Below are 71,687 nucleotides of genomic sequence, written 5' to 3'. Positions count from 1 at the left end.
AAAAGCCTACAAAAATCAGATCACTGGGAATGATCTAATAGAATTTGATAACACAATGACCAAAAAATCCTGTTCTGTGTTTTAGTCTTTGGCATTCATAAACTACATGGATAATCTCTTATTCCTCACATTAAATACAGCAAAATCTTTCTGTTTTTGGTGTCGAATCAGACCTTTTGACATAGAAATCCATAAGAAACATCTGTATTTTGCCGCAGTGGTCTTTGGAAGAACTGCAACATATGGTTTTTCCATGATCGAATAAAAAACTTAAAAACAAAGGGTAGGCCTTAGCTTTAGTATATTATCTAATCGTGATCAGATGTACATTCGTAATGACATGTCTTACAAGCGTCCTGTTACTTTCTAAACTTCCAAGGGTCTCATTTTGTCAAACAGTTGTAATATTAGCAATGCTAATTTGGGGACTAATTTGTCAGTGCTCTGGTCCTCTGTTTATACTTTGCAGAAAATAGTGGTTGCCTTGAATGCAAAACACTGGGTCTAACGTCTTGCACAACTCCAACTTCCTTCATTTTATTGTAAAAATGTGTAAAAAACCTACTATTAATTGGGTAAACAAAGATATATGCTGGTAAAAAAATCCGCTTTAGGGAGAAATCTGCACGTTAATTTATTATCTGACAATTGTGCAACTGCCAGTATATGATAAAGGACAGTAAGTAAGTTTAGCTCGTTCTCATGGTCACCTTTGAAATATCTGATAAGTCAAGAAATCAGATTATCATCAGATATTTGGTTTGCATGAAAACAAGATCTGTGATTCTTCATATTTAACTATTTTAGGTATTACTAGAAACTGAAAGTGTGGAAAAGACCCAACTCTACTCTTTTTGGGAAGAGGAAGTCTATACAGGCAGGAAGAGATGTGAAAAACAAGAAATAAGATTCTCTGATACATTTTTTTTACCCCTTGTGCTCTTAGATGACCCCACCCTTCCATTGACGTGTTCTCCCTACCATGACAAAGGTGGATAAAGGTGGAAAGATTTCATGTAATCCATGGACACCAGTGAAGATCACAAATCATTGAAGAAAAAAGGTTCAGAGCACTGTCTAGTGGGTCTAGATGACCCAACTCCCAATGTTAAAGTGCACAGGATAGCACGAGGGTAACAGGAATTCCAAACTGTCCGTGGCATTGATGTAAAGTTAGGAACTGTCCTATCTGAGCTGTAGTGCCATGCAAACCTTTTATAATCAAGTTTACAGTCAGCGATCCAGTGGAAAGGTGTAAAGACAATGGCTTCGAAAGATATTTTGGACAAAGTTCAAACTGTGACAAATCATCTGTCTCAGATGAGGAGGTTTGATTTTGGAAGACTTTTGGGTAGTTAGGACATTTGGACACTTTTTGATTCCATGCAGTGCCATCTTTTCTTACTGAGTCAACCTCAATCCATAAAGGCGTGGCTGAATTTAAGACAGTCAAACACAAATGGGATGAACAGAAATGTGGATTGTGAGTAAGACCTTTGGTTTCCACACTCAACGTCTAAATAAGACTTTACTGAGTAACTTTACACATTCTGATCATACTGGTTTCAGAAGGTCCAGATATATTTTTTTAAAAGTAACTGTCATTCCTGCACATTTCACATGTACCTTTGCCTCAGGACGAGCATCCACACTAGTGTCAACGCACATCTTCCAGTTGGTGTTTGCTCCAACTTGGGACACAATTAGCTGGGTACTGTGTGCATTTGCCTCGGGTGTATAGTACACTGCAGCATCATAACCCTCATGCTTCTGGTTCCCAGCCATTGCCAAGGCTTTGAAATTAAACAGAGCTTCAGGTGTTGAGCTCCGTCCCTGAGGAATGAGACAGAAAACAACCCATTGCATCAAGTTATGAGAAGAATGCTGATGTTTTCATCATTTTTGAGGCTACCATGTCACATGATTAGATGTGCAGCAGTACAACTGTAGACAGTTTTGGTTGATTAAAGGAAAAGCTTGGATTTTTAATGTGCTCCCTCATCTGCTTAAGACTATAATTCAAGCTGATGGGAGTAAGATTCTCTTTCAACTGATGAAGAATCTGAATCACTTGCTGTGGTGCTTATTAATAGCAGAAATTAGGTAGAGGTAACTTGATTGCACATTGGACAATATTAACAATAAATGAGTCTGAAATACCTTAGAAAGCTGTGCCAAACTCTGGAGCAGTTGTGCATTTATTGGGTGTTTGAAGGTGCCAGCATTTACCTCAAAGTAGATTTTTTCAACAGTTTTGGTCGTGTTAACTGACAAAAGTGAAAGAGCAGTGGTAAGTAAAAGTTAACAATACCAAATTCAAATTGATTTGTAGATTTTCTCAACTCAGATATATTTCTCCCTGTATGACATTTTAAGCATTTATCAAAGGTTCTCCAAAGAAAAATCTATTAATTAATTTCTCTTCTGTGACCGACTTGGAGAAAATAGAACAAACTGTTGTAAGATGGAATTCAGCTCAATATCCTTGGAATGACATAGGATTTATATTAAAGCACTTCCTTTGTGTTTTCTTAAAATGAATTCTCTGTCATGTATGTGTTTGTTACTGCAAACCTGGCACAATTTTGAGTTCCATGTGGCTGTATCCTAAGAAATAGTACAATGGGAACTCCTCATGATAATACTGCCTCCTCAGATCGTATTCCATGCACATGCCAACACCATAGATGTCGCTCTCAGCACACATGTTGTAGGATGGATGCCAATAGTTAGGGTTCCAAAATGGCTGAGAACAGAAACGTAAAATGTTAATTTAAAAATGAAAAATAAACTTTTTTTTGTTGTTGTTGCGAGTAATGGAAAAATCCCTGTGTGATTGGTTCTTCCTGTACCTTTTGAGACTCAGCATTTGATTCAGTAGGATTTGGCATGATCGGTGTCCTCTTATGCATATCTGGTTCTGCAATGTTTCTTGAGATGGCATACACATCAGCTCTGTTCATCCAAAAGGACAAAGCCAGTTAATATGACTTTGTATGTAAACATGGCAGTTAAGGAGAAAGTTGTCAGCAGTGAGAGTAAAGGAGCAATTTGTTGCTCAACAATCTGCAAAGGCTTGGAGATCACTACTAAGCAATCTGGAGTCAATCGTGCAGAAATGAGTCACACAGTGGTTAAACAGTGGGATACATTAAGGATTGGCTATGCCATTCAGAAAGTGCATTTTCACTTCAGTCCAAAAATGCATTCAATGCTATCGTTTAAATATTTTTGAATGTCTCAAATACCTCATTGAAATAAGTGGAATCTCTTTTGTACAAGGAGGGAACTCCAATTCAAATTTCTTTTCTGGAATGTTGACTTTGGTTGTGAACTTCCATGGTAGACCGATGGGAACTTTGTTGTGGAATTCAGATCCACTTTGGAACAGCTCTGTGTTGACTCCGTAGAAAACCCAAAAGTCCTTTGTGACACTAAAAAATTGAAACACAACACAATAAGGAATCATTTTTGTTGGAGTTTCCAGCATATTTTTTTAAGCACTGAGTCTCTTAAATAGATTCTTTAATAATTACTGTTTTTTTTAATGTATTTATTTATTTTTGTTGATGTTTAAGTGCAGTTTGAGCAAAGTATATTACCCTGCTGACTCTTTGACTGTGCATTTGAACTCCTCACAACTATTTAATTATCAAAAAATTTACAATTTAGAAGTATTAAAACTCCAGAAAACATTTTTGTTGAAAAGTAAATAAGATCATTTTAAAGCAATGGCAGGAGTATCAATGGAACCAAGGCCTGCTTCCACTTTTTAGCAGATAAGATCAGAAATAAGTGGTCAAATAAAGTTAAAGAGAATATAAAGACAAATTAAAACTACAGGATCATATTTGGTAGCTTCAAAATACAGCTACTGTGAATCGTCATGGTAAACAATGAATTACCCAGCAAAACCGTCTGTCTCCAGTTCAATTTCAGAATTCAAAAGCTGGTGCAGATGTTGCGTTGGTGGTGGCTTCGCAACAGCTTTAGCTACAACAACAAAGGACCCAAAGAAACAATCAGTACCATTAGTCAACATATATCTTTGTTGGGAAGGGGACAATATTTAAACTCCTCACCGTTGACAGTCATCACAGTGATAGAATTATAGTATTTGCTAATCTCCACGGGAAGACCAAGAGTGGATGGCAGAAAGTAACTAGCTTCTATGATCAAGAAAGCTCGCGAGTAGTGCCACGATGCTCCACTTTTTAAAGACTCGATGGCAGCCCACAGGGGACTTCCTTTCCATGCAGACGGATTCAGAGCCTGCAAGTAAAAAACAGCATGATAGGTAATTTTTTTTTGCCAATGCCGCTTCATTTGAGATATGGTAAAGTTTTGTTTTTTTCCCTCACCGTGATAATACTCCTTAATAAATCTTTACTGACGTCAGCATAGAACCACTCTTGTCCAGAAGCACGAGAATAGGCTGTAAAGAGGGGCTCGTTGTTTGGCAAGTCCTCCCAGCTGTCAAGCTGAAAAATCACACAAAAGCTTTTGAGGGCTGCTGCGATTTCCCTTTACAGATCTATGTAATCTGATTACTCAAAAAACAGTCAATGGTAACATTTTTGCTTTCCAAAAGTTTGACTCACCACTCTGAGGATAGCCTCAAAGTCGCTGAAACTATAATCCCCTTTAAATCCTGGGATGCCAGCACCAAACAGCTCTTTAAGTCCCTCTAGACGCATACCCAGCTTTAGGATGGCAAAGAAAAAAGATTTACTTCTCTGTCGTTCTCAGAACAGTCCAGTTCAAATCTTGTTCGTAAAAGATCATACATACATCCAGGAGCTTCACAATTCTACCAATTACATGTAGCTTCCCACTCATCATGACCTCAGAGGGGAACATGTATGCTGCATTTCTTATCATGTACATTTCAGTGGCTGTACCAATAAGGAAGTCATCTGTTTTGCGGAAAAAGTACAGATTTTTACAAGTCTTTGTATGTTTTTTTACATTTTTTTTAAAGGAATACTTTCTCAAAGCTGGATTGAAACTTACCATCAAACCAGTCCATGTGCTTTGCTTTGCTGTAATAGTAGCTGAGACGGCCAAACTTAGGAGCCAGAATTTTCACGGCTACATTCGCGGCAGTGGAGCTGTGAGAAAAAACATCAATTAGGTACTTTCCTATATCACATCTATCTGGAATAACATGGATAACACAAGTGTCACTGGACGATATACTGGTACATGCTCTCAGTCCGTCACAAACAACAAGTGATTATGGATTCTTGCCACATAACATAGAAAAACAAGTTTTGATGCAATGTTCACACCCATGTCTCTTTACATTTTCTGAAACTCACAGGAAGTGGTTGTCTGGAGTAGTGGATCTGGCAAAACCTTCCAGGTATGAGTATGCAAAGCTGGCAACATGAAGGTCTTCCTCATCCAGGAGATGTTCGGTTACTGTTGACACTGCCGCCATCGATGGCTTGGCATCAAAGAGGATAACCAAAGCCAGCATGCGAATCTCACTAGGAAGGTCCTTTTGCAGGATAAGACTCATGGTGATGTCTTGTACCTGAAGACAGAAGCAATAACGAGGACAGAGAAGCAGAAATCTGAGATTACGCATTTGTATCTCAAACATTTAGATCATTCTAAACACAAGAAAGTGAGAAGAGAGAAACATATTTACATCATTTCGCAAAACATGACAAACTTGAAACATTTTATGCTTAAAAAAAGAAGCTAGGAAGCCATTTCACAGGATTGTATTGGTTTCTGCAGTAAATGCCCTTTTTATTCTAATCCTTTCAAAAACATGAAGCTTTGTGTTTAACTATGAGTCTAATTTCATCAAAAACAAACGCCTGCATGTTATTTCACACTCTTACACTGTGAGGGTCCCTGGCAGCTATGAGTCTCATAGCCTGCACGGCTGCACTTTGAACTGCAGGGGGCAGATCCTTCGGGGTGGCGGCCACTCCAGGGAGGAAACGCATGATGGTTTTAATGCTGCCAGGATGACCTGCGTTCCCCAGAGCCTTCAGAACCAGGATCATGTCTTCCTTGTCGTTGTCCCTCAGAGCCTCTGTGGCCATGTCCAGCAGAGGCTGATGTGAATGGAAAAGAGTTATTACATTGGATTCCAGTAAAAAAAATTACTCTTAAGTATAAGCACTGAAGAATGTTTCTGTTTAGGTGTTATTTGTGAAACAACTGTCTTGCTATACCTGAACTGTAGAAACTGGACAAGGTGTGTGATATGCACAGTGCTTGTACACCACAGAGCCATAGGAAAGCACCACAGTGTGCCACAAGTTTATGTCAGATTTGCTGTATGGTATTCTCAGAAACTCCTGCAGAAATAAGAGTTGAAAAGGTCAGAGATGTCAAAATCCTCAAAAGGAGTTGCTTTCTAAAAGTATCTCCATATGTATGGATTTAGTAACAAGTATCTCCATATCTTCCCGACTAACTCACTTTTGAGATTTCAACCAGCTCCAGAGTTGCCTCAAGATGTTCAACAGCCATCAGATATGTTTGCCAAGCCTCAGTTGGAGTCAAATCTCTTGCCTGGAACCTACTTTTCAGGAAGTTGAAAGTTCTGGCATCACCAATTTCTACAGTCACATCCAAAAACCAGCGCCTGACAAAGAAAAAGTGAGAGTTTGGAATTCATCCATTCATTTTCCAAACCTGCTGCAGAATGCTGAAGGCTATCTCTGCTACTGTAAGCAAAGCAAAGCAAAAACAGATGACAAGAAATAAGATAACAATTACATGGGATAAACAGAACTTTTTAAAAATAAAAAATAAAAAATTCTTACCCCATAGGCAGATTTTCTCTCTGCCAATGGGGTAAGAGAAATGGTCTAACCAAGAAATCCTATTTTAAGAAAAAGATTTAATTAGTAAGAAATGTTTTCTCAAGCTAAAATGATTTTGCTATTAAAAATAGAATCTCGATAAGACTGTTTTTCTTGCAAGACAGAAAACAAGACATTTAAAAAGAAATGTTTTTTACTGTTTAAGACTTTCTGCAGTGTGGATGGTTTGCCAGTTGGAACAATGTTAAACATTAACAATAACCTTTAAAAGCCATAAAGTATAAAGAAATAAGATAACAATCACATGGGATAATGAAAATGAAATACTTTGTTTTCTTATTCAAATGACAAATGCCTTTTTTTGTTGATTGATCGTGAATGACGCAGCATAGCATAAAATCAAATAGTGTATTTCCAAGATGTATTCTATTTTCCTTTGGGAACTGTTCAAACTGAATGCATAACTAGAATTTTCTATAAAAAGTAGATCGAAAAAGAATGAATGTTAAATTCTTGAGTAAAAACAGCCTTTTGAAGTGAAATTAACAAAAAAAGGTTTCAGAGAGAAATTAGAGCTCCAGGTTTTTGAGGTAAGATTGGCTTTCTGGCAGTTTGATTGTGTCTGAACTTTGGGGAACTATTTCACCCAAAAAGCTAGAATGAAAGAACTAGCCACAGACTAAAACAAAACAACACATGTGAATATCTTGCATGTATTCTGGCACTTTATTCAGCCCTTTCAATACTTCATAAAGTATTGTGAGGGCTTTCACAAAATGTTAAGGCGCAGATATCTTCAATATCTAGGTCATGGGAGATTAAATATTCTGGAACAGATCAAAGCTGCTGCTGGTGCAGAATGGTCAGCAAAATATCTAACACCTTCAGAGTTAGGGGAGCAGGGAAGTGGAACCTAGGATCCATTTATTATTAGAAATGCACAGATTTTAGAGCATTAATTAAAAATGATATCTAATTATTCTTTGAAATTGTTGGAAAAAAGATCTAAATGGAAAGAAGTGAATACATGTGCAAAATCTGCTTAAACGTGTCCTTAATTTCTGTAACTAGCTAAAATATTTCTTTTATCTTGCTGTGTTTCTTTTTAAATGTTTTTTTTCTCTCCCTTAGACTCACCTCTGCTCTGGATTTCCCTCAAATTCTTTCCACAGAACAGTCAATCCCTCAAATGGCACAACTTTCATAAGCTGATACAACTTCATGCAATCTTCGGTTGATGCACTGTCGACCTGGTAACTGTTTGCTGCAGCCAGTCTCTTGATGAGTTTAGTAATCTGGAATGAGAGGTTGCACAAGACAAATCGAACACAAAAACACAATAAAAAGGTTCATCAAATCCTTCAGTCTCTATTGCTACCTTTGGAATGGGGTCCTCGAGGTTCTGCATGAGAATTGGGAAATTGTAGTTTATGTTTGCAAACTTGAAAATGATATCGCCTTTGCTTTCCATTGGTCCAAACGTGGGGGTTGATGCAGTGTCGGACACACCAAGCAGAACCAACTCTTTCCTGCAGGAGAAAACATGTTTGATGCTTCTGGTCACTGCTGCAGACCGGGGAAGGCACGTTTGCTGCTGTGCTCTTACGTCGCTTGCATCTTAAAAGCCCCCCCCTTGACATTAAATGGTGTGAAGTGCTGTCGTTCCCGACCCTCTGCTTTGGTGAGGAGACCTCCCTCAGTCGTCGGTTTGATGGTATAAACATTTCTCACAGTTGAATAAACCGACTCCCCTCTCTTGGTAGCAAAAAGAAAAAAACAGGAGGAGGGTCAAAACAACTCTGCATAACGTTGATTTTCTAAATTTGTTGCATGTGACAAAAGCACAACCTGTTTGGAAAGTTTGTCCACCACAGCAGTCGCCATCCCTTTGTACTTTTCTGCCTTCTCCCTGCACTTTGTAACATCCACAACCTGACTGATGGTGACGTTCTTTGCTTCCATGTTCTCTTCAATGGTGTAATAGCTCTGACACTTGCCATGGATTCCAACCTACAAACAAAGCAAAAGGTCATTATTATATTTGATACGCCAATATGAAACTATTCCAGATAGGACTAACCTCCTCAAGGTCATAAACCCTTTGTGTGGTCTTTACAGTTACTTGGAAGAAATCAAGGATCCCTCTCACAATATTAACAATAGTGGTGGAGACCTCAGGAGAGGCCCTGATGTCGCCAACATGGCCGTTTGCATATTCAAACATGAAGGGCTTCACGAGCTGAGCAGCAATGCGGCTGGTGAGTTCCGGTGAGGCGTCGTAACCATTTTTACCCGGGAAGCCATTGTATTCAGCAAAAGCCAAATCAGACACCTTTAGATCAGAGACAGAGAAACGAAGGAGGCGTTTGCAGGGATTGTACCAGACACGTATTTACACTTAAATGTCAAATATATGGAATGTCAATGTATATGCAGGGACAGCATTGGACCATTGCCTGCGCTGTTTTTATCATTTCTTTCTTGCACATTTAAGCTAATAACTTCGCCCTCAAACAAAGACACCCCCCCCCCACCCACACAAACATTTTTCTATCTTTTACAAAGTACATTATAAAAACAGGTTTTAAAAACAATGGAGATTGATATACATTTGTTTAGTCAAAAGAATGTAAGTAATTCTAAAAATGTGCAAATTTTATAGTGATGCAAAAACCTTTCTATGTTATCAGTAATGTTGTTTAGCAGAAACTGCACAGAAGTGTCTATAAAATATTAATTTTAGGTTTCTTTTGTCTATTTGCAACATTTTTGTACAAAACTGAATCTGAATACCTAATAGTTTTTAAAAATTTAATAATTTCCTAGTAAACATGGCTAAGGGCGTTTTAGGAATAAATAAAAAAAATAACAGAAGCGTTGATGCATGTTTTTTGTAACTCACCTGAAGGACATAGGTTTGCTCTGATGCACCAGTAATCTTGACCTTGCAGGTTATTTTTACACCAGATTCTGCAAGGTTTTGCTTTCCGAGTCCAAAATTCACCATTCCTTCATACCTGTATTCGTAGGATTTCTTTGGATTCAGGCTGACATCTGAAAAAAAATGTTTAAACAGCTTCTTCTTCTCCTCTGTAAAGCCTTGTTTCAGCTTAATTTTTTTTACCTTTGCAAATTAAAAATTACTCACCATATCGAAGACTTTGGCATGCTGAAATTGAAAGTCAAACGTAACACATTAAGTCAGAACCTTTTGAAAAATCAATGATTAAATCATTTTCTGCTGTGACTGAAGCAACAGTTTCCACAAACTCTCATGTAATTGTCCACTTTCTAACTATGTCTTCTCCCTGAAAAAGCTATATTAGGTTTGTTTTTTTACAACCAAGTTTTCAATCAACATTTCTAAACAAATGAACCATCTATGCTGCTTAGAAATTTCGGAGTTCGGTTGAACAGGGGGAGATGAAAAACAAGAAGCAACTGATTCAAACTTACTGGCCAGAGCCACAAAGCAGCACAGCAGGAGACCCCTCATGTTTAAACAGGAGTTCAGACTCTTTCTAAATTTGCCCGTTTATAGGTTTTCACTTGTCATGTAGCCTTGAAAGCTGGTTGGACTTCAAATACGAAAAGATGTCAAAGTCAATATGTGCTGTCTGAAGTAAAGGTATGCTGACATGTGACATTGTCAGGCTGACCCAATCAACAAGGGAAAAGGTCACAACTGTCGCAGAATACTTCTCATTTTTTATTTTAATTTGTTTCTTGCATAAACAAGTGTTGAACTTAAAGGTACAAATATTAATTTGTTGTTTAGGCTTCAAAAGTTTGTTCTAATTTACCGGTAGTAATTTAAACAAGATAAATAAAAAGCCCAAATTCTACCATTGAACTTTTTAAATTAAGCAAGAAAAGCTTCGATTACTTTGGTGTTTCATGTATTCTAACAAAACAAAGAAGAAAGAGATTTTTGACTTATGAATTACATTAATTTTTCTAAACCTATGGGTACTACCTTTAATTAGTAAAACACAGAGAAGCCAAGAAGTGTGTTTATAAGTGAATGAGATATGATACTAACTACATTACATGCTAATTTGAAAAAGATGCTTACAAATACACATGGTTTATTCTCATTTTCACTTGAAAATTGTATTTTTCGATGTTTGTTTTGCTTTTTATCTGACTACTTTTTTTTTTTATATATTTCATTGTCAATTTTTGTTTTTTCTTTTTCTTAGTACTTCTGAGACACACAAATGAAAAGTCAAATTACAATACAAGTATAGTTTAATACATACATACATATATATATATATATATATATATATATATATATATATATATATATATATATATATATATATATATATATATATATAATTAAATATAGTTAAAAATAACATAATTTAACCAATTGTACAATCTCTGACGCTATCAATTTTAAAGAAGACCTAATGAATAGTGAAAATTTGTGCAAATACTTGATATTTTACTTTTTAGTCAGGGGATTACCAAGTTGCTGTCTTTCAACTAGAAATTCCTGTAAAAGTTTTTCTTTTGAAATTGAAACTAATCCTAAAATGGGGTCTGTGTAACCAAATCTACCTAATGTAAATCCAAACATTATGTTAGATTTGATTTAATAGGTATTTTAGACTGAAATATTTTACGTTTGAGATGAACTAAACCTTCAAACCTGTGTTTCACTGGGCACCATAGCAATGCTGAACCATCAGGATGACCCCACCTCAGACCAAATAAACAATTTATATCTCGCAGTGATGATATCTAATTCTGTGGTGAACTGTTGTTGATCGTGTGAATCAAAACTATGGAGGAAAACATGATTGTATGAGAGGAAAGACGAGCTTTGGGAATGAACACAAACAGACCCTGCAGTTTCATTTCTCTGGTACGTACATACAGAAACAAATCTACCAGCAGATTACAGGGTGCACAGCCTATTGGGGCCATTCATTCTTCGGTTGTGTCACTTTGGAAATTGCCTCCTGTCAAAAATGATTCACTTTGACAACAGTGATACACGACCAAACCATCCCCAACGAGAAATACTTTTTAGTTTGGATGATCGTATCATTCTGAGAGCTTAGAAAAAGCCTATGACAATCAGAAATGTAGTCAAATTGCATGCAACAAATTTGGTGCAGAGAACTTTTTCTGTAGTCAGGCAAAACACATAAAAAAATAATAATCCAGTGCTATTTTTTATATATTTGCTTAACGTCTTACAACACTGATCGATCTTCAAATATGGTGAAGTTGTTATGTTGGGATGATTTAATTCATTTATGTTCTAAACCCATTTTGTCTCTTTCGGGGCCACGGGGTCCCCAGAGCCTATCCTGGCCACTCGTAGGTGAAGGCAGGGGACATCCTGGACAAGTCGCCAGTATGTCGCAGGGTCACACATCCATGCACACTCACATTCACACCTAGGGACAATTTAGAGTAACCAATCAACCTATGAAGCATGTTTTTGGATGGTCGGAGGACGCTGGAGTTCCCGGAGTAAACCCAGGCATTCCCAGGGAAAACATGCAAACTCTGGGACGACAAAAACCTTTAGCATCTTTTGAATATACCTCATGTGACTGAGCACAAATTTATAACATATTGATTAAAAATTGTCTGCAATGGATGGAGCACTAAGATCCTCACTTAGATAGTAACAAAGGAAATCCAAAAATGTGTAAAACCAAGATTCTGCATCTAAAGGTAAAAATGTACAGTATAATCTTCAAAAGTGCTTGTCAAAGTGAAGTACTGATCAAACATAAGTTACTGATAGTATTATTACAGTTTATGTATCCTTTAATGGCTTATATTCTGATTAAGAGCACAAAACAACAAGTGTTATTTAATTTAAAAAAATTCTTTACACATTTTATTATTTTGAACATTTGTACTAAACTGTATTTGTCATAACCATGACAACGTTTGGACATCTGTTTCTGTTTCAGTGCAAGTAAAATTTGTTTTTTTGTTTTTCTTCTTCCTCTTGAATGTTTTTCTGTTAACTTCCAGGTCAATGCCTTTGTTATTTTCAATCAAGGCAAAGCTTGGTGGTAGGGTGACACTAACTGAAAGTCAAACTTTTTAGAGAGCATTTATTATTTCAGGCAGCCCTGTATGTTTTGGAAAGTGAGATGTCATTCCTTTTGTGTGTGTTTTGCCCTTTGAGGCCACAGTACTGAGCCTTTGGTCTGAAGGGGATTTTTCTATTTCATTTATTTCTTTATTTTGAAGGAAGCTGTCCTCTGGCATCCCAGAAGTTCCCATCTGGATTCAGCCCTGAAAGAGTGAAATCCTCATTCTTCTAAAGTCTGCTTGAACCTTCGAGAAATCCAGAAACATAAGTAATATTAGGATTATGACATCAAGCAGCAATCATTGAACATTTCTATTCTGGCCAATTTTCACGCATTATGTTCATACTTTCTAACAGCTGAGTTGTTTTTACAATCAGAGTTTGGGAATGTTCTCTCTGTGTTTATTCTTTTCTTTCTTCAGGTTTAGTCAGAGGTGAGCTTTCATCTCTCTTCATCCATTTCTCATTGAAAAAGTCAGTAAGAAAAGACACTTCTTGAAAGCAAATGCATGTATTTCTCCCCCCTCAGATTTGGTTTCAGCAATAACCAGCAGAGGGCAGAAGCAGCATGTGTTTCGGTCAGGCACAGATCAGCTATTGTTCTCAAGAAAATATAGGCCGACTCCCAAAAAGCAAAAACATATATATTTTTTGTGAGGCAATAGAAACAGAGATAGAATTGTAGACATTGTTTAATTTGACACAAGGGAAGTGTAAATACAGGGGACTGTCCAGCTACATGGTGACTGCATGTTGTGGTGACAGTTCCGGTAAGATTCTTGGCTAATGTTCCCATCCAGAGTATAACGTAATGCAAAACGTCACACTAAAAATCAACTCTCTTGATGGCATTGTGGTTGAGTGTTTGTCCTGACGACATGGTTTGATTCCCTGCCCAGTCATACAAAGACTTCCTGCTCAGCATTAGATTATCCTGTTTTTTTGTTTTTGGTGACGGTGGTAAATCATCAAACTGTTTCTGAGCAAACCTATCACTGCTGTTTGATTACCATGACGATGTTCATGATAAACGGTAAATGGGATGTACTTACATGATGCTTTCCCACATTCGTTAGGGCTCAAAGCGTTTTACAGTCTCAGTCTGATTCCCTCATGCGCACACACACATTTACACACTGTTATTTATGTTATACAAGTCCTTTTGCTTCTTGGTGTTTTCTAAATTTTGTCGGATGCCTAGTGTATATATAAAAAACAGGAAAAATATTACAAATTAATGTAATTATTATTTTTATATTTGTATTGATTCAGTACTATATTAGGCTGCACAGTGGGGCAATGGTTGGTGCTCTTGGCTCACAGTGAGAAGGCGCTGGTTCAAAGCCCAGTTGGGTCCTTTCTGTGTTGGAGTTTGCATGTCCTCCTCGTGCAAGCACAGGTTTTTTTGGAGATACCCAGCTCACAAATTTCAAAAACATGCAACACTGTTTTCGTTGTTCACCTTTCGGCATATTCCTTCAGGGGTCGCCACAGCAAATCAGTTTGAACTCATTCGGACATGATTTTTATGACACAACCCTGTATTTTCTCCAGGCCAGAGACCGGCACAGACTCAGGGCCCCCGTGTGGATACAGAGTTAGGCAGTAGTGCAAAGAGTCTCATTGCACCCCCTAGGAATTATGTGCGCCAGTCCTGCACTGAACCAACGGAGCCATCCATCTGCCTTTGCTTCATAGCTTAATTGTGTGTGTGTGTGACCCTGCAGTAGTCTGGTGAGCTGTCTAGGATGTACCACGCCTTCACCCAATAGAAGCTGGGTTGACTCCAGAGGATCCCAAAGCAGGTTCTGAAAATGGTTGGGTGAGTGGTACTGTTATATTTTGGTTCAAGGGCCAAATAAAAGTTTAGGATTCTAATTCAATTATTTGAATTGAAAAGTTTGATTTGAACTATAAAAAGAGAAAGGAGAGTCAGGAAAGGATTTCTGAAACATGGTCATGTCATTAGCCATTGGAAAATGAGAGGAGACTAGAAATGTAAGAGGAGTAAGACGTGTCATTTATTAACCAACGTAGATACAGGGACCTGAAGCTCAGGACACACTGCTAACATCGTACAGAAAATATATACACTTTTATTTTAACTTTACTTTAGTTTGCAAAGAAGAGACAAAAGATTTTACCAGACTGTCAGAAATGCAGATTGTTTTTTTACAGTGATCATCCCTCATCCTGTCCAGTAGATGGAGCTATTTGTCTGTCCAAACACCACATTGAATTTGTATTGATTGCACACTTTACTGCATGTTGCGTAAAAAGAGACGTTGAAGTCTGTGTTACACACAGACATTGATTTTTACAAATGAAAGAAGTCAGTGGAGAGATTTGTCGAAGTCTCCCACATTCATTTGAATAATTTGCAGATCAATTTAAAATGAAAAGAAACAACAAAGACTGAGGCTTTAAAGAAGATTTCAGGCATTTGGCTGATAACTGCTAAGGTATTAAATTAAACTGGAAGAGAAAAAAAACAACTTTCATTGTTCTCTAAAAAGAATCGTCTCGCAAAAAAGTCAATACACTGGTGAGGCTTTATTGTAAGAAAGTAATTATAAAGAAATGAAACTAAAAAGCGAAACATATTAATCCAATGTTTTGAATAGAAAATTATTTTTTAAGACGGTATAATGGTCATATTTATTAGATATCTCTACCTAACAATTCTTCCACCAGACTTTTTTAGAAATTTAAACTGTGAATAATGACATTTTGCAAAGCAACATTGCCAACTATTCTTGTGGACGAGCAGACGGTCAATATGTTCATCTTAGACATTCAAAACAACATGGCACATTCTTGAAAAGCCTGTAGTATTCCTCCTGAATCTGAAATACAAAAGAATTGTCTGTCATTCAAATGTTTTCAAATGATTACAGAAGACAGACTGGAGGATGAGGAGAGAATTTGAGAGTCTTACCTTTCTGGAGAGCACGCAGAGGAAGATGAAGATGAACATTCCTTGAAAGGCGTTTGTGATCGTGAACAGATAGGCGGTGAGCGTCGTCTCGTGGAGAATATGCAGCACTCCGAAGGTCCAGGTGGCGCCGAGCACAAACAGTAGAGCAAAGGCGCCGCGGGCACATGACCTGTGGAGATGGGGTGGGGGTGGGGGGTCACTGACTTAACTACCCTGCACAGTGCAGCAAACCTCCTTTTAGACCCAATTTGTAATTTAGTTCTGCCAGGAAAACCGCATAATATCTTAACCTAGAAGATAAGAAACTCACAAGTTGGCTTTTAATGTTTTTGAAGCACCCAAGAGGAGCAGAGCTAATCCTACCTGATATTTTCATAGTGGCTGATTTCAGGCTTTTTCACAGCGGTGTGCCGGTACACCTTGTAGATGATTACTCCAAAGGCCAAGAGATTAACCTTTAGCAGAAACCAAGCAGAGCATAGAACATGCACAAAAAAATGGAATGACTATTTATGCTACAGCAGTGCTTGTTTGCCGAATAAATATTTTTCCTCAGCGTCTCACCAGGATGATCAGGCATGCCGGTCCGATGAAGCTCCAGATAAAGTGATTTTCCGTGCTCAGCCAACACCTACAAAACATCATGCTCTTCAATTAACATTTTCTTTCATCTTATTTGGATTTTAGCACAAGACAAACATTGTTTAACAGTTTTAAAAAATGGACATTGCTTTTATAGAGATTTGTATTCAGGGTCTCTATAGCCAAACGTTTCAGCCCTTTTTAAACTCTGTAATTAAATCACTTTCTGCTAGACACTTTGAGCAATTTCAGCTTCCATTGTGTCCCTTCAGGCCAAATTCAATCCCTCTTCCCTTTGTACTTATAATTAATATGTTTATCTTGCTTTCTGAGACGTGAGTTTGACACAAAAAAAAAAAAAATCAAAGCATGGGTCTTTTGGTATAATACAAAAACACCAGAATTATTCTGCGCTCACACTCTATCTGTGCCGTAATACTTGGAACCCAGTGTCGCTGAGATGGCCACCACCACTGCTGGACTTCCATAGCCAAAGATGTAGAAGTTCCGGTGTAGAAAGCCTTTGTTATAGATCACACCCACAACTATCAAGTACAGATGGATTCCTTCAATGCACATCCAGGCAAAGGCTGCCAGGAAGAAATAATGCAGCAACCCTGCGATCACGGAGCAGAAAAGCTACCAAAAGACAAGAGAGAAGATGCCACAAACAAACCTTTTACTTCATTTTCCCAATACATATTTAGAATAATATTGCAGTGTTCTAGTTTTCTTACAAAAAAATGGGCATAAATGTGAATTTGTTGCCACACCTTATGAGTGTTCATGTTGATTCCAACCAGGAAGATAAACTCAGCCATAAAGAGGCTGCAGCACAGGTTCTTGTGGATGGTGGTTCTGGTGCTCTGGATCTCGCTGAAGAACCAGAAGGTGAAGATGCACAGGAACAAACAGATGAGAGAGATGATCATCCCCAGTTGGGTGATCCGGGTCAGGATGGTATGGTGGGCCACCAACTGAGAAGCAAATGGAAAGAGAGGTGTTTCATTCACAGTTTGGAGGTACGCTGGAGGTCAGATTTGTTGTATTTTCTGCTTGAAATCACTTCATACAACATATATGTTGAGGCTTCTGCCTTGCAAACACCCTCTTGTACCACACTGGTACTAAAATGTAATAATGGCATATGTTCTGATAAATTATTTCTTTGTGACCACACACACACACACACACGCACACACACACACACACACACACACACACACACACACACAATGGTCTAACTTTTAATCACCTGTCATCCAACATGTGTTAATGTTTTTTATTTTTTTATTTAAACATTCTATTATTAAAACTGAAATAAGAAATTAACTTTTGGTAAAGTCTTTCTATTCTATGATTTAAAACATGCAAAAGAACTAAAAACATGATAATCACAAATTGTTGTAGGTCAGTGTTTTTTTCCTTAAAACTTTGTTTTTTATTAATTTATTCATGTCCAGGCTTTTATAGTTTCTCAAGGAATTCCAAGACAAATTTTTAGAAAAAGATGGTTGGCTTTGATAGTAAAAAAATATTCAAACATTAGATAAAAACAGAGAAGAGCACTCACGTTCGCCCGGCCGGATGACATGAGGATTGCGAAGTGCGTGAGGTGGTTGCAGGTGCAGGTGGTTGCATTGCTGGACACGCTTACAGTCTTGCAGCCGTGTGTGGCCCAGCGGCCTTGCAGGCTGTCCGCCTCGTACTCCCAGAAGGCACACTTTGTCACATCAGCTGTAGTGTCAATAGGCTTCAAGGGACAGAAAAGAGCCAAAGTGGCTGTTATGAATCGAGGTGGGATGCTTTTTTATTAGTTTTAGCGCTGCAAAGCTTCATAATAATACTTTAATAGGAGGTAATAACTGATAGTGCAGGACTCATCAAAACAGCAGGGAGGATAAGTTATAGTCCATCAAAAGGGTGAGAAGATGAAAGGGCATAATAAAAATGAAATTCCAAATTATTGGAGTGCTGCAACAACCTCCCTTTTTTTTGTCTTAGATTATGCTTTTTTAAACATCAATAGCAGTTATGGTAATCAGTATGACTTTGATAAAAAAGGAATAATGCTTATGACCTTTACCTTAAATAATATGCAACTGCAAATTATGTTTAGCCACAAGTTTTCTGGTTGATTGATTGGAAATACATGTTTTCACCATTTGAATGTGTGATAAATCGTTTAGAAATTCTCAGTATTTGTTGTTAGTTTTTGTTTATTTGAAACAATTTTGCCTTTACTTAGTTTATCAAGAAAAAAAATACAAAAACCATCAATGTAAATGAATTTATTATAATCTGTTTTTTTGAAATACTTTCATGTATCTCCTTGCCAGCTTTCAAACAATGTGTCTTTATGTTTTACATAGAAATAGAAACAGAAAAAAAGTTAAAGCACTTAACCAAAATATTTAAGGAAAAAAAAAACAAATGTTTCTCCCATGTGTGTTGGGATTACTGAAAACTACCATAAGTTTAATTATAATGGATTGAGAACTTGGTCTCTCGGATGCATATGATGATAAAAACTGAATCTTGAACCTTGATTTGGGAATAAAAGTAGCATGTATCCAAAATTGTTCATAAAAAAAATCAAGAATTTAACATTACGTGGAATTACAGAAGAATCAATAAATAAAACAAAGTACAATTTGAAGGTAATTTTAAATCCTTAAAGAAAATGATGTAATTGTATTCTCTAACATATTTGCACATATTCTAAAATCTTTGTGGCATGCATGGGAATCCTGACATTGCTGTTTGAATTTATGTCCCAAAAATCTGGGAAAATTTTTGAGGAATTCCTTTACTTCCATAAAGCGTTTTGTCTTTCAAGCAATTGAACAAATCAAAAATGGAAGTTTAACTGCGTCTTCAAAGAAGCACATGAGTGACGTTCAGGTGTTTCTGCAACTCAAGACAAAAGCATGTAGTGGTATGTTAACCCTTTTTTAAATTCTGTTTAGTCTGCCCGTGTTTTCTTTATTTTGAAAAAAAAATAGGTTAAAATATTTAAAATTATACTTTATGGCATCATTTTTAAACTAATGAAAAAAGAAGCAGGAAACTACTAAATTTGTTTGAGGTAGCAAAAATACAAAAACTTGGTTGCAGAATAAGCACAAAAGTGAAAATGATATAGCCAGCATCAGCACCCTGTGAAGCCTTTACCTCTTTGTGCCTTAGAGTGAAGGTGACATGGTCAAGTTGGTAAACGTCAGCAGGTTTGACAGCCGCTGCTATGACTTGGGAGTTGACATTGATTTCCCCCGTTCCAGCATAGCGCGAATAGTCGGTGACACCTGGGTCGCTGCTCGGCTTCAGGATGTCACTGATGCTGTCATATCGCACAAACACCACCGACACACTTCCTGATGGACAAAACAAGTACAACAAAGAGGAAGTCGAACCCACTGCATTGCTCATCGAACTTCCAGGTTAGCAGCCAACAAACACACACAGTTTGCGTGTTTGGAAGTGACTCAGGTCACACATGGCTTTGTATAAGTTCACTCACTACTTAGTGCACTCTAAACGGCATTCACTATTTTTTTCGGGGTGTCCAAATCTACGATTTAATTTGGCGAAAGCATTAAAGAAATCAGTGCCTTGAAATTCTCCCAGAAGTCTCTGCAAAGAGGTAGTGTTTTTTGTTTGGTGAATTTAGACCACCATGCATTACGTTTGAAAGCATGTAATTTGAAAAAATGTGTGTGTGTATATATATATATATATATATATATATATATATATATATATATATATATATATATATATATATATATATATATATATATATATATATATATGTGTATATATATGTATATATATATATATATATATACATATATATATAAATATATATATATATATATATATATATATATATATATATATGTGCTGTATATATATATATGTACTGTATATATATATATACAAATATGTGTACTGTATATATAGAATAACTAATACAAAATGTCATCATCATTTTCATTATCAGAACACAGAGGATTCATATTTGGTCTTGGATAATGCTCATACTCATGTTTTTACTTTGGTCAATGGGTGAGGTCATACGTGGCGTTTAAAAGAAAAAGTAGTGAGCAAATCATAAATCCAGGGTATTTTATAGTCCTGCACTATGTAGTCTTTTAGTCTGTTAGGGAGTAGTTACGGAATTGCAAAAATCGAGTACCCTAGAAATTCTCAGACGTGTCTGCGAAAAACGAGTGTGTATCATGATTACTCATTTGGAAAATATAGGGCTACAGTGCATTTTGTTTGAAAGGCATGTCATAAAAGAAAAAAAACCTCCAAGTTGTCGTCATTAGAACGCAGTGGATTCATAAATAGTCTCTGTACTCATACGTTTTTTTTTTTTTTTTTTTGACAAATGAGTGACGTCATCTTTGGCATTTAAAAAAAGAAAAGAAAAGAAAAATAGTAAGCATTTGTTTGACTGGTATCCAAATCCAGGTTACTAGATAGTCCCAAACTTTGTAGTCTTTTAGTGGTGGAAACAGTAGTGAGGAATTTGGACACAGCCAATTTCTTTTTGTATGTTGAACTGTCTATAAAAATGGAAATACTTGGACAACTTTAGAAAGTCTTTACCATTTCTGCCATCCTTTGGCGTCAGCTTTGGCGTGAGACTTATCCGATCTCCCCCCATTGAAGCCGAAAGTTTGGCTTTTGTTTGTTGAACATCAAAGGTGAAGAGTTTCAGTTCTGTTTGGGAGGGTGGCATAAAAAGGTCAAAGACTTCAAAGATTACCTCGGACTCCAAAAATGAACCAAAGCTTGACGAAGCTGAAGTTACCCATTTCAGTTGCTCTGACATCAATCTCAGTTGAGGTTCTGCAGTTGCTCCCCAGAGACAGAGCCCCTTCTTCCACAACGTGCAGCAGCTTGGTGATGGTGTGCTCCCGACGCTCCTCTTTCATTCTGCTCCAAGCCACCAGCTCATCCTTCTCCACTAAGTTGTTTACCGCTTGAACTAATTTCTGTTTGACAAGAGTTTTACTTCACTGTGACATGTGGGGAATAACATTGCATGTAATGTGCGGCTGGACTGTAGTATGTTTTTCATCAAGTATATTATGAATTTGAAGGGCATCTGTTTTGGCTTTCCTGTAATTACTGGAAGTAATGAAGCTTCCAGGCAAGTTAGAAGTTAGATTTTCTACGGATGTCATATTTAGTGATTTTATGTACTGGCAGAGAACAACAGCAGCCTGCATGTTTAAGGGGGCTTGACTCTGTGCAGCACCACTTGTTTTCTTTAAGCATAGCTGTAGTTCAGGCAAGCCTCCAACCTCCTGAATAAGAAACAACAAAAACCTACTGAAAGGGTAGAGTTGATGGCAGATGGTTTGACAGTGAAATCCTTCTTTCCAGCAGCCAGTGTTGAAGCGGATCGACTCAAGGCCTCAACATACGCAATTACTTCCACTGAGGTAAGTTCGCCAGACGTCTGCTTGGCAATCTCTTTCAGGAGACTCTGCGGCTCGGTGAAATTGCTCATCTAGAGGGAAAAGAAGTGTTTATGTCAGAGTAACGAATGGCATCTTGTTCATCATGTCTTACTAAACAATGGTCATAAATGTTCATTTTTGTGGTTCCCAGCACACCGTTTATGTCTTTTTCAGTTAACACTGAAAGCGTGAGTCGAAGGTTGATGAGTGCAGTTTAGTTATTCAGGAAGAAAATCTATTTATAGTGGTTTTAATCTACATGTTTTCACCAGTGGAAGTCATTGAACTTTCTTTGTTGTCGGCTGTCAGGACCAGGAAGAATTTCTCTGCTGTCTTCATCTAACTCTGAAAGAAAGTTTAATGTTTTTTTTCTTCAGTCTGTCTATAGGTTAAAAAACAAATAAAGGACTCATTTTTCACTGTCTGTTATTTCATCTCATCTTATGTCCATTATGTTAAGCTGTTAAGTGCTGTGCATTAGGAAATAGTTTTTATTTAATTACATTTTAGCTGGTTTGTGTGGTCGGTTTAGTTAAATCTGCCAGAGGCCTTTAAAATCCAAAAAGCAGGTCTGCTGTAAGCGAGCACCGAGGCTAGATAAAAGGTCAGTAGAAGGTCATCAGTGTTTGGCTTCGTGCAGGTAGTGAGAAGAGAACCCCCAACTAGATTTATTTCTTTGGAGCAAAAGTGAAAATACAACATTTTCCGGACGATGAAGCCTTAATTTTGTTCAAAAAATGACGTTGTTGTTCACCTTTTGGCTTATCTCTTCGTGGATCGCCACAGCGAATCATTTCTCTTTCTCTGATTTGTCCAGGTCTTTTGGCAGAGCTTATTATACCAAATGCCTTTCCTGACACAATCCTGTACTTTCTCCAGGCTGGGGACCGGCACAGGGGGGGCCAGACTTGGTTCCCGCCCATTGCTACATAGTTTATCAGTAGCGCAAAGGGTCTGGATGAAGCTCATCGGACCCCCTGGGAATCAAATCCTGGTTTCTTGTGCACCAGTCCTACGCCAAACATCCAGCCATCAAGCCGCTGAGTTTGTATATGACAATAATAATCCATTTTATTTAAAGCAGTTGTCAAAAAACTCTAGGGCACTGTTCAGAAAAGCAAAATCCAATAAAATCTTGAAAACTACGCATTAAAAGCACAACAAATACCACCTGACTAAAGAGTGAGTGAAAAAGCAGAATTAAACAGATGGTTTTGACTTATGTATCTGTGTTTTGTCATTTTCCATTGTACTATTCCATTATTTTTAATGCTTGAAATAAATCAATAAACCAATAAGATTAAAAAATTAATCATTTTACTTTTCTAGGATTCATTCAAGATGACAAATGTCTTCTAAATATTTAAGACTAAAACATGGTATTTAAAAATAGATAAAATATAAGTTTCTATATCCAATCCTGTACAAATATGACCAAAAATGAAGCTTTTTAACAATATTAGGCTTGACGAGGCATATACAAAGTCTGGCCCGTTCAAATTTGCTTCGGCCTGCAAGCTCCTGTCATCATTCAATAATAAGCGGCGCCCAGTACCTTCTAAAAACAATGTGTGTACCATTTCTTGCTTGTGATTGGCTAAATCAGGTTTTGTGACCCCATGTAGCTTGTTTTTGAAATGTTGATTGTAAATAAAAAAGAAAAAGAAAGTTGACAGTGAAGACTGGCCTTTAAAAATTACATTTTGTTAAAAATGTATTTAGCCATTTTTCAATTCTTTGGGAAGAAATTAAAAGTGCCATAACATTTCATACCATTTTTAACGTTTTAATATTTCCTCAGAATTGAATGTTAAAAGCGTTCAAAGAATGCAGCCTGATTGGTTGACCCTGACACATTTTCCCCTCACCAAATCTGGTCCTCTTTGCAAAAAGTTTTAACAGCCCAGGGCTATGGTTCAAACTTTTGAACTTTAAATTTAACATTAAATTAACCTATGCCTTTTTTAAAGTAATGCAAAAAGAAAATGTTGAAAATGAAAATAGAAAAAGACAGTATTTTGGCAGCTTTCTGTAAAATTGGTGTGAATTCTAAACAATGTTGACAATTCCAATCAATTTGCTGCATCACATTTGGAAAGGGTTTTGCAGCTTTTATTGTGTGAATGTCCTTTAAAGCTCTTTGAAAAATTGCACAGTGATGTTTTCATTTAAAAAACTTTGCTATGTGTTTACACCAAAATAACAATCTAAAACTCATGCTGTAACCCTGAGGTGCATTTGTCATTTACACGAACGGTGCTTGAGCTCATTTCTGCCTCATTTTCACTCAGTTTCCATCTCATGTTTGTATTCTGTCTCTCCAATAGGAGGCAGCCTCATCATATGTATTTTCGTGTTTTGAGCGGGGAGGTACTTACATTTTCTAGTGTTTTATTGACAGCCTGCGTCATGCATCTCATGTTGTTGTGGCAGAATTTCTGTGGATTTTCTTGAAGTAAACAAGCAAACAAAGAAATCAGAATGAGAGTTTCCAAAATGTTCACAATTTTTGAAAATGTCTACACAACTTCATGCATTTCACACATTATACAAGAAATTGCACCATTCATTGACATATTGCACAAGAGATCCTGCTGTGTGTGAGACAGTGCTCTGTGTGTTGTGCGAGGGAGGATAAACAAAAGCATAAAAGAGGATGTTTGTCCTTGAATATGAGTACCTGAGTGCTTGTGTTGTGTTTTGTGTGTCTGTGTGTGTTTAAGAGAGACGTGTGCACTTCAATTCTCATACCGACCTTTACAACTTGCACCTTTGTCTGGATGAAAGTGCTTAGTGCCTGAAGTTGGAGTATAATCACGCTGACAGGAGCAGTAGAAAGATCCATTTTTATTATGGCAGTGTGAGTTTGGTCCACAGATCTGTCCAGACTTGCACTCATCAATATCTAAACAATGTAGATAAAGAGGTCAGCACCAATTAAACAAACACAGTTTGCTCATCTTAAGTTTGGCTAAGAAAGGTCAAGACGTCACATTCTGGCATGCGTATCACACATTCAAGTACTCCTAACTTCCGACAGTCTGGTTACTATATTTGCTGTAATATTTGAGCCCCCAATTTTTGGATAAAGGTGCGGTTATTGTTGTGCAAGAATCAACAAACCATGTCTGGTGATTTCTCCGAGCAGCAGATGGGAAGGAAGTAAAAATTTAGAGACAAAACCACCTCCAACATATTTATCCTCCTCTGTGTGGCGCGAAGGAAAACAGTTTGCACATCCTGAGACCCCGTGCCCTCACAGCTGCGCTGTGGTTGTGTTTACACACACTCATTCCTGATACTTAAAGTCCACTGAGAGCTGAAGTTTTTGTATCCTCTATATGAAAGTCTGTTTATTTTGGTTTCCAGTCAGACGTTACCTGTGCATTCGGTGCCATCGTTTGGCTGGAACTTAGGGAGTCCTGTGGATCTGTATCCAGAGTCACATATGCAGTAGAAGCTGCCCACCATGTTATAACACTGGCTCCTGTCCCCACAGATGTTAGTGGCATTCTGGCACTCGTCGTCATCTGTCAGAGGAATGTGAGCAAAGAGAAGGGTGAGTCGAGAAAACAAGAATGGAGAAAAGCTATTTAAAATGCTCCCACCTGTTAAAGAAGAGTCTCAAAAAATCAATTTTTTTTTAAACACAACCTATACATTTTAAATCCAAATTTAATTTTTAAATTTGGAGCCCCTTGTCGAGTGGAAAATGACCATCATACAATATGATATAAATACTGGCCACAGAAACCGACGTTGGTGTTTAAACCTCAGAGACATTCAGATTTAGTTTCTGAGACAAGATAATCCAGTTAGGAAAGATTGTGAAAAAACATCAAATTTCCTTTGCATCTTTGACAATCTTTTGTGTCACTCCGACAACCTCGTCTTTTCTGTTTTTGAGAAAGTGAGTTTCTTGGATTATCTCCATTTATAAATGTAGACATTCACGATCTGACCCTGATTCTGTGCCATAAAGTACAATTAAATCAGATATGTTGATGCATGAATCTCTGAAAAGCTTTATCTGATCTGGAGGGAAACTTTTTCTGTCTTTGACTCAGTTTCAATTTTCCTTTTTTGTGATATCGTCTTTAAATCTGATCATGTGTTTTTGCTGTTGTTTAAGCTCATAATTATCCATTTGATTAATTAGATCTACTCATGACAAAACATGTCACTTCTGATTCCACAGTTAATATACTACAAAGTAATTTATACTTACAAAGATTTAAAACCTTACTTTTAGACTTTCAAGATATGTTACCTGGTTCTTAGTTGTTTTAATTCCTCTTTGCTCTACACCTTTCTAAACTTTTCTCACAATTAGCACAGTTGAAAAACTTGTATCTCATTAAGAGACAAAAAAGGATTTTGTGGAAATTCTTTCTCTCCACACTCTTGATTTAAGACTCAAAAATATGCAGATAGCATTGGAAATATGATTCAAATTTAAGGCTATTGTTTTAAAGTTCAATAAATGCTGACGTGTTAGACTGCCATTCATTGTCAATATTTTGGATGCAAAATCTTACATTTGTCTTCTAAGAATAAGTGCTATTTTTGGATATTGATAAGTTAATATTTTCCTTTGGAAATTTGTTTTAAAGGAAACAATAGGACAAGATTAAAAAAAAAAGAAACAAACAAGAAATATCAGTAAGTGATCATGCCCAGACGGAATTTATTAACAGACCCAGTGCACCAACTATCTATTATAGCCCTGTTCCCTCTCTGATAAGTACACTATTTGATAAGATGGGCCAACTTGTACTATGATTGTATCTTCATTTTGTCCAAATTTAGTTCTAAAATGAGTCATTTCAGCTTATCATTGCACAAGTTTCTTGTCACTCAAACTCAAACTTTATTTATCTATATAGCGCCTTCATTTCAGTTCAAAACACAAAGCGCTTAACATAAAAGCAGATAAAACAGTCATAAAAACTGAAAATTGTTAAAAACAGCAAACAAAGGACAATCACACAAAGATGGGACCCCTCCCTCAACCCCCCACCCACACCGCACCGACCCAGTTACCCCAGTAGAACCCTGAACAGAAACAAAGAACTGCAGTTTAAAGAAGGTCTGGCTGTAATCAAAATTTCAATTAGGTTCATAAAAACTCACACCATTTGCGTAGAATTAGCAAACAATACTCATTTTTGGGCCGACTAACATTCAAATTGAAGTAATTTTATCCATCGGATTGTTTATTTATCACTTTTTGAATGCTTGTGTGGAACTCTATTGCTCGATGTTGATATCTATGAGATCTTGTTAAGTAAAACTTACTTGCTATTAATTTTATTATTATCTAGTGATTTTTTTTATTAAGATTACTGTTCTTTTCCTGTTTTTAAGCTACCGCATTATTGTGTATTTCTTTTTATATCTTAGTGTGATGGACATTCTTCTTCTATTCTCCTTTATGTTTTTCTTTTTTTTTTTTTTTCTTTTGCACGAAAGCTGTGCAGTAAAGGAAATCCTCTGCTCTGATGTGCTGGGGCATCATTCAAGCAGGAAATGCCTTTATCACATAAACATGAATGCACAACTGTGAAAGTTAGACAGCTTTTTGCTATTTTATAACATTTCCCACCTTAAAGAAACGCACCCAGCCATAAATATTTTGTTGCATTATTATTATACATCTAAAACATGTCTTTATGACTAAAGCTGCTGGAGGTTATTGTTGTGGGATTTTTATTTTTTCCTCAGTCTCTAAAAGAGACGGATCAGAACTCCAGGCAGATGGCTCTGTTAACCTTCTCCCCTCTTCCTCAGGCATTCCTCTGTAATCTGTACAGAACACGGTTTTTGTGGAAGTCCCTGGATAATATGCAGAGTTTAAGGCATCCTATTTGCTCTTTCAGACTTCATTTTTGGTTTAATATTGATACAAAAAAAAACATACATTTTTTTTCTTCACAGTCCACTTTCAAACCAGATTAAAATTCTGTAAACAGTCAGGAAGGATCTGTCTGTTTTCTCTTTTACGTTTAGCTGTCCTGATCCAACTCCTTTATGCAACACTTTTATAAGGACTTCCAAGTTTTTAGCAACTGATCATTTCTGGCCTCATCCATAACTTTTATTTTTTTTATATTGGGAGATGTTCTAAAAATGTGTTCTTACAAACTTCATTCTTGTTTCAAATGTTTTTTTTTTTTTTTCTGAGAGGAACCTATTCCTGAACCGCTTCTTCCTGTTGCAAACGTTTGCACCACAATGGCTGTTTAACTGAGCGTGTTTTTATCCCATTTTGGCTCTTGAAATATGGAAGCTGTGCAGAGGATTGTGCTTTTATTTGTTCAGGAAACAAGAAGGGTTCCAGGAATTTTAAACAGACCAGGGACAGCAGCAGGGCTCACAATGCTAAATGACATGCAACATTGGCCATCGCAACCCTACACACTAAGCAGCAAAAAGGTGACTGCTTTTTGAATCAGCTTGTGATATGCGCTGATACAAAGTGGCCTTAGATTGCTGTTTTAACTAACTTTGATTCTTTTCACTTCAACTAACTCGCGCAGTTCTTAAAAATGCCAAAAGCAATGGCCAAACTCAATTTTAGAAACACCATTTGTTTGGAAAAAACACTTTTTTCATTTCACTCGACACCACCATCCTGGTGTTAAAGTGAAACAAAATGCTTGAATTCGCCACCTGGTCAGAGCTTATTTTTGGAACTCTCCAAATTACAGCACATCTTAAAGATCAGATGACCTGAATACAGTTTACTTTTCACCAAACTTCATTTTTCTTAAGATTTCTGGGTTTTTAGGCAGCCTTTGTTAGAACTTTGTTGCTTAAAATTGAAAATAAAAACTCACATTTTGATATAAACTTGGGAGAAATTGAATGGATTCACTTGAAGAGCCATTGTATAAACCAACCTTTGTTGTAAATTTCTTCATCTGTACTCACCTTCGCAAAAGCCTGTTCCATCCCCCGTAAAACCCAGGTTACAGAAGCAGGCCTTCTGTGATCCGTTCATGGTCTTACACGTGGCATATTTGTGGCAGGAGCCACAAATGTCAGAGAGGCAGTAAATGTCCATCAAACTTGTGATCCATGCTGGACAGATGAAATGAGAAGCAGGTTTCAGTTCGTGTTAGTTAATAAGCAAAGTGTTTGTGAATGTTCATGTTTTATTGTTTTAAAGAGGGACATAAATATGTTTTTCGCGTCTCCTAAACTCCTTAATTAATAGGAAACAAATCAAAACAAGCATTTGTTTATATCTTTAAAAACCCATAGCAAAGCAAAACTGAAGATGAGATCTCGTTTCTGTCACATTTACGTCTCCTAGACATAAATGAGAACTGTTTGAGACTAAATTGCTTTTCTCATTCTTCTCAAACATTTCTCCTGAGAAATAAGTCTCACAGTGAGCACTGTTTGAGATCTCAAAATTCTCTCACAACTGTCTCTTCTCCAGATCTCAATTGAGAGAAAAATGAGCCATATTATGTTGCGCTCAAGTATGTCTCAATTTGATATCCTTACTTCCAATTCCTATCTCATTTACGTCTCAGTGAAAGACATCAATGGTTCTGTCTCTCGTTGCTCAATAATTGAGATCTTGTTTTAGCCTATTTTTTTATTGTCTCAGCAAAAAGAAAAATGAGAGTAGTACAAGCCCTAAAATGAGTCTCATGATGACACCATTACAGTTCATCTCGAGAAAATAATATTTTTTATTTTATTTATGTTCAACTTAAAAAAGTTTTTTATTGCTTACATATTTATATAACTTAATTACAATTTCAAGAAAAAAAAGTTGAATCATTAAGACGGTCATGTCCTCAAAAGACATATTTTTGAAACTTTTTAAAAAACATGAAATTTCAAGACAACGTTGCAGTGTCGATTTAATAAACTTTTTTTGTGACTGCTTAGATAAACATAAATGAACAAGAATGTATGTTGGGTTAATGATGCTAGGTTTAGTTAAACACAAACACACGCATGCACTGGCACACATGCATACACGCACAAGTGCATATACGCACACTTATATGTTGGTAGGTATAAAACATTTAACACATTGATGTCTGAACTAAATAAAGGACATTTAGGATCATATTTGGATCACCTTAAAGTGAACAAAAAATAGATCTTACATTTGAAACAAATAAAATACACAAATAAAAATAATCAAATAAATAAATCAACTTTAGGACGGTACAGATTTATGGGTTCAGTTTGAGTTACTTTATCTTTGTCTTTAAAAATCCCCCTTCATGCAGCCTTACAAGCTGAAAATATTTTCTGTTTTCTTGATTTTAGTCTGCATCATATTGAACAAACAGAAGCCTGGAGTAACCCGATTTGAATTTTAAACTGTATCACAGCCTCACTTGACACAGATTTCTGATTGGTTGATCACAGTGGGAGGGAAAACTCTGTGGTTGACGTCACCAACGGGCCGGAATCTGCAAGCGGGAGAAGTGCAGAGAACGAGAGACTTTTGACGAGCGCTTGTCGTATTTTTTCTGCGTTTTAACAATCCGTGGGATGAATCTCCAACATTTTTTTTGCTTGTCTGGAAAATATTCAAGTATAATGTTTGAAGTTTGCACGGTAAGTTTGCGATTTCTTTCCTCCAACTCTGAACTCAGTTGAATGCTAAAGGTGTTTAAGCTAGCTCTGCCAGTAATGCAGACGTCTGGGCTACTCGCAGTGGCTTTGGCTGTATAAGTAATTATTACATTTTACAAAGGTTAACTTGTTCTTTTTGTAATAAAAAATAGAGACATTGAAGAGTTATTTGCAGTGCAGAGTTTACAGAATGAGCCTCGATATTTTTCCAAACGCGTGAGTGCTAGTAACTGTTGGAAGACATTTTGCTCTTCAGTTAAGGGTCTGCAGGGTTCGTCCCATTCACAGTGTGACGACACCACAGAGACCATTTCCATTATTGCTAACTTCAAAATGTGCAGTTTCACTGTATGTTCAATTTTTACACTGTAAAAAGCTTTTATCTTGTTTAAAAGATCATCTTGCAGACGTTTGGCCTGTCATGTCATCTTTTGAAACTGGTTATGGACATGTGTTTAAAGTAAAGTCATCATTAACTGCTCACATGTCTAGAAAGCATAATCTGAAAATGTAAGTATGCATATTAGGGAAACATGTTCTCAGCCCTCTGTCAGTGGTGGAGATGTTTAGAGACAGATGTAGCTAAGCCAACAATGTCAACGTTGATATGTAGGAGGATTTTAGTGAATCATAAATCATATTTAAAAACCTTTCCAGATCTTACTTTGTGCTGTATAAAATGTGTGTACATCATGTTTTTTTTCCCCCTCTCTGATTCAAGGTGATCTAAATTCTACACGTGAAAATGAGTGAATCAGAACCCATGTTCCTCCACACTGCCATTATGGAGGTCCTACCAGAGCCACAAAAGACATCCTGGAAGAACACTTGCAGTCCATTGGAATAAATGGAGTTGTATGAGGATCTACGATTCATAGAAGAGGCTGACTTGCTGCCAGCTTTGAGACCTGTTCAAGCCCGGAAACGTCTTGCTCTCTGGAAATTGAAATGTGAGTCTCAAACATTACAAATGAGTTTTTGTAATGCACGGAAGTGGATATGAATATGAATGGGTAACACACTGACAGTACAGTGTAAACTTAATACACTTATACTGTTTGTTTGTTTTTTGTTGCAGACCAAACGCCAGAGAACAGCACATCGTCATCTGTTGAGACCTCACCAACACAATCATCATCACTTTTGTTATAGTCACCGAGAAGTTTGTCATCCACATCTTCCAGAAGCCAAGGACTGTACATACATTGACTGGGAGGACAGCTTTGAAATTCCATGGAGTAAGTTTTCTGAGGAATTTGTGCAGTCTTTGGAGAGTCTTTGGAAAGAGACCTGGCCCAAGACAAGGAAGGAAATGGTTTGCACTCCTGTTGCAGAAATGATGAAAGCAAGACGTTTTTCCAAACTCTAAAAGGCTGCAGATGATGCGGGGAGAGCAGAGTGGCTGCTCAGAAGAGATGAGATGTTAAAGAGATGCTCTTTCTTCTGCTCTGCTACTTTAATGAGGAGGATGCCATGTCCTTGTAGAAGATGCAGACGAGGTCCAGCTGCAGCAGGTGCCGTTGACTCCAACTGTTATTGTATGTGGTAAGTAAAGTTTCAAATGTTAAATTATTCTAAAGGTTTTGTCTTTGTACACTGTACATGAGTGACATGTTTACTTTATCCATTGTTCTGTCTTTAGGACAGTCTTGCTTTTCCCCAAGGAGGCTCATGCTGAGTTGGGACCGCTCCATCGTACACAACAACATTGCAGCACTGTGCCTGATGTTCAAAAGCTACTTCTGCTTTAACAGTCATTATCCAACTGAGCTGGCTTCAACCCTGGAGTTTCTGCAAAGGTACATATTTATGAGTGCTGTCATGCGATTCATTTTTGGGTGTGTTAGTTAATCATGACCTGCAGTTAATTATTCTAATTAATCTAACTCTGGGCTGCTCATCCCTGGTCTTTGAGATCTACCAGCCTGCCTGTTTTCCAACTCTCCCTGAATTGCTTGCTGCTGATTACCTGGACCAGGTGTGTTCATTCAGTCAGAATGTGGAGACATCTGGTTGAACTGATCAACAGCTAGCAGGGCTTGGAGATCTGGAAAACAGTCAGGGTGATGGATCCCAAGGACCAGGAATGAGCAGCCCTGGCTAACCTAAAATTTAGCTTTGAAAATCCTTATTTTGGGGTAATTTGATTTAAATAGCAAGATTGTGTCACATTAAAAGAAATAAAATACAATTTAAAGGGTGGCTTTATGAAGTTTTCTAAGTATAACAGACTTTTTTCCAATCTTTACTTTTGTACCACTAAGGGATAATTCTTCAGTCTCAAACAGAACAAAGAGGTAAGCCAAAGTGCTCTAATTTAAAAAACTAATGGAAATATTCTGAACAATCCAAAAAATATTGACCACAAAATTCTTAATCATAGCATAATATATATTCGTTGAAATATCTTATTCCACAGTTTGCTGTCTGACACGATCAGCCCTCAGCGTCCCAATGAAGACATGGGTATTATTTTTCCCTTGTTAAGAGCCAACCATGCAAAATGTGACTTGATCATTTCTTAAATGTTTGATCTGGACTGTATCATGAAAAACTAAATGAAACAGATTTGAACCTTATTTGTTAAATAGTTAATGCCCATAGTATGCTGCATTTCAATTCTTTTAACTGAAACAGATGTCCTCTCTAGCGACGTGTGGCTGCTTTAAGGGATGACAGAAACGTAATCTTATGGTAGCATTATGCAGCTGCTTTTATAAAACTACAGTTTGCTTCTAGCTTGAAGTGTTATCTCTGCTATGTGCTGTCTATTATCAATTTACTCATGCCAGATTTTAATGTTCTTGTCTTACAGCTTATGTCCTAAGATGTGCCACTCTACCTGGTTGGGAACAAATTGAAGAGGCCAAGCTCAAGAAAGCCTTTGTCAGCAAATGTAGGGCAGAACACGTTCTAAGGCCACTGCTATGATCTACAGTATGCGGACTGGTTTCTCTTCCATCTTTTTTCTTATTTTTAATCCTAATTTGGTTCTCAAATTGGTTCATGGATTTGATAGTCTGCAAGTTTCAGAGAATGTTTTTATGTTTATGTTTTTATAATTTTTTTTTTCAGTGTCTTGTTTAAAATCTGGAAGTATTCATGACCAGCATGTCAACCAGATTGAGTACGCCACGGTTCATGTACTTAATGCATTTAATATTTTAAAAACTGTCTAATACTGCTACCACAATTAAAATGCTGTACTGATGATGGTGCTGCCCAAATAAAGTGTAAAGCATTTACATTTCTAGTATTGTTTTTACTGTTACTTTATATCAGTGGTCTCCCATCCTGGTCCTTGAAGGTCACTGTTATGGATGTTTTAGCTGTTTTCCTGCTCCAACAGATCTGCTGCAGTGGTTGAATTGCCTCCTCAAGTTCTGCAGGAGGTGGTTAATCACCTGTTGATTCACATCTGGGGAGCAAAGAAACATCTAAACCCTACAGGATGGTGGCCCTTGAGGACCAGGATTGGCGACCACTGCTATAAAAATAAATGATCTTTTCTTTCTCAAATACATCTCAAATATCATTCTCATTAACGGCTTTGGTAAGACATTCAAGAGAAATGATTAAGACATGAAAGAGACATCAGACAGACAACGATAAGATCTCTTTTAGGACTCATTCTTCTCAGATTTGTCTCATGAGCGTCTTAGGTTCGTCTCTCCCACTTCTTAATTATTGCTCTAACAGTTGTCTCAACTCAACCTCATTTGTCTCAGTGATGTCTTTTCTCATTATAGCTTAACTCTTGCTCCTAAGGGACCCTTAGGAGCAAGAGTTAAGAAGCAAATGATCACAGAATGATACGAATATGAGACGCTCAAACTGATCTCAAGAGACGAGATCAAGCAACATATGAGCAACAGATTTTTCCTATGGGAATGAAAGTGCTTCAAAAATGAACGTCACATATTCAGGAATGCATTCAGGAATACATCCGTTCAAAACTAGCGGAGATTTTTTGAATAGAAATATCAGTAAACTGCCCGTGTCTGACAGTACCCAACGCCATAGTGTAAGTATGTGTAACAGTTAAGCTCACGTACCTGTGAAAAGCAGAAGTTTCATCTGTGACTTGAAAAAATACTCCTTTCTCCGGCAGCTCTGGATAATACTTTAGAAGCAGAGTGTAGTGGGCTGGCTGCTGACGCAGTCCACTTCCTTGCATCAGTTTTCCTGTTTCCCTAAACCTGGCCCTTCCTGTCCTGATCTTTAATCAGTTTTCAGAAATGGGCAGCCGGGCCTTCTTTTTCAACCCCCCCTACCAGCAGCACGCACTCTTCTCACACAGCCACATGTCAAGACACATACAGAACAGGGTTTTGGAGCGGTAAATTACTTTTTAGTGGAGTTGGTGACCTCTGATGGGTTGCCATTTTGGTCCACTCCATGGTATTGTTCTTGCTAGAACACATAAAGGCAGCTATGTAAACAAGAGTCCAAAACAAGATAGACTGAGTTCACTGAAGGACAAACTCCTCCCTTCCGCAAAGAACGCCACACAAATGCACAATACGGCGTGCTAGTTGTCTTGCTCTGACCATCTACAACTTAAACGCCGTCCACCAACTCAAACAAGCCTTTGAATTCCAGATTTCTTTAGAACTACTGTTGCTGGGTTAATGGGAAAAAAAAAACACGTCAGAGACAATATTGATTGCTGCAAGTCTACTCTTACAAGTGGCCGAATTTTAATTTATATTCAAAGATTTGGTCTTTCTTTTCATCGTTTTGGTCTTTCGAAATTTCCTAAAAAGAAAAAAAAACTGATCTATTGAAGATACAATTTTCCCTCTGTAAAGTTGTTAAAAAATACTGCCGTGTTTGCTATTGTTCAGATTTCTTTATATGTTGCCTTAAAACACTTTCTTTCAATGAGCATGGCCAGAGTAATTCTGCTATTGTATAAAATGGGAATATAAACAGAGTTTTGAGGGCTTTTGTGCTGGAGTCACATTTGGAGTGTGCCTTTGAAGATAAGTGATAAAGCAACACTTTCTGCTTCAGATTCTTTGACATCTGTCATGGACTAATGACCCCATTCTCCGGGAGGAAAATGAGCGGCACTGGCTGTTATCTAGTGTTGGTGGGCTTCTGACCCAGACAAAACAAACTTTTTCCTTCTCCCTGAAAGCCTCTGTTTCTCATTTCAAAAGCAGACGTTTACAGTTTTGCTTTTTCGATGCGCCCATCAACATTTCAAATTGCTGTTTTAATGTGACATTTAACTGCTACAACAGACACAAAACAGGTGAATTCACTAAACGTGAAACACTGAAAACAGTCAAATGGGGAAAGTAGCCATTCAGGAGCAACTCAGGTCTTTTCAAACTGCCTTTTTACCCTTTGGCACACAAACACATTCATTGATGAATAGTTTCACATTGACAGATAAGTTCTTTGTTGACTGTATTGCAATCTGTGGAGGCGGGTTGAATTGCTTAGGCAAGGCGTTCAGTTTATTGCTGAGAGAGGCAGCTGGTTTGAATGACAGCATTAGAAATGCTCTGCATTACTGTCCTGGGAAAATGCAGGGTGAAAACCCCATTTGAATGTCTCTCTCTGACACTCTCCTGACGGTAAGGAAGGAAGTGATGCTGCTTGGAACAAACCTGGACTGATTGCACTCTTCCTCTTCTGCTTTTTGGTCTCAGGAAATCTCTCGTTTAGCGCAAGCGTTTTAAAGCTCACGGCAGGCTGGCTTTCCTACAATAACATTGTAAGACACCTAAGATTGCTGCAAACGTTCATCAGAAGTCTTGTATCAATGTTTCCTCTTTGCCTCCATTAGAAATATGGAAATGTTGATTTTACAGGTGCAGACTTTTCCATGTGTTTTTGTATGTTTTAGCAATGTGCTGCTATTCAGGCAGGATTGAGAGTTGCAACACAGAGTGCTGCATTTCACACGTATCTGTTTTGGTTTGGGCTTCATTCTCAGCCATGATAGGAAGACGGAACATCAGGGCACAGATGGCTGCCACTGTTTCAAAAAATACCAAGTCTTAAATATTTCAGGCATGATTTTTTTTCTGATTAGGTTCACAGACACCAGCTGGTGTGTGTGTGTGTTTGTGTGTGTGTGGACGACCCTCTGCGTTTACACTCCAGCTGGGTCGTGCTTAAAATAAAAAAATAAAATAAAAACCTTGCACCTACTTAACAGAGAATACCCATTCTGCAGATAGAACAGCAGACAGGCATTACAAGGGTAACTGGGAGTGACTTGAACTTAGGTTGAAATTGAGATTTTTATTTTTATTTTTTTTTTGAGGGGGGGGGGGGGGGGGTTATTTGTCAGCTCTTGGTCAGGAAGATAAGAGGATCAAGAAGATCCTCTTAAAAGGTCAAAAATCCACCACAACTCCAGACTTCTTCTCCAAACTAAACAGCTGACCTTTAAAATGAAACCTGTTTTGGGGAATTTTGTATTTTATGCTTCGGAAACAGAATCCAGAACATACATGTGTGTAAAGAAAGGGCATAAATGACCACTTTTCAAGTGGTTTTTGTGAGTTCTTAAATAATGAATAATGATGCTTTACGTAAAGTAGCTCTTTGTTATGACATAGCACTATGGTGCCTTTCTGTATACAGGTAAGGCAAGTCTTGAGCAATCGTTGAAAAAAGCTGAAAAACGATGCAAGTAAAACTTTAAAAGACAATAATGAACTGTGTCATCTCTATAGTTGCAGACTACTACTGACAATGTATTTACTTTGATCATAAAGACCCAGTCCCAACCATCTGTTTTACAAGGATTCCCAGTAGTCTGTTAATTATGTTTATGCTGTTTTTAGGCCAAATAAAAAATGTGTCATTTTCTGGGGCATAGTTTCTGCAGAGCAGCAGTAAATGGTAAATGGCGTATACTTATATAGCGCTTTTCTACCTTCTTTCAAAGGCCCAAAGCGCTTTACAGTCACAGTCCCATTCCCCCATGTACACACACATTCACACACTGATGGCGGCTCCGCTGCCGAAAACTGGCGCCAAACCGCCACCAGAGGCAAGGGGGGGTTTAGTGTCTTGCCCAAGGACACCTCGACACATGGGCGTGCAAGGCGGGAACCGAACCTGCAATCTTACGTTCAGTTGGCGCCAGTGTTCGGCAGCGGAGCCGCCACCAGTGTGTGAATGTGTGTGTGAATGGGTGAATGGGACTGTGCCTGTAAAGCGCTTTGGGCCTTGTAGGTAGAAAAGCACTATCTAAGTATACGCCATTTACCATTTACCACTTAATGAGAGCTCAAGGCAGGGAGCATGTGGCAGACCCAGTGTATTTTCTATGTCACAAGTTGTTTTTCAAACTAGTTCATCAGAAATTCACCTCTGAGTTGTGGGTGGGACATCAGTGCTGCAAGCTTTTTCCAACTGCAGGTTTTTCACCTGCCCCAGATTCACAATGATTTGAATGGAAAATTACTCACAAATGCAGTTTTAAGATTTAGTCTAGAAAAGCGCAGTGCTAGGACCAGTTAAGATGCGGGACCCTTAAGCTCCCAGGCCTCTGAAAAAGGACCTTAGCTGTGTGTGTGTGTGTGCCTTCCAATTTCAGAAAAGTGCCTCAAGAACATGTGAAAAACACCAAAAAAGCGTCTATGGGTCTATAACCATACATGGTGATGTAGTGGTTAGCGCTCTTTTCTTTCTGTCTGGAGTTTTCGTGTTCCCCTCATGGGTTTTCTTTGGGTGCTCTGGTTTCTCTCTACATTCTAAAAACATGCTGAGATTGGCAACTAAATTGTCCTTCAGATGTGAGGGTGGCTTTCTGTCTCTGCAATGGATTGGTAAACTGTCCAGGGTGAACCCCACCCTCACTGTAGATGGGCTGGGCTCCAGGAACCCCACAGCCCAAGATGTAAAGCAAGTACAGCTGAATGGATGGATGAATGATTTTAACTATAGAGGAAAAAGCTGCTCTCTGGTTCTACTTTGCTGGTTAGCTGCTGCAGGCTTAACCAAAGGGAAGTTTTAGATATTATTTTGGTGTCCGTTGGATAGCTCAGTTGGCACAAGTGAAATCAGGGTTCAATCCTAGGGGGTGCAATGAGCCTTATCCAATGTGGGTTCTTGGGCAAGACCCCTGTGCACTACTGCCCTCCTGGGTCAAAACCACCTGTACAAATAAGTGAAAAACTAGTTTGCTCTGATGGCATCTGACTGGATGAAAGGTGAATAAACAGTAAAGGAGGATTCACATTCCACTTTTGGATGCTGCAGGAACAACACATTAAGGGGCTTAAAGAGAACACTCAATCAAACAAAAACATTATGAAAAATAGGACTTCACTTCTTCTTTCTCATGTGAGAATTCAAATCAGTGTCTTTTATTACCTGCCTCCCAGTTGAAATACCTACAGAAGTGACAAAGTAAAAAAAAGTATAAAGAAATGGATTCCTGGTTTCCTCCGGCTCCAAACAGCACAGACTGGTTTCCTTTGGGGTTTTTCAACTGCCAATGTCTCATCCTCCCATTTGTTCTTGGTTTTTTCACTCTGGTTCTTAGTTCTTTAACTTATTTTCAGATCCCTCTTCACACAAACTCTACTGCACTCTCTACTCAGCACTTCTTCTTCGTCTGGGGTTTAATTTGCGGTTGACAAGCAAGTTAGTGATGGATTATCGCTCACTGGTCTCCATCTATACCATAATTTCCCTCCCTTCCATTTTCTCCTCGATGTATCTCTGTTACTTCCCTTGTCTTTGCTTTTCCTCTGAATATTCTCACCCAAAATAAATCCTTCCCATAAACTTCGTTTGTGTGAGAAAATGTATCATATAGTGAGATCCATGAAACCCCAGATGACTCAGAAAAAACGTTTGGAAGGTGTTCTTTAATTTACAGCAATAAAAACTGGAAACCCTAAAATCATTACAAGTCACTTATACATTCCATTCTATGTTGCATTCTGTATACACATTAATCTATTTACACAAACAATAACAAAATGTCCCACAAAATGTAAACTTTTTCTAAGATAAACACACTGGGCTGTACCAAGATATCAGAGGTGTAATCAATCTACTGATGACTTTCAGCTCTGGTGTCTAATTACCTTCTATGTATATCAGCTCTGTTGTTAGAGCTGCTCTGATTTGCCCATCCACTTCTGTTAGCGAAAGTAGGGATGCTCTGCAGCCTTGACCCTGCAGGACCTCAAAGTGGAATGTATGAGGGAGAAGTGGGTAGCAGCCAGGTGTGCAAGCTGCTCTACTGAAAGTTAAGAGAATGGGTGAGTATTGGATACTTCATAGTTTTTAGTGGAGGAAAATGGAAATGTAGGACGGTATGTGTGATGTGCAGCTTATGTGTCTCTATCCTGATGTGGTTTGAGTTCCTGTCTGGCATAACAGGCCCTGCTCTGTCACATGAATATATTTTAGACACAGCAGAAATTTGGTGGCAAATGACGTCCACAGTTGAAATCTACTTCCACTTTATTTATGCATTTCTAATCTTAACTTATCTCAGTACCATCGAGAATATTGTTGCTGCTCAAATGATCAAATTCAGATTCTCAAACCTTGTGACAGCATTTTGTTCCAGAAGATACAATTATTTCCCAGATTAAATTGTCATGTTCTGTTGTAAATGTATCCTTTACTTGTAGAAACTGGAATTATATTTAGAATTTGATGCAACATGCCATTAGTGCTCATTTCTTGAAATGTTGTTGCGACACTCTTTATTTAGGAGTTTCAGGACGCAGAGCAGTCTGGGAGTGTTGGAATAAACTATTCAGAAAAGTAATTTATTACAGTAACATTACTCTTAGCTGTAACAATATTTAGCAAAGTATCTTTAAAGAACTTTAAATAATTTGCATAACTCATCATGTGCCCAGCAAGTTTTGCATTACAGACTTAATTGTTCACGGAGACTAGACCTCATAGGGGTTAAAATCTAAGGATTAAAATATGCCAAAATCTTATTTTTGCTTTTAGTCAGCTCCTTTGAGCCTTTTTGTTATACTTATTTGGCCCTAATCATCAACATTTTTTGTAAGCCATTAGAGACCCTAAGACTTTAAACTCACATTTTTATTTTGCCTCTCTTGTAAACCAGATGCAGTCATTTGAAGCCACTTTTAATTTGGAAGCTGCCTTTTTTGGCACCCAAATTTCTTAGGCGCATAAACCTCAAGTTGTCTTTTGTTTTCTTCAAAAAAAAAAAAAGAAAACCTTCATTTTTATTTTTATTGAATATATTGACAACTTAAGTGGTAACAGAGAGTAACTTCAAAGTAATAGAGGACTTGGGTAGCACAATTAGGCAAAGCATATATGCTATGCAAAGATCTACTTGTATAATAAAATAATTTATTTAAAAAGTATATCAATCCAACAAAGTAAAATGGAATATTAAGGCATCTGACTGAACAATTGCCCCAAAAAGCAAACTCAAACTATTTTTTCGTCTGTGTTTATGACCCTGCTATGATATAGAACAGAAACATAAAAGGCACGCTCTTAACTCCCTAAAAACAGGAAATAAACATGGCTCTGGAAAATAGCACTTCACCTGTAAACTAAGACCAAACCCAGTGATAAAACGGCTGAAGATCTGGGCAGATCAGGAGATCGCAGCACCGCTCTCTGTTGCTATCGGGGGAAGCAAACCATGAACTGAGTTCAGCCAAAAAGCCTGGGGGAGACGGGGGAGGCTGAGATTTAAAGTCGCTATCCTGGGCCTTCGTCCAATCCACAGCAAACACGAATCAGCAAACCTGCAGAGATCCACAGAGAACAGTTCCAGAATAAATCAATTCATGGCATTGACTTATAATAAAAATTTGTATAAAGATATAACAATTAAAATAAATTATTTATAAATGGTTTCTGATGGCATGACATTACATTTGCAAAAGAGAATATTGTATTGCAAAGACCTACTTAGGTAAAAACTTGATCAAGAACAATATTTATGCAGTTTAGAAGTTTTTGTTTTTTGTGGTTTTGCTGCATGGTGGCGCAGTGGTTGGTGCTTTTTGCCTCGCAAGAAGGCCCCGGTTCAAGTCCTGGCTAGATGACCTGAAACAGAGTCACCAATAGGGGACCTTTCTGTGTGGAGTTTGCATGTTCTCTCTGTGCATGCTTAAGTTTTCTCCAGGAACTCCGGCTTCCTCCCACCGTCCAAAAACATGCTTCATCGGTCAATTGGTTATTATAAATTGTCCCTAGGTGTGAATGTGAGTGTGCATGGGTGTGTGATTTGTGGCTCTGCGACAGACTGGTGACCTGTCCAGGATGTACCCTGCCATTGCTCACGAGTGGCCAGGATAGGCTCCAGCAGCCCTGTGACCCAGAAAGGGACAAAAACAGGTTTAGACGATGAATGACTGAATGAAATTAGTTTTACAAATGTCAGGCAAAATGGTTGGCCCTCAAACATTTTCACCTCATCACATATGGCCTAGGTTATTTGGTTACTCTAAATTATCCCCAGGTGTGAATTTGAGTGGGCATGGGCGTGTGATTGTGGTCCTGCGACAGTCTGGCAACCTGTCCTGGGTGTCCCCTGCCTTCTCCCGTAAGTGGCCTGGATTAAAATAATTTAATAACATTAAATGCAAATGATCTATTTAAATAATATTTTTTATTGCAATGGCATACTTTTCATTTATTCACATAGAAAACAAATGCATCTATACGTGTTTTTGCCAAAATTACTGTGAATTTTTCGCACCGTTCATTCCAAGTTAATAGATGGCATGTTTTGTCTTGTCTTCATATTGAACTCCTTAAAAACAGCCACAGTCTCTTGGCATGGATGGACACAGTTGCCTTCTTTTTTCTTTTTTCCCCACTAGTCGTGGTGGTGGAAAGGGTTATGGGACAGTGTTTCCATAAGTTTACATCGGTTCATAACGGAATTTAGCCATTCACAATCAAGAAATCACACACGCAGCTTTTAGAATATGCTGGGGGGTACATATTATTAATTCTATGACAGGAGAAAATGTAATGCAGCCCACATTTGGCCCACTGGCTGGACTTTGGACATGCCTGCCCTAAATGCAAACTTAACTTAAATCCTAACCCTAATCCTATACTTATCCTTAACCATAAACTGTAAACAGTTTATTAGTGGAAACTTGTAAAAGTGCAGAACTAATTGATTAATGGAATGTAAGCACAATTGGTGAGACTTCAAAGACTGAAAAATATTCAAATGTATCTGCATCGTTAAGTTTACTTTTTGTTTAATGTCTTAAAATCTGCTCTGAGGTTCTTCTAAAAAATCTGCTTTATTCTATGTGTGAAATAAGGTTTCATGTTCGAAGTGGAGGCGAATCTGTCACCTTTCCTTCTGCAAAACCTTTTCTGAATTCATTAGGTAGATGGACCCCAAAGTCATGTCATACTTGCATTTCTATATTTTTCTTTGCTCCACTGTTGAATAAAGTAACTTCATGGCCATTTGAGGGACTGTTTGACAAACAGTTTGTGGAGTTGAAGCAGGTGTCCCTGGCCTGAAACACAGACCCCGGATTTTAAAAACACTCTTAAAGCCACTTGGCATTTTTGTACAAGCAGCTGCATCACAAGTTCAGATTGTTTGTGCACAGGTGTGAAGGACATATTTAGAGTGGTGTTGTGTTAAGAGAACTTGAAAAAAAAACCCAGCAACCTCATACTTGAGATAAGGGGATGAAGATCATTTTAAAGAAAAGTTTTAGTAATTTAATTGCAATAATTGCAATAATTCCTTTTTTTTTCTTTTCACCAGAGAAAAGATGTTTTGTTATAAAACTTTTCACAGGTGAAATGGGTTGTAGGTAAAGAACATTTATTAAAATTAAAAGTTCACCATGAGAGTCTTCACTCAAAAAGGAAGACAAACCATAGGTAAATAAAATTAAAAAAAGAATATGATAATTAGATTGAGTCGCAGAAAAGGAAAAATATATGATTTAATGAAATATTCTGCCCAAAAGTATAGCCTTGCTTTTATTTGTCCCGTCTTGCATGGAAAAGTGTTCAAGTTGTCCTTCTAAACAACCTATACAGATGCACTTTCACTTTCATATTTAAGTTAAAGTCCCACTATCTGTCACACACCTAGGTGTGTGAAAGTTGTTCTCTGCATTTGACCCATCCCCTGCATGATTAACCCCCCAATCCCTAAATGCTGACTGTCAAGCAGGGATGGGTCCCAAAATGGGTCCCATTTTTAAAGTCTTTGGCATGACTCAGCCTGGATTTGAACTCATGACCTTCCAGACACTCTGACCACAAGGCCACTGAGCTGTTAATTTACTCAAAGAATTCAAATTGGTAAACGTTTTTTTTACTCTTCGAAACTTGTGCATTAAAATCTGCAGACTTATAAAAGCATAAATATCATCGAGTATAAAAACAGGTACATTTTGTGTTAATTTCTCTATTGTGAAAAGCAAATCCGGCCCAACTAAAAACCTTTGAATAAGTATGTTTTCTGTCTGAATTTTGCGTCCAAACCCGACTATGGCAAAAGAAAAATTTTGTCTTCAATATGCAATTGAATTTCCTTCACGCTTGACTGTTTCTTAAAAGCATTTGTCCTGACTCAGATGGAGCACACTTGAATGATCCTATCCATATTCCCGACTTTGTTACGAGACAACGTCTTCCATTTCCTCAAATGGAGGAGCCTCATATTTCCATGTTTCCAGCTGCAACAAATGTTTCTGATTGGCCCTTTTATTTATGTGCCACCAACCTCTTGTTAGGTTACAAACTGGAACAAAGTGACACCGGCAGAAGCTTGTGCTCTGTCAAGGATAAAAGGATCATATTTCAAAGCTCTTTTCATACAAAAATCATATTCAATTTTTTTTATATATTTATAAAAATCTGTTCAGAAAAAGTTTGTTATATCAAAGTAATTATAATATACAAAAAAAATAGGAATAATGGGAAAATAGCAGTGAGCAATTAATATAATGACAGTAGTTTCTGTTAAAATATTAGTTTATCTAATTTGGTTAAAAATGTTTTTAATGTATTTAGCAGTTTAAATATCTAAACTGTTCCAACACACCAATACAGCTTTGTTAGAAATTATTATAATTATTTTTGCTTGTTGTTGTTGTTGTTTAGACTATTAAATTTTATTTATTTATTATTTTTTTGTCCTTTTCATGTTGGAAATACATACATAAAAATGTTTTTGACACAACAGATGAAGCATCATTTGGTTACAAAGAGCATTTAAAAAAATAAACTTTTCCAAAGCACAGTTTTGCATCCATAAATAAGATGGCATGCAACCTAAAATGAAACACAGGATGTATAATTTAATATCTCTGCTTTAAGTTAAGCTTTACAAACAGACGTTCTCACCAAAAACCCTGTCTCAACTGCCAATCAAAGCTCAAGAATTACTGCATGTTATGATGTTAAAAACTGCATTGATATGTCCTGGCATGATGTGTTCTAACCTTTGGTTCAATTGATTTATTCAAAGCAAAAGGTGAAGCCATTAGTTTCTGCTCTGAGATCCCTCTGTGAAGCCAACTCTGAATTTATAAAATTTCAAGGAGCTCTGATAATTTAATATGGAGTGCCCTTTTATAGGTTAGGTCACCTACAGCGCGCCTAGCAAATTCAATAAAGAACAGTAATAGAAAACAGGATGTCAGGTGGGCTCCCTGCTTATAAAATCATTAACAACAGCGTGTCTTTCCTCATAAAGGAGCCCATTTATTGTGACGAGGAAATGTTATGAAAGTGTAGGGACCAACTCAATTTATTTTTCATTAGGAATTAACTTAGGAAAATCTCTCAGAGCGTTAATAGCTGCTGGTGTACATCAGCAGTGTGAACTAATAGCTTTTAGAAAAGGCTGTTCAGAGGATTGTTGCACATTTTTTGAAATATTGCTCTCAGTTAAATTAATGGCCCTTTTGTGGTAAGTATCAGCCCATGTAGTGCCAATGATGTTGTACTGAGAGCACATAAACATTGCAATTTAAAAGGTCTTTGTCCTTCTGATGGTGGGATTCGACTTCCAGAGGGGAGACCGAATGAGCGGGTCGGGCTTTGTTGCTTGTGGGATTTCAATGAAACCCATTTGATTTAAAGATTTACTGATCAGATCGCTCGAACGAGGTGTGGATGCATTAATGTCGGAGAGGGGAGTGGGTGTGGGTGTGGGTGTGTGTGTGTGTGTCTGTGTGTGTGTGGGGGGGGGTTACATTTCCTGTGGAGGACAAACCAAAGCTCCACTCATTTATCTGACAAAAACCCACCGTCTACGATTACTGGAACCCCAACCAATCGCACAGCAGCCAGTGACTTCATGGGACAGTGCAGTTGTTTTTTTTTCAAAAGCTACTTGATTGGACTGCCACATTTGCAACATTGGAATTGGTTTATTTTAAGCAATCAAAACAATCTATCACTAAATAAGACAAAAGAAATACAGATGGATAGACGGATAGATCATAACATTGGATGACAATTGGAAAAATAACATTTGGTGAGTAAAAAATGTATACTTCTATTTACATTTATTGACACACACATGTAAATGATGCCATTTTATTACTCTTAATCAGAAATGCATATATTTATACTTATACACAATGAATCCATTAAATTTGAAATTTGTCAAAAAGACTTAAAAAGTCCTTGGAGGACGTACATTTGTATAATCCTACCCCAGTTATGCTTTACTTAACTATCTGTTTTTGCTTTCATTATCTGGTTATTAACTTTTAATTTGTTATTGAAATTTTACCAAACCAAAGCGAAATGTCGCCACATTTTGCACAGGTGGTGAAGGACAGACACAGAACATTTTTCTTTGGAGGGGGGCAGAAGCCTTTGGAAGGGTGGAAAATGAGAACGTCAGAGCGGAAGGCCCTTACAAATCAAATGATCAAAAAAAGTATATGTAAAAAAATCTCATAAAATACGCAATTTGAGGTCTCAAGATTTCATATTAAATTATTGTTTATTTTTATTTTTTCTTAAAGAAGCTTGTATGGATTCCTTAATCTTAGGCAAAATTATTGATACTAATATTGAATCCAAAAGCAGGTACCTCCCCCCATAGCTGTGCCCCTGGACAAACATGGAGCAAAGTCAAATTCATCAAATATTGGTGTTGAAATACATATTATACATCAGAGTGCAGCTTTTCATTTGCATATTTCTCGTCACTTTCTAGCAAATCCACATGTATACATAACTAGCATTTAACTGTAAGCCTTAACTAAAGTTTTGCTGAGATGTTAAAAAGGCATTAAATTTATTTTTTTAGTTCTTTTGGATATGTTCTATAGGACTTAAAGCTTTGGCATTCTGCACAGACTGCCCCACATTGAAAGCTGCTGAGAGTTTCAAAAACCTCAAAACCCCTGCAGGAAAGAGCTTCCTAGTCAGATTTGGTGTAAAAACTGCTTCATCTTGTCCACCATGACCTCACTTTTTTCTATTTATGTGCCATGGCTCAGCATTTTCATTGCAGACCCACTAAGCTCCCGCCCTTAGAGACCCACCCCTTGTTTTGTTTTTTTGTGTGAGAGATTAATTTGCTGTTCTCGCACCCTGATCTGTGTGAACTGGCCTTCCTCTGCAGGCTATGAAGGGGATGCTCTACCAAAAACATTTTTGGAAGTGCAAAAGTAACACACCTGGTTGATGGAGAATCCTTCGCCTAGAGAAAGCTGACCTTCAGGGAATGCGCTGAAATGACATTAGACTGCCATTTGCTATATGCATTTTCTATAGTACATTCTTATGAAGATGTTTTTTTTAAGTTTGCTAAATAGAAATCACAAGGAGCAGAGCCTACATATGTAAAAAGGTTAAAAAAAAGCACATTTATTTTAACAAGACTTGAAAAGTGCAATGCAGAGGAAACAAAAAGGAAAAAAAAAGAAGTGTAATGAGAAGAATTTCAAGTTAAAGTTTCCATATCGCGCTCAGTGGAAAGCGCTCCCAGAGTGGAGGACAAAAGCATTGATCATGCTGATGGATGCTGTGTCTGTGCTGAACAAAATGGGGGTTTACGTCGAGGATGAGAAGGAGAGTGGTGATCCAACGGAGCTCAACCTCTGTGATGCCTGGAACAAAAAAAAGAGGGGCCCACTAAAAATCAAATGTGCACATATCAAAGACGGAGCATGGGGAAGATTTAAATCTGAACCCTCAAACAAGGAAGATCAATAGCAGCTGTAAATAGATAATTGATTGTTAAAAACCTGTGTAACATTGTGTAAGGCAAATATTTAGGAAGTTTAAGTCCATTTTTCTTTAATTGCATATAAAAGAAATGCGCTAAAAACTGGGAGGGGGGGGGGCTTTTCTTAGTTTTTTTTTAGTTTCAAATGGAAGTTGTCACATCTGTCAAAATTTCTAGTCTTCAATTAAATAGTATGCATTATTAAAAAAAAAAAAACAGCTTTTTGAATCCCGGCTCATGAGATGTTTAGTTATCTCTCGATTTAAATGATTTAGGTGTTCCATTATGTATGATGGACTGTGAGTTTGGAGTTTGTGCTTTGTGCGTGTTGTCTTTGAGATGTGCAGCTGCCGGTACGCAGCTGCACGGTGGCGCAGTGGTTAGCGCTCTTGCCTCACAGCAAGAAGGCCCCCAGTTCAAGTCCCGGCTGGGGGACATGATAAACTACATCAACGGGAGACCTTTCTGTGTGGAGTTTGCATGTTCTCCCCGTGAATGCGTGGGTTTTCTCCGGGATCTCCGGCTTCCTCCCACTGTCCAAAAACATGCTTCATAGGTTAATTGGCAACTCTAAATTGTCCGTAGCTGTGAGTGTGAGAGTGAATGGATGTGTGGTTGAAGGTATTCTACCCTGCGACAGACTGGCGACCAGTCCAGGGCATCCCTTGCCTACGCCCAGGTGGCCGGGATAGGCTCCGGCAACCCCGTGACCCCGAAAGGGAATAAACGGTCAAGAAGATGAATGAATGAATGAATGAGCTGCCGGTACGCCTGAAGACAGCCGAAACAATCCACAGCAGAGGTTAGTCCCTTTACAAAAGTGTGGTTATGGAACATGAATCTATTATTAGGTCTGCAGATTCAGCCTCCAAATGATTATAGTTCTTATGAATTATTGTATTTCAAGTCTTATGTTGGTTTAATAAACAGGGATTTTTAATATTTATTTTTTTAGTTTCATGATTGCTTTGAAAAAATTTCCTCACTTAGTATGTTAAATCTCCAAAGCAATGATGAGATGAAATTTTGTGTAAATATTAGATTAATCAGTGGCATAACTAATAGGCAAGATGGCTATTGCAGCTGCATGATGCATTTCTTATTGGATGCAACGTTTTCCACACATCAAATCCTGCTGCCTGTCCTGTCCCGTCTGTGTGCAGTGAAGAAAAACAAAACCTCACTGATCATGTTGGCATGTTTTAGGCATTGACATTAGAATTTCTTATGCATTTATATCAACAGACTGTTTTGGTTTTTTAAAGAACCGATAATCAGAAAGGAGTGGGTGAACACATACGCTCTCTTTATGCTGACAATTTGCACACTTCAGGGAGGCCGGCAGCTCCACTCTCATTGATTGGATCATCTTTTCTCTCCCACCGGGTCCCTAAAACTGTTAGTGATTTTGAGGTGCTGGTGCACAGTTTCCGAACTGTTTAGCTAAATTGCTTTTATGTGATATTTTGGTGCTGAATTCAACTCTAAAAACCATATTTCAGAAAGTTTTCTTTTGGTGCAAACCTTTCGTGCTAACACTGCTTGTTCATTATTATTATTGATACTGCAATAAGTACAATTAAATTCTGAATGTTGTAAAAATATTTTTCTGATGACATGAAGCACTTTATCTTTATTTGAAGTTATAAATCCTCATGGATTTGATAAATAATCTGTTCTTGGCCTAGTAAAGGCCAAGAACAAAAAACGCGACTTTGCAAATTTTCCATTTTAAGATAATTAAAAATGCTAATTTTTTTCCAAACTTTTTGGTTTTCAAAACTTAAGTTTGTGTAAGTTTTTTGTTTAATGCCACAAAGTCACGTGTGACGTTCAAGTGGCATCTCTCACAGGTTGCCTCATGTTTGTGTTTGTTGTGTGAACGTCAGCACAATCAATGGAGGAAATTAATACTGGCTACAACTGAACCCTTTTCTACTGCTTATATAAATAACAAGCTGTATTTCATGGTTTGCAGCAGCAAATCTATTTATTTTTTTAGTTTGAAGCTCTACAAAACAAACACTCTTCATTTTTGTATATTCTTACATTTAATGTGATTGTAATCTCACGTTTAGTCTCTAGATGTCAGTAATTCTTGGATTGTTTGCATTTACTGAGTGAGAATTGAGCTACTTGAGCTTGATTTTGATTTTTTTTTTCTTGGATTATAAACAATATAATGTATTAAAGAAAATGACATGTGGTTTGTGAATTTGCAAAAATGTCCTGAGTTTTTGTTTATATGTAGTTAAGTAGAACGTAAAAACCTTTTCTTTAGATAACTGAAGATAACTTTTTTTGCATCAGCAGTTTTCTACATAGAGTTCAAACTGTATTTTCTGAAACTGCAGAGCAGAATCAATTATTAAATACTAATTTAAAATATAATATAAAAAAGTATTTAATAAAAACTCAATGAAAGCCAATTTTTTCATCTTTTAAACCACAAAAATATTTTTAATAAATTTTCTCTAAAACATATTTTGCTATTAAAAGTGATGGGAAAACAATAAACAATGGAATTTGTTTCCACTAATTGTCACTTCAGTTTTTTACTTTTGTCTGTCACATGGAGAATTATATAAAGATAATATTACACTATTAAAAAGAGGGAGGCCAAGTGACAGAAACAGAGTGGACCCCCTAGGTTGGTGTCATGCTGTTGGCTTTGTTTGGATCAAGTCAGAACAATGCAGTGAGCTGGCCAAATCCTCTCCATCCTTAACAGGCATCCACAGAACTCCTGGTGCTCTCAGCATGACCCAGGCCGCATGCCGCAGGAGGTAGAAAACCCTGCCTAATCCTGTCAGTGCTTTTACAAATATCTATATTTCTTGACAGAGAAGATCTGAGAGTAATAAAACAACAGCAGGTGGTAATGTGGAAAATCTGCAGATTTTTTACATTTATGTTGTCTACAAATCCTAATCACTCCTCATCAAACTATAGGAGCCTTTTTAAAGAGTTATTTTACAAATGTGTTAAACAAAATAAATAAACATCTGTAAACAACAGAAAGGTATCATCAGCATAAAACATGATTAATAGTGCTGTTGAACATTCTGTTTGTATTATAGATGTCAGAGGCGCGGTTTATTTTTCATAGGTCGCTAGGCCATTGGGAGGGAATCACCACAATCATTGCGAAATGTGACACAAGTTGATGGCATTCCCCGCGATTGGAATTTTAATCTGAACCTAACTTGGGTGATTAGAAGACACAATGGTGGAGCAAACACAATCCAGAAAATGACTGTTTCCACATCCCAGGATTTCAAAGACAAGGTTGCTATAGTACTCCATTGTAAATCCAAGAGAAGTCAGACATGATTTCACATGATTTCAAAATGGAAAAAAACACAAATTTTCCCTGTATATTTAATTCTAATGCAGTAATAACTTTGCCTAAAGTGGCAAAGTGGCAAATTATTTTAAATGTAATTTATTTAAAAAAAGGAAAGTTATTAGTATGCTTAGGCTTTTAAAATGCACAAAAAAAAGAAAACTGAGGTACCACCTACTTTTCATGTCTGCACCATTAATTAACAGCAAACTTTTTAAGTTGAAGTAATCTTTTCTTTTTAGAAAACCTTTGCAACAGACAGAAAAAAAACAAGCTTTATAAAAAATAAAAAAGTAAATCTCAAAAATCCCTAAATATCACTATAAATAAAATGCCAAAGCACAGATACACTGGAGACGATCACATCATCCGGTTGAAAAGCATCAAAGCCACTCAGAAGTTTGTTGCGGTTATCACGGACAGACGCAACCGTGACCGGCCAATCTTAGTATGAACCACACTGCACGATTGTGGTAGGGGCACGATTCGATTGATGCGAAGGCCGATTACTATATAAACCGGTCTTTATGCTTGGTGGGCTGTGTAGAATGCAAAGAGGGCATATGGGTTCTGTCACATGGGTTATTCATGTGAGTTGTACATTAATTGGTACGGGGCTTCTCTGGTGGGTTTCATTAAGGGTTGGGTGTTTGAAGTGTTTCTTTACCAGCAAAAGACGCTCATGGTGTTGCAGCCAATTTCTGAGAGAAGGAATTTTTCTTCTTTTTACTCTGGAAGTTCAGCCACCAGGGAGGCTTTGCTAATAAGTTCCCAGCGCTAACCCAAACCTGTTTTCAGCCTAATTTCCATCTACATTAACTAAACTAAAGATTCATTTGCTCTTGCAGATGTTTTGTACTTCTAAAAGTGGAGCTCTTCTTTTTTTTTTAGGGGTGAACTTTAAAAATTAAATATCCGTGTCATTAAATGTGAAAAAAATGAAGTGAAAACATAGTGGAATATTGCTTTGTGCTGAATCTGTGCTCATTTCCATTAGCACTTTAAATGAATGAGGGCAAAATAAATGGCCTCGGTGAGGTTCAGACCATTGCTTAGCATATTTTTGCTGGTTCAATGGAATATGGAAATGAGAAGCAATTATAACAAATTTTAATGTCACTATTGTTACATTGTGACCCTTCGTTTCACGCGGCTTGGGCACTTTGGTCAAAGCAGGTGTGGTGAAAGTCACACAGGCTTTTATTTTTCTTTCAGTCTGAAAGGAGGACTTGTGTTCGCTTTGACCTCTCAGAAAAGAGCTTTGTGTGCTCACTTTGCCATGTTATTTTTTTTCCCCCTGCTTCAGCTGTATCAGGGTTTCAGACTGTCCAGGAACAGTCACCCAATCTGCCCTGCTGACACAGGAGAGAGCTTTTACGGGCCTCTGTGATTTTTGTGGGAATTACAATCTCAAGTATTCAGTGTGGACTCTGAAAAGCTGCTGACAGCTGTCATTGATGGGATTTTCCAGAAAATAGCAGACTTTACCAGTTATTTTATTAAAAAATGAATGTTATGATATTCCCTTTCAGTAATCAGACGCCACCTGGCCCAGTGTAGGCTTTATCAAGTTAAATTATATTAAGATAATTGGGTAGATATAGAGTTTGTTCCTAATTGACCAGTGAAGACAGAAGGGAAGCTTTAAGAGTGCAAATCTACGCAGATTAATTTAAACTATAACTGCTATAAAATGATTCCATAAAACCATGCTAAATGAAAATGTTTTCAACATTGAGATGGTAAAATCAATATAAAATTCATTTCTGTGAAACCAAAACAAACAGATTCATTGTGTGAGTGATGCTCGTTGGCACTTATTTGGACGGGGCTGAGTCGCTTCCATCAGTGGAAGGTGTCCATGCTAGTGAAGTTATCACTTCCAGCAGATCAAAGGCAGTTGGCACATTATTTATGCGTTGGTGAAAGGTGAGGCATTCAGTTGAAGTTGGGCGGCAAAGTGAAGCTACGCCTGATTCTGAAAGTAATGACTTACTCTTGATTGAAAACTCTGTGAAATGGAGAAAGTATTGCTTCCAGGTTTTTCTCTGCAGCTAAAAAATGTCCCCCCCAAATTTTTTTTTTTTAGTTTTTTTAGTTGTGTAAGTTGGCATTTGCCTTGATGATCAAGTGATGTGACCATAGCTGTGGAGGCCATGTGCTACATTGTTAGAGATGTGACACTTTTTGTTCAATTTAACTAGATTTTTACATACAGAATAACTTTCTTGATGTCTGTATTTCACAGAACTCCTTCAACAACAACAAATCAAAAAGTTACTATCAGGATAATTCTCCCAGACTGCAATACAGAAGTGAGCCTCACAGACCCACTCCGGTCATCTTTGTATCTATTTTAAAAGCATTCCCAGTGTTATTTTATTTATGATTATGCCATTTTAAATCAAAATAAATACATAAAAAAGGTCATTTTATAGGAGGCAGAGTGGCAATAGTTCATTTGAATTTTGCCTCTGAGTTGTGGGAGAGACCGTTTGTGTGGCACAACTCCGCCCACCTTCCCATCCTCGTTGCTGGGCGCTTAGGGCTCTTTCTATGTCATATAGAAATCCGTTTATCTATGTATATAGGATTTTTTTCAAACTCCAGTTTTTCATCTGCTCACGATTCACAACGATTTGGGAAAAGAAATACTCAGAAATCCAATTTTGAGCTTGATTTTCCTTAAAATATGTCCTCCATCGTCATAAAAATGCCACAAGAACATGATAAAAAGACGATTTTCATTGAAGTGGGTGTTTAAGTCTGCAATTTTTACGTTTTCAACTTGCTCTGACTGAATATCTGACCAGTTTCTGATATCTAATGACTTTTTTTTGTGGGTTCATTTGAGACGGTCCCTATTGGCGATGGGCCATCTGTGGCTGCCGGTGAATGAAGGAGGGGTGAAGCAGCAGCGCTCTAACATTTGTTTGAACTGATCATGAACCCCCTTGTAAAGATCCACACAATTTTATGTCACAGGGAAGCAAATGTGAACAACTTGCTTGCTAAGGACAATTTTCCCCCGAAAAAGGTCACAGAGGATGGCGAGGAGAAGAGAAGCACGCACCTCGTCACTTTTTGAAGGACAAAGCATTCTGCTCTGAAATAGACCACAGGGAGACTCAGATGACTCAGAGGGCTCCACCAGCGCGCACTTCCAGTTGACTTTATTTATTTATTAATTTGAGGCCTGTCTACTGACACATCTGAGTGGTCTAATTGCTGTGAATTGACACCGGTTACTGTCCATAATGGGAGCTTGGGAGTCTTTCCTGACCGCAGTTCATTCAGCCGCCCCTTGCTGCAACTTAACTGCCCTTAAAATGTCTGATTGCAACACGGGAGCTGCGGGGCGAGACAGGATTATCAGTCTTTGTTGTGTGACTGTGTCTATTATCCTGATCTCTATTCACAGTGGGCCCTCAGGAGTGTCGCTTCCAGCCACACAGCAAACTACCCCATTCCCGACAAACAACAAGTGAACCAGAGATCTCCCCCCGTCCCAAAGCACAAGACACTTACAGCTTCAACACTGCATGAGGAAAGCACTCCACTGCAGGTAAGGCTATCAAATCCCTGCCGATTTTACAAAGATAGACTGAAAGCAATTCCTGTCAGTGTTAATTGCTACGCGTGTGATTGGTTGCTTGTGTTCGATGCTGTTTGATTTTATTTATTGTTGGACTTTATGAAGTCGGAGTTTAAAAAAAAAAACATTTTTATTTTATGTTTTTAACAATTTTACTGTCTATATTCAGAAAAGTTTTTACTTTTAAGGAAAGGAATGTAAAGTTGAAAGCTTTATAATTATTTACAGATAATTTATGAATATGCATCCATTTGCTGTGATGGTAGTTTTTATGTAGTCAACAACAAAAACAGTTTATCAAAAGTTCTTTTTTTTTTTAAGCACCCTAATTCCTAATTTTATTTTGTAACCGTTTGCCTTTTTTTCCCCACTTCTTCTTTGAGTAAAAAGCAAACAGATTTGCAACTTTGTTGCAACCAAATGATACAAATTAAAATAATCTCTCCTTTATCCACATGTTTGTAGATCAAGTTGTTGCTGCACTGCAAAAACAGAACCCTCAGAAATAGGTCAATATTCATACTCCACTGCATGGCTGATTTTCTTAAATTAACAGAAAATATGCCAATGTAGGAAAAAAAATGGCAAGAATAAAATTCTCATTACTAAGACATGTTTTCTCAAACTAAGATTATTTGCTTTGGAAAAACTTTCTTGAGGAGATTATTTTTTTTGCAAGACAGAAAATAAGACAATTGTTCTTGAAATGAGGGTCTTTTTACTTTCTTGAGATTCAGTTTTTGCAGTGTGGTTCGGTATGAGTCCTTTTTTAATTAAATATTGCCTTTACATAATTTTGCAATATTATTGGTAAGACAACAAAGAAGTATTTGGTTTTAACAAAATGCTTTGCACACAGGAAAAAACTAGAAGTTTCTACAATAAATTCTAGCATAAAATATGGGAGCTCTTGTATATTGTGAAGCTAATTCTATTAGACCAAACAGTTGAATTAAATTCCTAAATTAAAAATGATAGTTTATGAACTTCTTGTGGGAATTTTTTTTATCTGATTGCCCCTTTTGAACCATAATTCCTGCATAGTAAAAGAAAATTTCAAAGAGCTCTACAGATATCACTTTTTTTTTTAAATCATCACAGTAAAAGCTGTGAAGTTAAAAAAGTTAAGAGATAATTTATGGAATCCTTAAACAGATTCAAAACCTTGAACGCTATAGTTATAGATAAGACACATAAACCGATTATAATAATATATTATTAATAGTAATAGTAATATTTGATAAGTCAAAAAAAGAAATTAACTTATGGATTTGGTGTAAACAAAACTAATAATAAAAATACATTTTATTTAGAATGCGCTTTACATTTTGAGGAAAAATCTCAAAGCGCTAGAAAAATCTTCTGCTTGGTTTGCAGTAAATCAACTGTTCAACTCCACATTGCCGTCTATTATCACAGGAATCATCTCGAACTTGTCTGACAAACAGAGCTGGTACACTCTGCTGCTCCACTCATCCCCTCGTAGCCTGCTACATCAGATGGGCATGATTGCAGTCTTGAAATCAATGAAACCACAAACCTCCCTGATAATATTCCCCACTGGGGCACAAAGGCAAATGCAGTCGGGGCAGTATTTAACCCCCCTTCAAGCCTCACACTGGAGTCAATTGTGAGCTTGGTTTTAGGATGCCTCCTCGCATTCAGTTTATACTAAAAATGAGCGTGTTTCTCAAAATTACTGGAGATTTTCTTTCATTTAGTTTTTAAACATGGTGGTAAAAATTACTCATGGTGCTTTATGTTGGAGGCGAGCCCGTTGTTGTGGCTAAAATTTAAATAAGCCAAAGCTTTGGGATTTTATTTTATTTTTTTGCTAAATGTCAATAACAGTGTGGTTTTGTCAGATCCCAGACCCCCCCCCCCCCCCCCCCGGAGAAATGTGCGCACATTTCAAACCAATCTGACAATATTAAAGTCTCTCAAGCCCTCTGACGAGCCACTGCTGTCTCCTGTTATTGTTCCCCAAACAATAAAGAAACAATATCAGATTAATATATGGTCTGTTCTTGGTTGGGATTTGCCCCTCGTGGGAGCTGGCAACATCTCCTTGTCTGAAGCCACCAAGCAGTAAGACGGATTTGGTCGACAGAGCAGAGCACAGTCAAAGACGTAGAAGCATTTGAGGTCACTGGTGGATAGTAAAGTTATCTAAAGAGCCAGCGTGCACCAAATTCCCCTGCCAACCCGGAGCGAGTGTCAGAGATTAGTGGTGCATCCATCCTCTGTGACCTCCAGAAGCTTAGAAGACACAGTGTGCCATCTTGTGTCCTGCTAAACAATGCGAGGGCAGGACTGTCATTTTGATGTCATGCTATTCCAGCTGAGTGGTCCTTTTGTTAAATGCTCTAGAATGGTGGCCCTGCATGTAATTTCAGTCGGTGTGCACCCTCGGCTTTCTCCTTGCTTTGGCTTTTAGACGCTGAAAGGTTGTTCACAGACCCTTCCTGGCTACATTGATGACAGGTTAGGTGGGAATTCTGCAAGGACCCTTTTAACTCTCAATAAATATCAACTTTGATTCAAAATGGTTAAAAAAAACAGGACTTGGTTTATCTTTTATTATTGAAGATGTTTCACCTCATCTGCAAAAGGCTTTCTCAAAAATGAAATTCAGTGGTAAAAGAGAAGGTTTATGCCCTACCAATGTGTTTCAGAATTGAAGGGGTTAAATGTCATCAATAATAAAAGACCAAGCTCAGTTGACCACTTCTTTTTTAACTTTGATGTAATCATCACGGATGAATGAAAATCTAGACAGACAATGTGTTTGATTGAAAAGTCTTCAGAAATAAATTATTCAGATCTTTTGTCAAAACTGGCCATGTCTGATCTTTTTCTTTTGGTTCATTTTCTTGAGATAACTCTTATAACTCTTTACTATGAGATAACAACTTTTTTTTCAGATAACAGAATAAAATGATTAGGGATGCTATATTTCTCCGTTTGAAACCAAACTTTACGATATACTGTGAACAAAATCACTGAATGTGCATGTATGTTTCCATTGAAAGTCTCAAACACTGATTGTGTGCCACATTTAAGAAGGATTTAATGTTTTATTCTATTAAGATTTATTTTGAGCTAACTGAAAGTTTTTTTCTATTGTTACTTGCTCATTAGTAAACTACTTTTTTTTCCTGAATTTATAGGTTTTTGTTGTTTCGTAATACACAAATCATCTGTTGAACCGAAACAAAACCATGCCCAAAAATCCAGGTACGGACCAAATCGTGGGGAAAGTCATTGCACCCCCAAAAATGACGGTTCGTCATCTCGAAAAAACAGAAAAAAATGAAATTTTCATCAGAAATGACTGAACATTTCTCGTCTTTCTCTTAAATGACATTGGCTAATTTGAAAGTTGTTTCAGATACTCAAACTTACGTCTGAATTAAACCAAGACTAAAGGAATCAATAAGGTGATCGTTTAGTGATGATCGTGTGTTTTGCTATTTCTGCTTACATTTCCTACAAGTTGTGTTTTTATCCACTGATCTTGAAAATTGTATTTTGTTTTGTCACGAGAGCTCACGTAGACTAAACTATTTGTTTTCTCAGGAATTTGAAAATAAAAGTTGCCTATATCTTACAATGAAATGTCATTATCTTAAGAAAACCACCTGAAAAAATATATTAGCAGACTGAACCATTTTTGTCTTCACTTTACTTCCCTTTGAGGTAATGATAGAAACAGACAAAACTTAAGTCTTGTTAAAATGTCAAATGTACCACATAATGAAGGCAGTGCAATTTTATGCTTTATTTGTGGTTTCCATATTTCCAGAAGAAGCGAATGAACTCAAAGCACGACATAAACATGTCAAGCGATACCAGGATTTTCTGAGCTGTGTTTAGATGCACACTGGTCTGAGTAACTATAGTTAAAGTCCCTAATATCAGCAGTGACGGTAAAGCTCTCCAAAGTGTAACATTTTTCCAGCATGTATCCGCTGGTTTCATATGTGCTGCAGTTATTGAACGATGGAATATAATGAAATATAATTTAACGAAGGTATACAATGATCAATGGCAAACGATGATCTTTAATAATCAATTTGAAGACTTTACGCCGTTGATGCCATCCTGAGCAATCCTTTATGGGTTTGTCAGAACATGTTCTGGTTAGGTTTAGCACTCCAGTCAGGACTCTGAGGTGCCTGAAGGAAATTGCATTCAATTCAAACTACAGCTGGTTTAAATTGTTGTACAAATGTAATAAGCTGTTCAGGGCAGAAAGACACATGAAGTGAAAGCTTCCAATCGAAAACATAGCCTGCAGTGAGGTCATCTTAGTCATGAACTGCAATGTCTATGCTCTTATAGATTCGAATGGTTGAGCATCATAGATTATCGCTGAAAAGTACACAGCAGCTGTCAGTTTATGACGTGAAAATGTGTCATTTACTTCCAAAGTTCAGTACAAAGTTAAAAGAACCACTGACACATTCTCGGAGCAAAAGTCCGTCTGTAGGTTCTGGTAAAAAAGAAGAAAAGAAATATGGCCTTTAACGCTACACTACACTACAGGTAGCAAAGGTGTTTAATTTAAGCCAGCTAATAATATGAGACCTGGCCCTTCTTGTCATCAATTACTATAAATGAATGATTTTCCAAAACTGCTGTTACACTTGGATGACTCATGAATTATTTAGGAAGCAGAGGGATTAAAGCCACACCGTCCTCCCTTGTCCTTCCTGTGTCTTTAGGTGCTTGACTTTTTCCTTTTTTTTCAAAGTTAATTCTTCTATTCCAGCTTTAAAGTTCAAAACAAACATCCATCAAATGGGGGAAAGTCAGAGCAAGAAAGTTTGAGCTAAAACTTGACTTAAAAGTTTAAAACAAAAAAACGCATCTCATCTTTGTGACGGTCTTGTCTGTTCACTGCATGAGCTGCGATTCGTGGAATCGTGTGACTCGTTTGTGAGACGGGATCCAGTGGAAAAATGTAAATAAAAGAGACATTTTCACTGTAGTTTGAGGTTAAATTTACCACTGTTTAGCGGCACGACTTTTTAAGGATCAACACTGTTAGTGTTTGGGAACTCTGGGAAACGGGTTGTTATGGGGATAAAAGTGATTTCAGCTATTTTTTTTTTTTCTCTAAAGATTTTTTTTTTTGTTTCATTATATTCCATATATTTACAACAGATGGCAACTTCAGACTGCTGGAATAAAAAAAACGTGAAAAAAATCACATCAGCTCTCAGAATTGCTTCCCACAAAGCTGTGCTGTTTTTTAAAACTCAAAGACTTTTCTATTATATCTAGCCTCACTGATGTGTTCATGTATTATTACACTAATATGAGAAGCCGCCCCTTTTATTTCCTGCCAAATCCTAACGTATGTGTCCCTTAATTGATATCTTTCTTGTATAATCAGTCTTTTTTCTCAGTACTAAGGGCAGTTTTCTGCTTTGTTTGGTTTTTATTTTGAATGAAGGTCAATTGAGATAAATATGTTTTTCTGTCTAAAATGTGTCAGAATCTTGTTTACATGTGCTTCTCTTCTTGGTATGGTAAAGTTTATGTCACATTTGTTAACCACAACCACTTAAAGTTTATACTTAAAAGCTTTAAGTGAGTTTTTTTCTCTCTTAAACTTATTTAACTTCAATTATTTTTTCTTTAATGTCAAAACTTTAGAACAAGGTTTTGGACTAAAAATGCATGATATTGCAAATTGTTTTATTGACCTTACGGGAGATTATTTTATCTGGAAATAAACAGTTTTGTTTGCATTTTCTTTAATAAAATAAGCCAAAGATGCAGCTCCAACTAATAACATATAATTTGATTTCTCAGCCGAGTAACTTAGCAAAATAATTACTGTTCCACCAGTTACCACTTTTCTATTTTTAACAACAAGCTTTTTTTTCAGGGATTAAACCAACAAACAGCAAAAATATGGAGAAGTAAAACAACAAACAAGCAAAACAAAATTTGTAAAAAGAAATTAACTTTTCTCTGTTTTGCATATTTCAAAATGATTCTACAATAACATAGCAATAATATATAATTTGCTTTTGTTGTTTTGTTTTTCTTTGCTGATAATTTCTTTGGTTGATGTGACAAACTTAAAGTAACACAAATTAACAAAAAACCCACAGAATGTGGTTGTTTATCCTAAAAGAAAATAATATTAACTAAGTCTCTTTTCGTCTTGGGTCTGTGGACCTTTAAAAGCCTGGTGTGTTGATGGGTAATGTTTATTGTGAAGGTGTCAGCAGGCCCATACAGCCAGACTGGACTGGTGTAATAACCATATAATTCAAGTTGTCAGCCACTTTCCATGTTGAAACATAGAGAAGAAGCTGTCCTTCAGGTGCTGCAGCTTTCTTTTAAAAAGCCCTTTACAAGTAATATGAGCCACTCAGGCACTTGCTTTCCAGTTCCATGCATGACGCTGTCATTACATTACTTTAAGAGCACTTTGAGGGCTGTTAAAGTAGTGTTTAAATGGAAACTATTCAAACTACTCTTAACTGAGTGGAACAGACTGTCAGGACCTGAGTCATACCTCCAATGATATGGCCATGCATCTGTAAGGACTATAACAATATGCCTGGCAGTCGAGACTTAATAATGAGCATTGGAATGAATGCCAATATCTGCTTAGAGTTCATCTTCAAGGATGCTGCCACAATATGTGCTGCCTGGGCCCAAGGCTGAATGTGAGCCCATGCTCTGATAGGACCCCAACTGTGTGCTTCAGCGAGATAGCGCACCTCTAAAGTGGCTCTGACTAGAGTCCTGATAGAGAAATCATTGACATTTGATGTAGTTTTTAATCCCTCACTTTGAAAGTCTCTTGCTTTATCAATTCATTTTGTGGATTTGCTCTACCTGGACTGAGTGCCTCAGATATGTGGCTGCATGTGGACTTGTGGTCAGCTGATGTGTCATCCGTGGAAAAATGCCAGGACTGTAGTGTCCGTCTTCTTGTTCAAGGCAACGATATTTTGCTTGGTATTTCAGATGATGAAGAGTTTGATAGGAGGAAGCCACATTTTTTCTTCCTTTTCAGATGACCCTTTTACAGTCTGAAAAACGTATTTGCAGTATATCCAACAGAACAAAGAGTTATCTATATATACGATTAATAGAAGTTAAAACTAGCCCGCATGTGGATTTAAAAAAGATTTTTAGGATTGCAGGAAATGTTGACTACTGGAAATTAAGCAAAAAGCAAAAAAATGTACTAAATAAAGATGTTTTAAATTTAATTCCATTTTGTTTCCATTAAAAAATGCCATACATGCTTCAGAAACTTCTTAAAAAATGAAAATCAATATTACAACCAAATCCCTCTTTATTAGAAATGGAGCTACAAGAATTGCATACATGTATGTGGGATATAGGAATGACTGATAGGCGCTATATCACAGAATATCACTGTAAAGGTTTAGTTTTAGCTGCAGCAGATTACTATGCTGGATCTGTTTCCTTCCTTGCCTGAATTGACTTCAGAGCAGACTGTTTTCAGATGCTTCTCCAAGTTCTACTACATGCTATGATTAATTCATCCATAATTTATGGTAATATATGCTAATCTGTGTCACTGATATGCTAATGAATACCTTCGCTCTGGCAGCACACACTTATTGACGAAGGTGGTGTGTTGATATTCGGAGGAGGAATTGTCTCAACTGTTATTATCAATAAATTGGTGGTTTACATGTTTTGCTTTTCAGAAAATATGAGTAATGCATTCTTAGAGATGCTGATTGGGAAAAAATGCACTGTAGTATTTAGCCCATGTTTGTAGTTTTGTTTCATCAAACATGTTTGATTTGATTAGATTTATGTTTTTAATATAAGATTGTTTTGAAATATTGCATTTAGACAAAAATGCATTACTATAAATAAATATAAAAATCAGCACAAAAATAACGGTAATATCACTTGTGTTCACCAAAGCAAACCCTGACTATGTTCTTTTTTTTTTTTTGTCTCTAATTCCATGTCCTAAATAATATTTCAAAGGTGTACAGTAAAAGCAGGGCAGAGGAAACTCTTTATTAACAGTAGGTGGCACCAGCTCATCGTCATGTAAAATGTGAGATTGAACGCAGCCCCGTTTGCAATCCTCACCCGTGAATAAGTGTATAACTGAAGAAATGGGGGGGGGGGGGGGGGGGTATTATCCCATCCAAATTCAAGAGAAATCATTTTTACCTTTTTTTTTTTCTTTTGATTTTGCGATGTACAATTCTATACTTCAAGAAGTAGGACATGAAAGACCAGTGCAGCACTGCAGCTTGGGAGAAGCTAATGCTTTTGTGACGTGACTGACACTCATTGGAGCTGAGAACTCATTTTTTCTGGCTCTTCAATTGTTGCCAATGAGATGCTCACTGGAGCTTTAGGAGGAGAGCTTTAAAAAAAACAACAAAAACGCTACAAATATGTTGCCGTATTTACCAAAAAGAAATGTCAGGAACACAGTGAAGCTTTGTGTTTGCTGGAGATAACTATTTGTGGGCCTTGACCTGAAGGTTTCCTCGCTGCTTTTACTCTTCGTGCTTTAAGAGGCTTGAATATCATGATGGTATCTGGCCGACATTCTCCAGCCGCTTTTTTTTTATTTTTTAAAAAACAACAAAAAAACATCCACTTTGTGGTTATTTATTTGCTGTTTTCAACCATAGGATTTATAGAATTTGTGTTGATGTGCAATCCGTTAAAAATGACTTTTCAATTTTTAGTCTGCTTATGTTTTACATTTTGGAAGGGAAACATTTAGGAAATGAAAAACACATTTACTCAAAATTAAGGCAAAAAACGGATTATAAACTTTTTTAAATAAATCATTTCATCAATGGAGGTTAAAAGCTGTTCTTTTGCAACAACATTGTGGAAGAATACATGAAAAAGCAAAAAAAAAAATCATTAAATTAACTGTAGGGCTACTTTTGGTTTTTGGTTAAATTAATTTACAATTGTATCTATTATCATTATTTTGCATCTTTTGATAAAAAAAACCCAAATATAAAAAAAAAAACATGTTATATTACAAACTTAAAAAAAACAAGTGTTTTATGCAGATAACGGTTTCCTTTAAAATCAATTTCCAAATGTTTTAAAAATTATTAAAAGAAAATCTGCACATTTATTTACTTCCAAATTATCTCTTTTCTTTCTGTTTATATTTTCTGTATTTGTGCTACATGTATATGTTGATTAATACTTTTTTTTTTTTTGATATGTGGGAGAGATGGAATAAATAACGGGCGATATTAATGATCAGAAAACCCTGATCACCATGGAACAGTTGTGCACACTGGTCATTTGCTTATTCAATGTTGTAGAAGATAATGATATGTTGAAAATAAATGAGCCCACTCATAATCATGCCTAATCTGCCATCGCAGACCGTTGTGTGAAAACATCAATCTTGTCTGAATCCAGTTGGGGATTTTGTTTTGCGGTGCCTCCGGATAGGTTAGTGAGTGCAGACAGCTTTGAGCCGCCCCACTGTAATTCAGTGACCACCAGATGCTAATTGTATAATTCTCTGATGGGGAAATGCACAGTAGGTCAATCTCATTGTTTTTTTTTATTTATTTCTTTTTTCATATTATGCACAACTCTGTGCTAATAACTGCATTTTATTCACTGAAAAGTTTATCTGTTGTTATCTGCTTTGTGTGGCGTATACGGAGTCGGGTTTAGTCGTCGTTTAGAGCTGCCCAGAAACAAATCTTTTAAAGTACTGGTTTCAAGTGTCCTTATATGCAAGATCTAATTGAATTTAAATAATTGTTTGCGTGGTGGAGCATAACGTCCCTCAATGAAATGTGTCTAAAACTGCGCAGTAACATCAAGAAAAGACGTTAAAACTGTCAAGAAAACATAACAACAAATCTCTGAACAGCTCAACTGTAAAAACTAATTGTTATTATAGGTGGAAACTCTTCTACAGAGCAATTCAACTTGGAATATACGGTGGGTCTAAGCAAATATGTGTAGCTTCAGTGTGTGCCTGCAATTCCCAAATGATCACCCTGAGGATAGACTGAAGATTGGGCTGCAGCAGAATCCCTAATAGTTGTAATAGTTTTTGGGGGGTTGTGAAAGTACTGCTCAGCAAGCAGCACTGATCGGACTGTCTGAGCCCTTGAACTGGCAGCACAATTACTACATTTTGAAGCCTTAATACACAGTTTCAGTTAAAGTCCCTGCCTTATGTTTTTTTCAGCAGCCTTTCAGCAAGTGTCACCTTTAGTCGGGTTTGTATTCAATGCTGGTGTCGGATGATATCGTTGCTAACAACTTAAACTGTTGTGAGTCTGCGTCCAATCCTCTCTCTCTCCTCAATACAGCAAGTCCAGTAAAGGTACAAAATTGACCCAAAAATATTTAAATAAATATTTTTCATTGAAGTCTGTGCTGTCAGTGTGAAACACAAAGCAAATGAGTATCGTCTCTCTGCAGTCTAGAAATTGTTCGGGTGAACATACAAAGCAAACCTTTACATCCATATTCATAAATCAAATGTTTTATTTTTTCTTGACTTTTGCGAATCAGAAAAACAGGAGTCATCGACACGCAGCCAAGTAACAATACCAAGAGAAACCTTTTAGACCGACCTATCAGCCTGCTATCAGTAAAGCCTAATGCCCACCCCTGGGATATGAAGGCATGTGGTATGTGAATAACAAACCTGCAGTGCAGCACTCATTATATTGTAACATTATATCCCTCTGCACTTATGGGACAATGCAGGTGAAATTGTGGAGCCTGATATCTCTACTACATAAGTCATGGTGCTTAGATTAAATCCAAAGAAAAGTGAATAAAATGGTGAAAAAAAAGGAAGCTAAGGTTACCTGTTTATTTTTTCACCCTGTTAGTACACAAAGGAGTACAACTGTGAAGCACAGCAGTAGAAGAAGAGTAATTAGTTTTTTTTCTTTTTCTCTTTTTAAGCATAGGTGGAATGTGCTTTTTTTCTTTAACTAAAAGATTTTTCTCAAAGCCAAACTAATAGAAAACAATTATAGGATTACAGTTGTACATATTTATCCTACAATTCCTTTAGTTTTATACAGGCAGTTACAAAAAACTATATTTAAAAAATGATAATTTTAAATTACTATTCTTTAATTGTTTTTGTTTTTTTTAATTTAGACATGCAGTTATTTTGCATTTCTTTTTTTCTCATTGGTGTAATTGTAATAATGACTGTCTTCTTTAATAATTCGGTTACATTTTGTAAATCCAAAATGTTTATCTATTTGCCAAATTTTTGCGTCTTATTTTATCACTAATATAAGACCATCTTTAAAATACCAGATAGTTAACTAAACTGAAGGACAACATTTCCTGAATAAGTTAAAAAAAATCAGCAAAAGAGAAAAATGTAACATATTTAATAAAGACTTGTTTTTGAGAAGTCAATTGAGGATGATTTTTAATAAATGAAGCTTCACCTGCAGTGGTGAAGGTGGTTTAAAAGGGCTATTTCCAGCAGTCTAAATGTATGCCTTTAGGTGATTGATGGTAAACCGATAACAATTAAATAATTTAGAAATTCTGGAATTATTCTCTCCAAATTGATAGGCTCATAACTGAATTTGATTTTTAAAGCACCTTGTAGATTAATATCTGTTTTTCAAATGCTCAATTTAAAGAAAACTGAAACATGAAAACATGAAAAAGCCGTAACATTTCATTAAAAAAAGTTTCACTAATTACTAAATTATATATTGTCATAAAATAAGGTATACAAAATATAAAATACTTAAAAAAGAAAGAATATGTAAATGGATGTTGTACTTACTTTGTTTTGAATGTGAAGGAAATGTGCAGCATCTTTCAATCTTGACACAGCCCTGCAGTGATAAAACATTTATTGCATAAGTCTGCAAGCCACAAGAGTAACTTAGTAACAATAAAACACAATATGAAATTAAAAGTATTTATCTTGGCAGAGATATATGCCGAATGTCAAAACAATCTCTTAACTGGTGTCATAAATGTCTGGAAAAGAGACACTTTTTTGTATTTTATTTCATGAACCATGAATTCCTGAAGGTGTAATCGGAGCTTGCGACTCAAGGATGAAGACACCCATCGATTTTCTTCTTGTACAGGAACATATTATATAAAGTTTTGCTGCTTAAACTTTTCCAACAAAATCTCAAAGGTCACAGTTGTTTCTTTTTAGCTAATACTGTCACTAAGCAGGTTGGCGTTTTCAGCTGAACCCTCATTAAAACCTGGGACAGCTGGAAGGCATGGACATGGACAGTCTTGGCAGTTCATTGTACATGCATGACATGACTTACATGTTCACATGCAGCAGCATTGCTGTTTACATTAAAGACAAATAGGTAATGGTAAACAGATCATCTTTGTGAAAATATTGTCCTTCAATGATTCCTACCCCAAATTCTATTCTATGTTCTCATTTCTTTATGGAATTTGTAGAACCAGTTGACAAAGATGATTAACAAAAGCTCACCCGCTCACTTCAACAGGCCTGCAGTGACTGATGTCCGTGTCCTTATACCACTCTGGACATTACCTACAATAAAACATCTTGAGCCTTGAGTCCTTGGAAGTTGTTGTACGATGGCACAGTGGTTAGCGCTGCAAGAAGGCACCCGGTTCATGTCCCAGCTGGGGGACCTGAAACAGAACACCAATGGGGGACCTTTCTGCACATGCAACATGCAAGTTCCATGTTTGCATGTTCTCCCTGTGGGTTTTCTCCAAGTACTCCGGCTTCCTCCCACCATCCAAAAATCACCTATTTTACTCTAAATTGTCCCTAGGTGTGAGTGTGCTTGGGTGAGTGCTTTCTTGTGACAGGCTGGCGACCTGTCCACAGTGTATCCTTCCTTCACCCACGAGTGGCCGGGAAAGGCTCCGGCAGCCCCGTGACTGTGAATGGATGAATGACCTTACAAGTGGATAAGGGTTGATTTGTGCAGTGTGCAAAAAAAAAAAAAAGAGCAAACCTGTACTGGTACGCAAGTGGCACTCACGGAATTTTAAGATCATGGACCACTTTGTGAGCCAATATAGAGAAAATGCTTATGCACTGTTTTTTCCACAGGTTGTAGCAAACTCTTAAACACCATGTAAGGGTGTGCACTGGTGAGTTAGATGCGACCTAGGCACGTCGTGCAGACTTTCTTTTTTTGTAACCTCTCACAAACCTGTGTACTACCCAAGAAGAACATTTCCTTACTGTGCATTGATAATTCAGATCTCTAAAAAAACATATAGTGATATTCTTGATCCGTCATTATCTCTGTAAGTACTTTGATTATCTGGAATCTTCTTGAATTTAGACTGCATTTATTTGAACCTCTGCTCGCTTCACTGAGGACTGCCTCATTTCAAAGAGTGAAATGAACTTCCTTTAAGTTCCCAACAGTTCTGAACCCATCTGAAAATGGCCAGCACTCACTTCTTATGGCCTTTACAACACATTGAGATACTGTAGCTTCATCCATCAATCTTTCACTTTTTATGTAATTCCTTCAGGGTGAGAAAAAAAATTCAGTCTCAGTTTGATTTCTCTAGTTTTCATCATTCTGTGTTATCATGAGGAGTCATTTATGAATCATGTTTAAAATGGCTGTAATTTCATTGAACTTCTGCCACCAGCTCCACTATTACACTTCCAAACACCTCTGTTCTTCCACACTCCTTCATTTCTGACATTCCAATTATCTCTGCATCAATCATTAAAGTCTTTTAACATTTCATGTGTTTCTTTATGAAGGATCTTATGCTCCAGTCCAAGTCTTAATGTTGGGATTTTCCTGACAGAATAAAATTTTTTACAGCTTTTTATATTTGATTCTGTCCGTCACTATATCATGCAACATCTGAATGGACTCCTACATGCGCGCTCCTGAATGTGGTCGTGTCGTTTAGAGAATTCTGTGTCATGGACTCCTAGCTTTTTAGCACTTTGATCAGTTTGCCAAACAGTATTAGTCAGTCTACCCAGCAATAAGTTTTAAATTCACTTATTAGTTTTATATCAATTAAATCTCCAGAAATTTCAGTCTGACAAACTATTCTTATGCAGTCTAAGATTATTTTTGTCCTTCGTCTCTTAGATGTTTCTGCTTTTTAATTAACTTAGAGAGAACCCCCACGGAAAGATTCATTGCAGACAGGAAGGAGGTTGGTGCTGAATAACTAGCTCCCGGTGGCTTTTAAGGGTCTCCAACCTCTGCAACCACAGAAACCTGAAACCCTACACCATGGCCATTAAGTGAATAACTAACCTTGGACAACACTTTCCTAAATGAACTTCGCGGAAAATATATTTTTCCAGTAAAGGATGGAAATCTGCCTTGGATATGGATATATTCTACTTTGTACATTAAAGTTTTAATCTTTTCTATAAAAACTTGAAAACTATCATAAGTTAGATTTTAGTGAGGATTTCTAGATTGGTAAACCTTTATTTTATATCTCTGAAAGACCCACTCCGATCCTCTTTTGATCTAGTTTCAGTGTCCAGTGGGCTTTTAGTTATGACTATGCTGTTTTTGGCCAACATCAAAATCTGTGTCATTTTCTAGGACATAAGTCCTACAGAGTGGCAGTAGTTAGTTAAAAATTTGCATCTGAGTTGTGGGTGGGACTGCTGGCAGGGAGCATTTTCCCGTCCCCATTTCTGAGAGCTCTCTGTTCACACGCTTTCCCGCCAGCTTACAGCTTCTCAAAAAGAACTGGTGCAACAAAAAGAGCGAGCAATATTGGAGTTATCCAGCTGAAAAGTTTTGAGCCAGATACCAGCTCAGATGAGGAAAACGGACATTAATGGATCGATTTATCTGCGAGTGGATGTATCAGAATGGAGCGGAGAAGGGAACTTGTGCCCCCCTCCCCCCAACATATTTTCTTTTTTAAACTGCATTTATTTCAACTGCCCCTGTTTAGAACAATTTGGATGGAGAAATACCCTTCATCAAGGGGAAAATGCCACAAGAGCAAGGTAAAAACACCATTCAAATTACCTTCTGTATAGCACCTATGCAGAAGTCACAGTTTCAAGGTTTCATCAGTGATATTTTGTATGTTTTTTGAATATATGTAAAATGTTTTAAACCTTCATCCAATCTGCTCCATAAATCCACACCACACATTGATGAGCACATTTTCTTTTTTGTAGTACGAATGCACCGCTTGTTGAAGTTCAGCTAATTTCTTAAATTTTAACCTCCATCTCTGTCCTTGAACTTACATCAGAATGTCTAGGATTCACAGGTAGAAACATTTTGAACCACAAAGAATGCAGATCATACATACTTTAGAAAACCAGCCATTTCTTTAGGTAAGATAGATTATGTGGTTAAAAACAAAAAGTGTATATCTTTGCAAGTTAATTTGTTTATTTTTTCAACCGTTAGAAATTTGTGTGGACTGTATAATGGGGTAGTGGTTAGCACTCTTGCCTCACGGGAGAAGCCTTGGTTCAATTCATAGCTGGGTCCTGTCTGTGTGGAGTTTGCATGTTCTCCATGTGCTGGTCAGGGTTTTCTGTGGAAACTGCACAGTCCAGAATGCTTCATAGGCTAATTGGTGACTCTGTCTAAATAGTCCCTTAGGTGTGAATGTGTCTCTGGGTAACCCTGTGATGGACTGTGTAATTGTTCAGGGTGAACCCCACCTTCACCGTAGCAGCTGGGATAGGCTCCGGCATCCCAGTGACCCTTAAACGAGTATGGAAAATGAATGGATAGAAGTTTATATTAAAACTAATGCTAACAGATTGTTGTTTGCTTTGCGTACACACTTTGCCTGTATCAAACTGTATCAATGCAATTTGTTTGTCCAAAATGACTGGATTTCAATTGATCTGAACTGTTTGTGTAGTGTGTTTGAGAATAGTTGCATGCTGGCATATTGTGCCCTAAAATTTGTGAAGTAACAAGAAGTCCCAACTACACTAGAGTTTCAGCTGGTTTCGGATCAGAAAACAAATAACTGAAATTATTAAAAGGAGGTTTAATGGGAAGTCATCACCTTTTTTTTTATTACAGAAGCAAATAAAAAAATAATAAAAATTAGTCTAAATGTTTAAAAAAATATTAAGGATTTGTTTCAAAATACATAAAAATGTAACAAACTGCATTGACTGTATTTGTAACATTTAAATCCCAAAGTATTTTTTGGGATTTAAACGACCTTAGCCTGGAACCATTCAGCTCAGATCCGTTTTCATATTGCATTATTAATTGTAGACATGTAAAAAAAAACGTGCAAAAAAAAAGTTTCTCATAGGTAATTTACAGACTTTATTTTAGCCAACAGCTGTATATTTGAATGTCGGAAAACTCTACCACCACGTAAAAGAAAGAGTTAGTCATTTCCAGCTATAACACTTTTTTTTAAAGATGTGTTGTTGTTTACTGGCACATTCATAATGTATCAAACATCAGAAGTGGTTGAATGGATGAAGGCCTTTTCAAAACATAAGAAACTTGCCTGCTTTTACCCAACTGTGGCATATTTTGGACCAGACTTCACTTAAACACATTATGGCCTGGTCCTGTGGGGCTCTAAAGATCATTATAGAAAATACTGTCAGAGCATCAGCTCTTTTAGTTCTAAACTTAAGGCAAAAACAGTCAGTTTGAAGCTGGTAGAAACTTCAAAAGGCAGCTTAAATTCTCTTAAGCACAAAAAGTTTCATTTTCGTTGTAATAATTAGAGAGAAAGGCCCATTTCAGAGTGAATAACACTATGGTTAAAAAAAAAAGAAATCCTGATTACAGCTGATCAAGGGGAAATGTTTACTGTTTTAAAGGTTCCACAGTCCATTTGAGAAATAGCAGGAACCCATTTCACTTTTGTAAAGCAACACAGTGTTGATATCTAAAGGCTACATATACTAAGGGGTCTTTCATATCAAAGAACCTGGAAGCTGATTCTGATGGTACCTTTTCAGTCCCATCTTAACCAATGAGTTTTTAACTCTTGATCTTTGAAAGTGCTTTTATAGTGTGAGCTAACCCAAAGAGTGACACAGAAGAGAGCAGGCAAGCGGCAAAAAGGGTGGTAAATTACCTGTGTTAAGTGTAACCCTGGTGAAA

The 71,687-nt window shown here is 37.2% G+C and overlaps 2 protein-coding genes and 1 long non-coding RNA gene across 6 annotated transcripts in view; 1 reads left to right on the top strand and 2 right to left on the bottom strand.

The window, feature by feature from the left end:
* The window catches only part of LOC101161140 (vitellogenin), an 11,498-nt gene extending 1,162 nt beyond the window's left edge, over window positions 1–10,336 (bottom strand). For both annotated transcript variants that reach the window (XM_004067740.3, XM_020702309.1), the window contains exons 1-23: window positions 10,248–10,336; window positions 9,940–9,960; window positions 9,694–9,845; window positions 8,872–9,123; window positions 8,640–8,801; window positions 8,398–8,546; window positions 8,170–8,320; window positions 7,929–8,086; window positions 6,445–6,610; window positions 6,195–6,320; window positions 5,856–6,074; window positions 5,322–5,539; window positions 5,014–5,111; window positions 4,792–4,916; window positions 4,602–4,703; window positions 4,362–4,481; window positions 4,083–4,272; window positions 3,906–3,993; window positions 3,249–3,434; window positions 2,853–2,955; window positions 2,575–2,746; window positions 2,161–2,267; window positions 1,627–1,833 (exon numbers count right to left, since the gene is read on the bottom strand). In XM_004067740.3, the coding sequence (XP_004067788.1) occupies window positions 1,627–1,833; window positions 2,161–2,267; window positions 2,575–2,746; window positions 2,853–2,955; window positions 3,249–3,434; window positions 3,906–3,993; window positions 4,083–4,272; window positions 4,362–4,481; window positions 4,602–4,703; window positions 4,792–4,916; window positions 5,014–5,111; window positions 5,322–5,539; window positions 5,856–6,074; window positions 6,195–6,320; window positions 6,445–6,610; window positions 7,929–8,086; window positions 8,170–8,320; window positions 8,398–8,546; window positions 8,640–8,801; window positions 8,872–9,123; window positions 9,694–9,845; window positions 9,940–9,960; window positions 10,248–10,287 (3,312 nt within the window). In that variant the 5' untranslated portion in view covers window positions 10,288–10,336. The remainder of the gene's footprint in view (window positions 1–1,626; window positions 1,834–2,160; window positions 2,268–2,574; window positions 2,747–2,852; window positions 2,956–3,248; window positions 3,435–3,905; window positions 3,994–4,082; window positions 4,273–4,361; window positions 4,482–4,601; window positions 4,704–4,791; window positions 4,917–5,013; window positions 5,112–5,321; window positions 5,540–5,855; window positions 6,075–6,194; window positions 6,321–6,444; window positions 6,611–7,928; window positions 8,087–8,169; window positions 8,321–8,397; window positions 8,547–8,639; window positions 8,802–8,871; window positions 9,124–9,693; window positions 9,846–9,939; window positions 9,961–10,247) is intronic.
* A 4,527-nt stretch (window positions 10,337–14,863) lies between these two features.
* On the bottom strand, window positions 14,864–34,658 carry adgrl4 (adhesion G protein-coupled receptor L4). Its single transcript, XM_011473892.2, has 16 exons — window positions 34,527–34,658; window positions 28,795–28,944; window positions 25,242–25,391; window positions 24,617–24,766; window positions 24,240–24,310; window positions 21,732–21,911; window positions 21,207–21,390; window positions 21,002–21,115; window positions 19,559–19,758; window positions 17,958–18,137; window positions 17,158–17,361; window positions 16,803–17,023; window positions 16,367–16,433; window positions 16,166–16,257; window positions 15,803–15,971; window positions 14,864–15,710 (listed from the first exon to the last, which is right to left on the bottom strand). Exons 1-16 carry the CDS (start codon window positions 34,546–34,548, stop codon window positions 15,648–15,650), a joined length of 2,217 nt encoding a protein of 738 aa, XP_011472194.1. The 5' UTR covers window positions 34,549–34,658; the 3' UTR covers window positions 14,864–15,647.
* On the top strand, window positions 30,057–33,715 carry LOC110013854. Of its 3 annotated transcripts, XR_002873175.1 has the most exons (7): window positions 30,057–30,453; window positions 31,193–31,421; window positions 31,550–31,709; window positions 31,844–32,016; window positions 32,114–32,270; window positions 32,891–32,937; window positions 33,287–33,715. It is a non-coding gene; the product is annotated as an uncharacterized LOC110013854 (long non-coding RNA). The 3 variants fall into 3 exon arrangements; XR_002873174.1 differs by lacking the exon at window positions 32,891–32,937 and having other exon boundaries at window positions 30,063–30,453; XR_002873176.1 differs by lacking the exon at window positions 32,891–32,937 and having other exon boundaries at window positions 30,065–30,453; window positions 31,936–32,016.
* Window positions 34,659–71,687: the final 37,029 nt, after the last annotated feature.

The sequence above is a fragment of the Oryzias latipes genome, chromosome 4 (assembly GCF_002234675.1).
Source record: "Oryzias latipes chromosome 4, ASM223467v1".
Taxonomy (NCBI): domain Eukaryota; kingdom Metazoa; phylum Chordata; class Actinopteri; order Beloniformes; family Adrianichthyidae; genus Oryzias; species Oryzias latipes.
Note: the sequence above shows the minus strand (reverse complement) of the source record. Positions and strands in the feature narration are given on the sequence as shown.

What these genes read in the sequence shown, in the direction of transcription:
- adgrl4 (XM_011473892.2), bottom strand. Translation starts at nt 34,548, where the DNA reads ATGAAACTTCTGCTTTTCACAG. An exon ending in CGATGGCACCGAATGCACAG is followed by an intron (nt 24,767 to 25,241) that starts GTAACGTCTGAC and finishes TACATTGTTTAG; the next exon opens with ATATTGATGAGTGCAAGTCT. An exon ending in CCATCAACTCTACCCTTTCA is followed by an intron (nt 21,391 to 21,731) that starts GTAGGTTTTTGT and finishes CTTGTCAAACAG; the next exon opens with AAATTAGTTCAAGCGGTAAA.